Here is a 72,089-nt window from a genome sequence, read left to right as displayed (position 1 = left end):
AGAGAAGATTGAGAGGGGACATGATAACAGTTTTCAAGTATGTAAAAGGTTGTTACAAGGAGGAGGAAGAAAAAATTTTTTTTTAACCTCTGAGGATAGGACAAGAAGCAATGGGATTAAATTGCAGCAAGGGAGGTTTAGGTTGGAAATTAGGAAAAACTTCCTGGTCAGGGTGGTTAAAAACTGGAATAAATTGCTTATGGAGGGTATGGAGTTTCCATCACTGGAGATTTTTAAGAGCAGGTTAGACAAACACCTGTCAGGGATGGTCTAGACAGTACTTAGCCCTGCCATGAGTGCAGGGGACTGGACTAGTTGACCTCTCGAGGTCCCTTCCAGTCCTATGATTTTATGATTCTATGAAACATTCGTAGATTAGGGTTAAACAAAGCTTGGCTACAAGCCCTAAATTTGCTTTTGGCAAACATTTGCATGACCAAAGCTCTTCTCACATGAATGTTCATGAAAAATAACTCAGAAAGGAATGAGTAATTCTGTTCCTGATTTTGTTTAGAGGTCACCAAAATGTTTGTGCGTACAGTAGAGCTGGTAGAAAATTGAGACATTTTTGCAAGAAATTTGTTCCAATGTCCGACATTTGCAAATTTTCAGCCAGCTCTATTTGTGAATAATTTTTCTCACTATCCATTCAGTGTATATACTGGGTAAAATTTTCCAAAGCCCCTAAGTGAAAACCAATGGGCGTTAGGCTCCTAAGTCAGTTAGGTGTTTTTGAAACTTCTACCAATTAGCTTCTGGGTCAGCTATAAATTCCTTCAAACTCATGCTTTGCTTCTACCTAGACTTTCTCAATCCAAAATCCACTTACATTCCATCCTTGAGCCAATTTTTTCATTCCACTGTTTTGTCAGGGACCGCGGAGTCTAGCTTGTTCCTTAACAGTGCAGTTCCCTTCTTTCTTGTGCCTGCCAGTCCCACCATGCCACATTAAATTTTCTCCTCAACCGTGGCAGTTCATCTCACTTGTACTTGGACATGAGTATTCATCACACTCATCCTCGCATATCAGGACTGGCATCTAAGCACTGCTTCCTTTTAGGGTGAAGGCCTGGCTGCATTGAAGTCAAAGGGAGTTTTGCCATTGACTTCAGAGCAGGCAGGTTTTCACGTCTGATGTTCAAGGGCCTTCATGAATTTACTTCCTCTACTTCTCTGATATCCTCTCTGCCTATTCAATCACTTGCTCTCTGTGCTCCTTAAAAACTGCATTTCTTTGTGTTCCATATCCTTTCTTCTGTACAGGGAATGGTAACTCTTTCTCTTACACTGTTCTCACTATCTGGAACAGACTTCCAGGACCTATTGTTCTCCTTGTGTCACGTTGTAGCTTTTCTCAACAGCCATCCCATTTTCTGTACCCTCAGCTCCTAATCAGCTGTCTCATACTAAAAAATCAAATTCTACTTTTGGAGCTCAGTGGTAGCTTTTCAAAACTTTTAGCAGGGAAGCAAACAAATCCTTGTCCTATGGTGATGGGCATGGCATAAACACCTAGAAAGATGGATAAGAGGATTTGGCTTGTAGCATAAAAAAATTGTGTGCTATGCTTGAAACACAAAGTCCTTATAGAGGAGCCTGGGGGGATCCTTCTTGGGAAAGCTTTTAAATAATACATACTATTTTATTCGGTCTGGTGTATTGCAAGTCACGAAAAGCAATGATACTCAGATCTCCTGAAGTAATAGTGTACTAACTATTACAACTGAGCATGAGTCAAATCCCTCAGATGAGTGTGGAATCAGAACTGTTCTTCCCCCTCTCTACATCTCCACTCAATAATTATGCCAATTCATTTCAAAGGGTGGTGACACTATGGATAGATTCTGTATGACACATTATTCTTTCCCCTGTCTAGCTATCACGAACAATGAATGGTCAATTTCTTGATAGTGCATTGGAGGTGTGCCCACAAATCCCACTGACAAATCAAGTGTGGTTGGCAAAATCATTTTCTAGATATTTTGCTTTAATTATTGAAGAACCAAAATGAGTCAGATTTTAAACCGTAAAAGGAAAAGAAAATGACAAAACTGTTGAATGAAAGATTTTATTCACTGCTTTGGGAATGTGTGGAGTGTTTCGCCCTCTTATCAGTGGATTAGGAAACTCACTCAATAGTGATCCATCTCTAAATCTTCTGTAGTGACACCAGCTTGTACTAGTTTTATATCTGAGGAAGGAATGCCTAAAAAGTTGGTGAATTATGTTTCTCCTTTTCTATAATGTATTGGTGGTGGTTTTGTAGAATCAGCAAGTATCCTAACCACCATCCTGCCTTTCCACTAATTGATACCAAGCCATCTGGGGCCTGAAATTTGGTGGGTTCTTTTTGTTTTGGTTATAAAATATACACATTTGTCTAGGGTGACCAGACAGCAAGTGTGAAAAATCGGGATGGGGTGGGAGGTAATAGGAGCCTATATAAGAAAAAGATCCAAAAATCAGGACTGTCCGCAGGAAATCGGGACATCTGGTCATTCTACATTTGTCATTTCTTGGGCCTGATTCTCCACTCACATCTTGTGTGAACTGGAGACACTCAGGACCCTGATATATTAATAACCAAATGTTTCTAATTTCTTTTTGTAACTTCACTGCATCTGTTGCCTTTGTTGAAAAATAGGCAGTGAGGCTGAGATTTCACTTAGGAGCCTAAGTTTCATTGAAAGTCAATGGGAATTAGGCCTCAGTCACTTTTGAAAATGGGACATAGCTCTCTAAGGCTATGTCAACACTGCCCTGCAGTTCTGACTACTGGGTATGAATAGCAGTGCGCACTAAAGTGCTGCACTTTAACTCCGCTGTGTAGATGCTGCAGGCACAAACTAAAAGGTTCCCAGTTTGCATTAATGTAATCCTGTTTGAAGAGGACTACCTTCAGGAATCTTTTAGTTCATGCCCGCAATGTGCACACAGGGGAGTTTCACTGCAGATCCTTGGTGCGCATTGCTGTTCATACCCCCATGCAGTCAGGACTGCGGGGCAGCGTAGACAAGGCCTATGTTACTTAGCCTTGCAGCAATGAGTGGGACAGTGCCACCTTTAAAAATCTGGGCCTGAGTTTACTTATTGTATGAAATGTGAGTTTTGGAAACATTGCCTTCTAGAGACATTGGGCCAGATACTCATCCAACTTAAACCAGTTTGACATGCCTATAAATCCACTGACATCAGCAAAGTTACCCTGAGAGGACATGACTTGATTCCTGTTTGTTGATAGTGACAGAAGCAGCAAAATAACCAGTGTTGTTATAATAAATACTTAATACTACCCTGCAGTGGACAAACTAACAGATTTAAGTAGATTCTGTGTGGCATCATCCTCACTTTTTGTGTTTGTTCATTTACTAATTCACAAAATCCAATAGTTTGCATTGGGTCTCCCAGGCATAGTGTGCATTAGTGAGGTTCTGCTACATATCGTACAAATTGAGTAGATTAATCAAGGGCTGATTTCAGGTTGATTTAAAATAATCAAGGCATGACATTACTCTGTCAGTCTCACACATACATTGGTGGTAGCCAATGATGTCATATTCATGCCAAGCAGGAATGGAAAATGCCTTGTAACACTTTTGAAATAAAGAGGAGAAAACTCTGACCTGGGGGTGCATTCTGTCCTCTCACTTTCACAAGAGGGATTTTTCCTAGTGCCCATGCCAATGAAATCTTGCAAAAAAGTGAAACCAAGAACTCAGTTAAAACCAGAACATGTTAACCGATTTGTGGAAGCACCAACTTTGCCAATTCACGGGTCAGAAATTTTTCATCTTAATGAAACTGACAAAAGCGTTGCAAAAATATTTGCAATGCCTCCTCATCCACTCCGTGTTTCTCAACCAGCTCAGCCAGGGCCTAATCCAATTTCTGTGGAAATCAATGGGATTCTCTCCATTGGCTTTACCGGGAGCTGGATTATCAAGTCCCTATGAAGCAATATTACTTTTAATATAGAATTTCTGGATGGTATATTTATTAAAGTAAAAGTAGCCATCTCCTAATGTATACACAAAGCTGTACTCATTTCAAGTGAAAATCACTCTGGTGCAGATGGTCTGTACAGGGCCTAATGCACTCTAAGTTTCAGCTGAGACTCTAACTTGAGATCTTATGTGGGCCCTCCATACCTGGGTAAATTTCACCTCCATATCCCACTGAGCACATCCTATGAAACAACCTTTTGCATATGTCTTGTACCAAAAACAAAACGTAAAAATTCATTGAAATAATCATAAAACTATTTTTCCTCTACTAACTACAGCTGTGAGGCATGTTACTATGGAAACCATTTTCCTTATGTGCTTCTCTATAACTAATGGTCTCAAATGGACCTTCTGTCTACTTATTGCCTGTATAAACTGCAGATTCTGTACAATAATTTCTAACACAGATCAGCTGAATCTCCTGATATGTGTCAGAAAACATTATCAGGAGACAAACACCAGTTATTGCAGGTTCCCATAAATTTATAGATAATCAGGTCCTTAGTGGCAAGTTGGCAACTTAAGGGCAAGGACTGTATTGAGGAGTTTTTATTGGAGGTCATTGCCCTATGCTAAGCTGCAAAACAAAGTTAGCTATAATTTTCTGTGGCTTCATTACAGTATACAGATTAAGTTTCTTTGCTTTGAATCATTTACACTACATGCTTTATTTCACCTGCCATTCTGCATTAAATGAATTTGTTCTTTCTTTGAGATGAACTGAGTAAAAATAATCAAAAGCAGAGATTAAATAAGCAACATTTTTTAAAGATTACCTTTAATATAAATGATCATCTTAAAAAAAAAGGCATAAGTGAAGTCCATAGTCCTGGATAATACCCTAGCACAGTGGTTCTCAACCTTTCCAGACTATGTACTCCTTTCAGGAGTTTGATTTGTCTTGCATACTCCCAAATTTCACCTCACCTAAAAACTACTTGCTAATAAAATCAGACATAAAAATACAAAAGGAACCTAGCACACTATTACTGAAAAATTGCTGACTTTCTCATTTTGAGCATATAATTATAAAATAAATCAATTGGAATATAAATATTGTACTTACATTTCAGTGCATAGTGTATGGAGCAGTATAAATCAGTCATTGTCTGTATGAAATTTTAGTTTGTATTGACTTCACTGGTGCTTTTGATGTAGCCTGTTATAAAACAAGGCAACTATGTACATGAGTTGATGTACTCCTTTGAAGATCTCTGCATACCCCTAGGGGTACACATACCCCTGGTTGGGAACCACTGCCCCAGAGTAGGAATTTTAAGTAAAGGTGTACAGTTAGTGAACCATTTGCTACTTGTCTGTGACAATTACTTACCTACCTAGGTAACCACAAATTCTAAAGCTAATAGCCAATAAAATGAAAATGGCTTTCAAAATATTAATGTTCAAAGGGACACTTCTAAGTTAAAATCATATATACAAAACATTATGTTAGCTGTTAGCAGTATTGCTGCTGTTATGCACTTGTGCATTTCTGATTGCACCCAGTAGAGGGCAGTGCTACAGTTACCAGAATCATTATAATCCAATGGTGGGCAACCTGCGGCCCGTGAGGGCAAGCCACTGATGGGCCACCAGACTATTTGTTTACATTTGTTTACATTTGCAGGCCTCCTGCAGCTCCCATTGGCTGGGAATGGCGAACTGCGGCCACTGGGAGCCACGGGCAGCTGTGCAAATGTAAACAAATGGTCTGGTGGCCCGCCAGTGGCTTGCCCTGACGGGCCACGTGAGGCCCTTGGGCTGCAGGTTGCCCACCACTGTTATAATCTCTCAGAACAGTGGTTCTTACACTGTGGTAGGTGTACCCCTGGCAATTCATGGGCCACAGTCAGGTGGTATGTGGGATAGTTTAAAAGAGTCTAGCATAGGCTCAGAATAAGATTCCATTATAACTGCACAGAATGTTGGGACAACTACTTCTGAGTTTTAAGTGAAGTACTCAAAATCTTAAAGTTTAAGAAACACTGTCTGAGATTATAGATTTAAAAATCTACTTTACTTTTCACCAGCTATGTTGTTGGTTTATTTTGTGCACTTCATTCAGTTTGGATAAAGGAAACAGATTAGACTGTTTCACTTTTTCTAGTGATTTCCGTGTTCTGGTTCTCATATCCTGGTACAACGCTCCTCTGAACACAGATGGGAAATGTTTATGTTTACTTTACTTGAAAAACTGACCTCACTGGAGTATTTTCTGTTCCTGCTCACTTTGATAGAACCTTTTTATCCCCACAGAGTCTGTATAGTGAGACTAACTGACATGATAATGCACTTGGAAATTAAATGGGAAAGGGAAGAAGCCCTTTAGCGTCTCTCACTTTAATTTGGATAAGCACATCAGATTCTGGTAGTGAACAGCAGTACAAAGTGGGGAGAAAAACACACACTATTTTCCCATGCTCAAAGGTTCCTGTCATATTTCAAGGGCAGCTATAGCATTTCAGAATTAAAAAGGATATTCTACTTTTAGCATATTGGGAATATGGCTGTGCGATTCCCACTGATATCATTGGCAGTTATCACCTAAAAGGCAGGTCCCCAGCTTGTGTAAATTGTCAAAACTCCATGGAAGTCAACTGAACTATGATAATTTACACTAACTAAGGATCTGCCCCTAACACTTCCAGGTGACAATATGCACTTTAGGGCCAGATTGTGATTTTGGTTACAATGGTGTAAATCTGGAATAAATCCATTGATTTCAATGGAATTACTTTAGCTGTTCACTTATATAAGTGAGAGCAGACTGTGATCCTTGTTTGTTTATTATTTTCTCCCTATATAAAATTAACTGTATTGACATTGTCTAGTTTTACAGCACTCATACTGTTCAGTATTTTATTTATTTCTCTTAAATTATTGGAAATGCCTATCTGAATTTTTAGGCTATTTGCACTCTTTATAAGAACAGATTCAAAAATAGATAAAGATTAATATCCAAAACAGATCTATCCCCACCTAAAATAAAAATCCTCCTTTCTCATCTCACTTTATCCTATTCCGCCCACACAGCTATGGTGTGCAGCATGCACTGATCTGGTCTATGTGAGACCAAAGGAGGCAGGATGCTCCAGAGGAAGGGATCCAATCATTGAAAACATTTTGTGTTGTGTTTCATTGTAAAGGCTCAATTAGTCAGATAAACATGCCATTTTTTAACATTTAATGTTTGCTTGCTAGTTTGTGAGTCATGTATTTTGAACCACTCCCAGACATTTTCTGTCAGATAAAGAGGCTTTACCTCAACCACTTGAGACTATCTCAGCACAATCAGACTGCTTAGAACCAAACTGCAGATTATCCTCAGACTGAATTTTAACTCTCCAGTGCTCTTTTTTTTTTATATGAACTCCAATTTGAGAGATACAAACACAAAAGGATTCCTGGCAATTGTTAATCATGTAAGCATTTATTTCATTTTCAGGTCTTGTTGCTTTCACTTTCAGGATGTTTGTGGTGTTTAGATGCTGCTTGTATTATTAGAACAGGGAGCAGTGGCTGTTGGGAGTCTGAAAGGACAGGAAACAGGAAGGAGGGGGAGGAGTTGAGGAGGCAGAGTGAGAGTTACAGAGGGTGCAGTAGCAGCTTGGTAAAGAGGTTTACACTGTAAATAAAGTCCTGTTGAAACTTGTTAGTACCTTGCCTGCTTGATACAACAATGTTGTTGATTGTGTTTACCGCCAAACTGTTGCTAGTAACTTGTCCTCAAAATAATTATGAAGTACATTTGCCCTAACACAAAAACACTTGCTATCAGGCCTCTGTGTGTGTGTGTGTGTGTGTGCAAATTGTTTCCCTTTTGTTAGCATCCTAGTGCACAACCAAGCACTGTAATTAAGTCATGCACCTGCTTGAGTTTATTTCAATAGTCAAAACAAATCTCCCTATAGTTAAGCAAGAAGAAAATAGGTAAGGAAGGAAGATCGTGTTGAAGTGTAGTCATACTATTTTCATTGTGTCTGTTGAACTGATTGGGAGCCAGCAATACTTGTGGTCTTATCCTGTCTCTGCTATTGACCTGGGCCAAATTTTGAGAAACACCTTCCAAATCTTTGTGTCTAACACTTGTGTGTCTGAATGTATGTGTGCTTGTTTTTGGCCAGGAAAAGTCTGCTCACTTGTACAGAGGGCAATTATCTGGACCTGGCTGGGCGATTGGGCAAAGTCACTTATGGTTGCCAGAACTTGTCACGCTATTGCTTTAATTGCTGGTTAAGGTTTCAGATTTTTCCACTTAGACATGGAATTGCTTGGTTTGTGTTAGCAGTGTCTGTCAGTCTTTTTCAAACCTAAAATCTCCTTTTCACTAACTGCCTCAGGCGCCATTCCATGTGAACATGCACATGAGTAACTGAACTCCTGAGACACCAAAGTGAGTTCAATGCACCAGTTTTAAAATGTGCATATGCAGTGAAAACAAATGCTCATTTTACAACATAACAGTCAAAAACTGTAATCAAGCATATCTACTATTAACCAATCGAAATCCACCAATGGTCTCCTAACCCTCTCCCTTCTCAAAAGGCTCATTCCTCAGAAATAAGGAAAAGAACTAAGGGTAAAATCCCAGCTTCATTGAAGTCAATGGAGTTTTGCCCCTGATATCAGTGGAGTTAGGATTTCACCCCACCTCTTTATCTGTACTCCTTATTGGAAAGGCAAACCAGCAAGCAACTGTTTATGTATTATAAGAGTTAAACAACTGGTGTACAAAGACTACAGCCTATGATGCTGACCAATGTAGTCTCACTGTTTACTTGTACTCCCCCATCTGTCTATCTCCATCTGTTGTCCGTTGTCTTATGCTTAGATTGTAAGCTCCTTGAGGCAGGGACTGTGTTTTTGTTCTATGCTTGTACAGCACCTGGCACAATGGGGTCTTGGTCCATAACTGGCGCTCCTAGGCTCTACAGTAATACAAATAATAAAAGAAGAAGAAGAGCTGTCAGTAGATTAAATATTTAAATACACACAGTGAAACAAAGTCCTGATTTCAAAATCAATCCATTCTTTAGTAAATTAACTTATAAGGAATAATAGAGAATGAAACATTCTAGAGAGAGTGATTTACTATAAATGATTCTGGGACAAATTCTGTTCTCTATGAACTCTTGTCATTACTTTCAAAGGGCGAGAATTTGACCCAATATATGAAAGCAATGTTCATCTTATGCATCCATTTAGATATACTATTGTTACATTCACACATAACAGTATTGCCAACTCCAAGCATTCAAAAATCATAGTCAGGTCCCGAATAATCATGAGATTGGCTTAAAAGTTATAAGTTTTTTAAATAAATAAAATCAGGGACCTATCTATTTGCCTTCTGGTTTTAGAGCCTTTAACAGTCACATTTTCAAGCTTTCCTCTGTAACTATGAGGGCTAGAAACTTATTGTGATGCATTTAGTTTAATACTGGTGATATCATCTATGCAGACTAAAAGAACAGGATGTTATTTGAGATTTGTAAAGGTAAAATGTTGATAGATTGAGAAAATATTAATACTATTTTTACAATAGTTTCACCTGGAAAACAATAAATTTCACAGTTCTTGAAAATTATTTTGAAGAGTTGCTTGTTTATCCATTCTTAAAGTTGAAGATGACTTCCTATTAGCCGACCATTTTTTTTGTCCTCCCTCCCTAACCTGAAAACCATACTAATCCACCTGAAAGTTTACATTTTACATCTAACCTGAGGATATTAAACATGTTGAAGTTTTGGGAGAAATTGGATCTGGCACGAGTGGGTGAGTGTTGGAGTCCTATTACAGAGGAATAATTTATTATTTTTAAAAAAACAAAGAAATTCCTATAAACTTTGTTAAGTTCGAGTTAAGGTTTAGCAGATGTACTACCAAGTTTTTCTCCTCCCCCACAAAACACAAAAACAAAAACTCACCCCAATGAAACTTTACAGGGATGTTTCATCAAACAAAACAAAACAAAAACTCTAGAAATTTTAAGTTTACAAAACCTGTATTTCACATTGTATCCATTCTAGGAGACAAGGGCGGCTCCAGGCCCCAGCATGCCGAGCGTGTGCTTGAGGCAGCAAAATCCCTAGAGCCGCCCCTGCTAGGAGAGAGAAACTCCATCCTATCACAGAAATATTAAGGTCAGGGATTCAAATCCAAAGACTCTTGAGTCTAAGAAAACTTGCCTGATAATGCAGGAATTGACTACTAAACACTTGATGGTTCTTAGAAGGCCGGTATCCTTTTATATCTCTTTCTTTAAATAGGAGAAATTACTCTCTGGATCTTCGAACTTTACCAGTGATTACTGAGCCATGGATAAACGTACATGTCTGGAAAAACAAAACAAAGAAACTAGTAAAAGAGAGTGTTTAGTAAATCTTAGAAAATAAGGAACAGACAACATGGAGATCTTCCATGGTTGTTGCTAGGAAGTTATTTTTAAATTAATTAATTCTGTGTTCTTCAGGAAAAACAATTCTATGAGCAAATACCTAAACACTTAAATAAAAGAAAATTATCCAGAGCTTTCCGTTACATTTTCCTTATATATTTAATAAACAGAGAAATTCTTAAGAGGCATTGAAAAAATATAGTCAGCAGTAAGGCCCCAGTCATACAAAAACTTATGCATATGTTTAACTTTATGTTCTACAAATAGTCTCATGGAAGTCAATGGAATTTACTCACAATCTGCAAAGTTAAATGTGTGCAGAAGTCTTTGCAGGATTAGGGGCAATGGGTACTGTAGATATCCCTAAGATACAGAGCTAGATTTTTTTTACCTCTTCCTGGCCTTTGTCAAGGAATATTTATGAGGCTTCAAAAATATATTTTATCACTAAACATATCCATCTCAATTAATAATTACCTGTTTAGTGTAGGCGGACCTATAGATTGTGTATTAATTATATTGATTACTTAAGAATTCCCAGTTATCACTTTGAGGATTAACAGGTTCCCGTCCCAAGATCAGGCCCAGTATTATGAAAATTACTATATAACTAGGAACTTTGATGTGCACAGTTGCAACACTCACACTATATGAACTCTTCTATATTAACAAATAGTTAATTAATACATTTAGCAAAGTCACAAACACTCTAACTCAGTAAAGTAGATAAAGAGACTACAGACTATACATTTGAACATCCATATACTCACACCATCCCTTGCAGGACAACCTGAAATGTTATCTTTGTCTGCCTCATCACTGTCACCTTTCTCATCATCACCAGTGGCCATCCTTCTGACAACTCCCAAGGGCTGCAGCTCTCTCTCTTCCACTGCCCACAGGCTGGGATGCAACTTTTATAATATGTTAGGCTGACACCATTATGACTCATGCATATTCAATAGGGGTTTCTCCCCTCTTCCTTATTTCCATTTCCTCATCCTACTAACATTAGGTGTCCGTCTTCTACAGGTTAGTATTTTAATGATTTCAACTTCTTATCATATATGTCAATTTGTTGCCATGGAACTCTTGCGGTTAGATGTTCTTTTCAAAACTTTCCAAATGCTGGTGTAAACTCATATTTCTGTGGTTGGCTGATGTCATTATAATCTCAAATATTGTTTGCATTTACATAAATAATTTAGGTCCAGATTCTCTAATAGTGTTCACTAATTTTTGGTGCCTCACCTTTCAGAGTCCAACATGAAACATTGTGGGCCTGACTTTCAGAAGCACAGGGCACTTACACCTCCAGGTGAAGTCAATGGGAATGAAGAGGCAACTGAGCCTGTATCCCCCGCCCTGTGGTCTACTCCAGGAGTGCCCAGTCAGATGTCAGGCCTCTAGCCATGGGCTGTCTCTGGGCAAGGACCCATGTCCCACTCCCTTCTAACGAGGTTTTCAGGCTGCACAGCTCCCTGCCTTACACTGTGATACCCCAGCAAGCCAGTCTGCTAAAGGCCAGCACTTGCACTTTACTTTCTCTCAAAGACCTCTGACCAGTGTATGCCAGCAGTTACAAGCTACCACGCATCTCTTCTAAAGTAAGTTATTTTCAGAACACGAGCATATAACCCTCTAACTCCCTCACCCTGTTCTGGCACTCTGCCCCCAGATGCCTTTAGTTCCTGGAGGAGCTTTAACTCTCTCCATGGTGTAGAACACAATCATACATAAGTCACTGATAAAATGAATACAATGATCCCCAAAGATACTGCTCAGGGTTGCAATATCTGTCACACACAAAGCACCTCTTAAAATTTGGCTCAGGTATCTCAGAAACTGACTCAGAAACTGAGAAATCCAAAATCACTGGCTGCTTTTGAAAACCTGGGCTGCATTCTTCCCAGTCACCCCTGATAAAGATAGATCAGTTTTAATAGCAGCCCAGATTCTGCTCCTGCACATGAACCTGCCTGCTTTCCCAAGTCCCTTTTTCTTGGATGGGACTCTGCATAGGCACAAGGGTTTGTGCAGACATATCCCTGTGCAGGATTGAGGGCTTTGGGGAAACAGAATAGACCGTGCATTCCAGTGGAAAATATTTCTTATGTCCTTCTGAAAGCCCAAAATCTTCAATACCAGAGGTTCCTCTTGAATATAAAGAAAGAAAAGAAAAAAAACCCTGCTTCATCTCCCAACTATTTACATTCTCTCTTGTTCTGCTAAGACTGCTCATCTCATTTTATGAATCACCTGTTATCAATCATGGTAACATCTTCCTTTATTCAAAGTTGCACTCTTTGGACAGGGTAGCTAAGGAAAGTAGTTCCTTTTGGAATTACTTGTCATGCTGAGAAGGTAGCTTATCAGAACAGTTCAGATGGGTCAACTTACTAGACAATAAAATAATAATAATAATAACAATTCATTATTTTTATCTTTAGTTACTTGTGTATTTACTTATAACCTGGTAAGACCTTATTCACTTCCCAGAGATCATGTAAAGATACATGCCCTTTCTTGGCACATGAGAACAAGATTTGATGAGCAGTAAGACTGGAGATGTAGAAAAGAGAGACCTGTTAAATGTATTGTGGTAGTGTCTAGAGACCACCAATGAGATGGGACCACATTGTGATAGGCATGGTACAAACACCTGCTAAGAGATAGTCCCTGGAATTCTTACAGTCCAAACCGCCAAGACAGACAAAGGAACAAATAGAGAAAAGGTGTATTATTATTCCCACTATATAGATGGGCAACTGCGTCGCAGGGAGATTAAAAATGATTTGCCAAAGGTCACACAGGAAAGCTGTGGTAGAACCAGACATGGAATCCAGCTCTCATTCCTGGTCAGTGGTGACTTAATCTCTTTTTATGCACCAATACCTTTGGATTACTGTGGGGCTGGCTTTTCCATGTCTTGTTTCCTTATGGGAGGGTAGGTTCCTGGCTCAATAGCCTATGTTTGGTATTGAGCTGTAGACTGAAATGTGTTCAGCCATCGGAAACAACCAAACCGGGGAATCTGAAGCAGTCTTTTTTTTTCCCTTTGCAGCCTCCCCACCTTGAATTCCACAGCCAGCCACAGTCCCAGGGATAGCCTGGATAAAGGCACTGAGCGTCGCTAACACTAACGAGCATTCCCAGGAATGCAGCCAGGGGTTGTTAATATAGGGAGCACCGATATATAGGATGAAGAAAATGAGGCACATTACAGATGCATTTAATTTTTGCCTCCTTTAAAACGTATCCCCAGAGGTATCTAGGCAGTGTAACTATTTTAAAAAGCAACGGTGTCCAGAGGCAATGTACTTAGCAGTTCCCTCTCTCCTGGCCCTTTTAGCGCCCGTATTCTTGTTTTTTGGTAGTTGTCAAAGGGGTTTAGGCAGGTTTTTTTTTTTCCTCCTAAACCCTGACACTAGCTCTTTGCACGTTTGCACGAGACCTTTGGCCTCCGTCCCTGGGCTGTCTGCACCAGCAGCTGGCTAGCCTTTTACCAGCCACCTGCAAAGCAGCCGGGATAGGCGGGGCTGGAAAGCTCGCAACCCCTGTCCTATCCCTGTAATGGTTCGCTGGTGGCACTGTCCCACCAGTCACCGCCTGACACTCTCCTTACCCGAGCTCTGCGGCTAGGGTCTCTCCAGCAGACAAGCTAACCGCGGAGAGCTGATAATCTTCTAATTAAGAACATGGAGACAGTGGATGACGCGCGCGCTGTACAAATAAGCCAGCGCACGGAGGTCTCGAGACCCCGGTGAATCCGAAGGAAGCCCGAGAGAAACGAATTGACATCTGGGGCTCCAAGGGCTGTCGGCCAGCTTTGCCGCTTCCCCCAGCTGCTCGCGGAGGAACCGAAGAGAGGCTGCAGACAGCCAATTTTAAACAAAACCCAGAACACATTTAGAAGGGGCGAATAGTGTAGACGTGCCTAGAAGAATGTAAATGCGACTGGTTCTGTGTACACCGCACGATCTGTATGTGTGCGCACCGGCTGCGCACAGGTTAAGTGAGGAGGTGCCAGCAATTTGTAAACATTTATTACGACGCTAACTTTTGGAATCATTCCCCTTAGCTGATCTGCAACACCCAACAGCGCTGACATTAGTATGTCATAAGTGGCGGGGTTTCTTCCTACGTCTCCCCCGCACCCCCATGGTTCAGAATTAATGGCGTCAAGGGGGATTAACTGTAATGAGGGGCTGGGAGTTGGAAACGCAAGATGAGGCCTCAGTTTCCTTGTAGCTGATACAGAGACACCACAACTATTTCTGAAATCCGCCTTCTACACATGCCTAACCAACAACATGAGCATTGAGACTTAACCAATCACAGAACAACTGCAATGGTATTTACTACTGCAGCAGACGGGAAAAGCGGGAACAGGAGAAGGGAGAAAATAGGCCCCGATCCTTAATTTAAATCAGTTGTCAAAATGGCCAGTGATTTCAATGGGGGCAGGATTGGGTCCTTAAATAGCCCAGCCCCTCTCTCTCCCAAACAGAGGTCAATGAGTTGTTCTTGTCTTGTCTTGCACGGCACCTAAAAAAATCCTTCGATAGCATAGGAATCATTCCGGGCACACACACAAAAGAGGCAAACCCACACCCCTTCAACATAGATTTTGTTCTCCCATCATGTTCACTATGATGAGACACCGGATAACTCGTAAATGTTATTAGGTTCTTTCTTCTAACCTCCGTCCCCCTTCTCTACTCTCTCCATATTAGCTCCTATTTACAATAAGAAGCTCTGAGCACAGGTTGCCCTCTATAAGTTTCATTAAAAGTCATTGCTTGTTGAAACTTGCTGTACCAGTTCCAGAGTGTAAAGGTCTGGTCACCCCTCGTTCCGAAAGGATACATATTCGCATGGCCTTTAATCAGCAGTTACTCACTTACAACTTGTGGTTTCCATCAATAGTATTTTGGAGCCATCATTTTCGTCATCCCAAACTGTCATGTTGATGCTTTTTGGAATCGCATTGGCACATCGGAATGCCTGCCAAATGGCCCCATAAAACGAAGAACATATTAGATCAATTATTCATTTTAACGAGGCAACTTTGCCTAATGTTTGTGATTCATGGAGTGCATCATATCTAACCAAAGTGCCCTGCCTGTGGCGATCTGTTAATAACGAAATGTCATGTGCAAACAAAAATGGACCCTCCTTCAAACGATTGGTTTGGAAGTTTCGAATTGGTGTGACAAGAGAAAGAAACCTTTGAAATAACTGTAGGACACATGGCATAGATTCAGTTTTGCCTGTTTCCAAGTCTAATCTTCAAACACTTCTAAGCCTAATTCATGTACAGAAAGCCTCTCCTTTTGCAGATAATTAGCTCGGAAGAGTTCTTTGTTGCAGAAGTTTGGATCTGTATAATACATCCTAGTCAGTACGAAAATGTAGTGAAATTAAGCAGGGGTCATGTTACAAAACAAGTTTTAAGTTCTCAAATGCTGCTATCATTGGAAAAAATAAAATATGCCCTTTCCAAAAATACTTACACGTGACGGACACAAGCTCCCTTATATTTGCATAACATCACAAGAGGCCATTACTACTTATACTGTATTAATACCGGAGAGCATGTCCCACAAAATGATTGTGCTAGAGAATTATTTGAAACATTGAAGTGTGTGAAACATATATAGAGGGAGACCACAATGATGGGATGTTTCAGGCTAATAAAATAAAGGAGTGCACGACTAGCAAAATGATAAATCTGGTAAAATCTAAGAGAGACATTTAGTTAAGAAAATAAGTACTGTATAAAACACAATTCCTTGTATCACCTAGCCCAGGCCTTCTTTCTTTCTTTCTTTCTTTCTTTCTTTCTTTCTTTCTTTCTTTCTTTCTTTCTTTCTTTCTTTCTTTCTTATAAATGATAATAAAGGAACAAAATCAAAGCCTTATATTTCATCTAGCTAAACTTGCCCTTTCTCGATTAAGTTGCCACTTTCATTTGCTTTCTTAAAGTTAAGCACCTCTGCACGTTAAATCTAGCCGTCTAGTAGCCATTTTCAAGATTTTGATACTGACAGCACTTATCAGAGGATAGTGCCGATTTGATCACTATTGTTTTTACTCCCGATTCTGTGTTCCTTCTGCTCCTCCAAAAAACTCCTAAGGGAGTCAGTGGGTTGAAAAATTGAATGGAAAAATTAACATTTATTTTTATTTTAGTGTTCAAAAGATTGAAAGCCTGGAGCCAGATCCTCCCCAAGATTCCAAAGAATATACTTTGTCAGGTGGAAGTTATCAATTTATAGTACCATCCTCACGATTTATAGTGACCACGAAACTGTTGGAGTCATATTTGTTAAGGGGGGGGTTAAAACACATTCTCCTTAGAAGAGTTTCTGCAGTGATACCACTCATTCTCTCCTACATAGAACTACTGTTGTTTGGCTCCCCATCCTTCATAATCTCACCTGTAATAATCCCCATCATAACCACCTCTGCATAACACCGCCTCTGTATAACACCAGAAAACCTATTTCTCGAAGGTATTAGAATTTCTCCACTATGGCTCTATTCAGGCACTGTATGTATTCTTTCTTTGCCAATATATGTCCTCGTGACCCACCCTTCTTTCCCTTCCTGAAAATAAAAGAACTATTCTCTTCTGTTTTAAGTAGACTTCATGCAATAAAAAAGCATTTTATTGCCTCCAGTAACTGGTATTTAATTTGCAGGCCTTTACAGCTTGTAAGGAACAGACTTCTTTAGCCAGAGAGCTGGTATGTGTGTACTTTGTGGATTTTATTCCTCTGGCCCTTGCTTAGTTGACTGGTGTAAAATGATACAATTATGTTTTTGCAATCAGCAAGGCAGCAGCTAAAGACCCAGGCAAATGTTATAAGGTCCTGGGTCCAATTTGAAGCAAAAGGGAAGACAATATAATTTAGGGGAGCTGCCAGCCTCCGACTTTAAAACTTTTCTCTTGCTAAGTGTTTGCCATTTTACTGTCAAAACAACGAAGGCTGTTATTTAAACCATGGGACTCTTTAAGTTGATATTCTTCTCAGCTGGCTTGATAAATCCAAAGCGAGGCAACCTGCGGAAAGTGTGCTTCCCTCTTTCCCCACTTCCGCTAAAATGAACCTATTCTGCATGCAATGATATTGAAGCCCAGCGCACCAACCTGTGGAGTATATCTATTCACAGAATTGGCTTCCGCCTCTTTATCCTATGATTGAGATCTTCTGAAGACCTACTCACTCAGCTCCCTGCCTCTTAACAGAACGTGGCCACCAGGCCTAGGTTGATACCTAGAGGATGGCAGAATCTAAGCAACTTTGTCATATTTTTACACTACCTTGTTCCCTGTGTGGCTTTCTTTTGAAAGGGGATGGGGTAGTCGGAAGGCGAAGGGACTCTTCTAATGGCAGGTCACCTGGTGGCATTTTGTTTCCCGGTCTCCCCCAGCAAATTGCCTGTTTGCTCAGTTCCTACACTGGAACCCTTGGGCTGGCGAGGTGGCTTTTGGAGTAGGCTGTCGAGCAGTTCCATCAGGCTACCGGTCTGAGGTGCACACAGCTGAGGAGAGCAGGTCTTGTACTGGCCTAGGCAGGGCGGCCTAGGCAGGGCTTCCCAGAGGATTCGGGGCCCTGAGGCAAAGCAATTTCAGGGGCCCTTCCATTAAAAAAAAATTGCAATACTACAGAATACTATATTCTGGTGGGGGCCTCTGTGGGGCCTGGGGCTTGGGGCAAATTGCCCCACTTGCCTGCCCCCCTCTAGGCAGCCCTGGGCCAAGGAAGGGCACTTTTGCTCGCAAACCGCACGGGAGCTTTATTTTCTTTGCTGTAGCGAACAGAAAGAGGGTCTTTTTGCTTTGAGAAACAAGGTGGCAAAAATGTCGATTGTAGGTGAAGTTTGTGAGCGATCAAGACTGCACTTGTGGGAAGCTGGGCTGGATCCCGACCTTCCCTTGCACACCCCAAAGGCCGGTCGCTGGGCGTTTGGGGGAGCAGGTCATGCAGGATCCGGACCTTTCCCCATGAACTCTCCTATTTTAGCTGGGGATTAGACGCAGAGACATACGTTGGGGAGTGTATTGAACACAGGGGCTGGAGCCTGAAGGGAAGATGAAACGTTCCTACTTCTCTTGGAGGCGAGACCTTTGGTTTTAGGTAACAGAGAGCTGTCGCATCGCTACCACCTTCTGCCTCTTAAAGCCCTGCCCCTTTAACAGTTTGGGAATGATTGCCCATTTTAGCACCAGGAAAACAGCTGGGAAACATCCCCATCCCCCCACCCTGCTGTCTGCAATGATGGGAAGCATCCACCCTGTGCCTTCGTTTGACAGCATCTATACCAATCTCCCATTGACAGACTGCTCCGCCCCCTCCCCCAGCAGCTTCGGATGGCAAATTGTGCTTTAAGGGCAGCCCTGTGCACCAAGGTGGGCGGCTGGCTGGTGTCCAGCCGGTTCGAGCTGTTCTTTTAGCCCTGAGCTTCGCCTCAGGCCTGGAGGCTTTGCAGCGGGTGCAAATGGCCAGGAAGAGCAGACAGCCCTCCCCGGGCAGCCTCTCCAATACTAGAAGCCCCCCTACCTGCAGCTGGACCCTGGTATTCTAATCAGTGCGGCCGGCAGCCCTCCTTTGCCTCTGCTCGGTGCGATCTCCTTTGCTTCCTTCTTCTGGGTGCAACAGGGACCTACTTGGCGATGGCAGCATTTAGATTCAAAATAGGGCGGAAAAAATTCCCTCCAGCCACCTACCCACCCAGTTCCAGTGCTACTTTTTGTTTGCACCTCTCTAAAGCGGAGAGTTAAAGTGTAATTAATTAGCAAAGCTGAGTACACCTTTGTCCATCTCTCTCTCTGTGCACATATTTATAGCATATAGTCATTTGTATATACACACCCCTCTAGATAATAAAATCTACAGACATGTAATCTTATGTTGAATCTTCCAAATGTGATAGGTTAAAAAATACAGCTAAATCCATAGGTTTATGTTTGTAATAAATCCATAAATGAATTATTCCTTCCCCTGGGTATTAAATCATTATCTGATTCAACTCTTCTCTAATGTTGCAATAATTTCACTCCACCAAAGAAAGAAAGAAGAAGAGGAAGAAGAAGAAGGAAGATAGCTGTGTCCTTGACAGAAAAAATAACTAAATACCTTTTCTTGTATAGGAAAGAAGTTAATATACTCAATTATTTTTTGAAAAAGATCATAACATCTGGAAATTGATATCGAATGGTGTACAATCCCTGGGAGACGATAAACTTCCACTGTATAATATTTCCACTAGAAATCGTAATAATCCCATAAATCTTCCCTGTGAATTGGGAAAATGTAACAGTTCATTGAAGTACGCATTGGGAAATCATTGAAAAAAATGTAATCGGTCACTGAAATATTCGTGTTTTTTCTTTTTTTTGTGCTGTTGCTAACTCCACACATGTGTGTAAATATTCCTACTTTGTTTTAAAGACATACAATAGTATTCCCCTGAGCGCTGCATACCATACAAGAGATATATGCCCTTTTGACTTATTAATCATTATTTCGGAGTTCAACATTGCAGCATATTACTGAAGAAGTCAAACAAATCTCTCTCTGTGCGGTGTGTTGCTAAATCAGTACAAACTTTGCAGCCCAGAACTTTTTGGTATAGTTTTTATGCCAGTCTCTGTGCCAAATCCTGCTCGAGTTAGTCCCGCTGAAGTTTAGTCTCTTTAGCTAGGCAAGCAGGATTTGGTCTAGTCTGCTACACACATAGGTGACTATATTTTATTTTGCAGAATTCTCAGAAAGGATGGATTTGAACATACCTCGCTTCCTTTTAAGGACGCTATGAATAATGAATATATCCAGAAAATGAGCCCATAACAGAGGAGGGATTCTCTCTGTTATTTTTTGTGTTGGCTTAATTCTTCTTTCTTTTGCTACCATTTTAGAAATCGGAATAAAGACAAAATTAAGCCCTTAACGTTTATGTCACTCTCTATTAATGACTGTAGATACTGCTGTCTGCAGAGCTTCTTAATATATTCATCATGTAGGATAGTTCATACAGCAGGCTCATTCTGAAAAGTAACCTATTAGTTTAAACGGTAGCCTTTAATATATTCGTTATTTTGCTTTTCATTTAAAATGTTTTGCTCTCCTTTGAAAAATGATTTTTAAAAATAAAGCTCATCATAAATGTTTTAAGATTAGATTTGCGAGGAAACAGTTTAATTTTCACCATTTGTAGCCACAGTGGACTACAGGTTTTTTTTTAAAGTATTTTCACTGAAACTATCAACCAAAAATGTTCTAATATAAAATTTATTCATCCCAAAGCATTTCCCTCCTGGGGGACATTTTATGCCCCCCCAAATAAATCTTTGCAGAGAGGGGGAAAAAGTGCGTTGATGAGGGAAATGCAAGCCTGCCATGATAATGTCTTTTATTAATATTATAGATGTGTACTGTGTTGGATGGATCAATCATATCCATTCACAATCAGAATTAAGAGAGCCTATTTTAATGAAAATCTATTAGCCCCTCATTTGAGACACGGATGTTGCTGAAATCAATAAAAAGCATAAAAGAGACTACGACGCAGGTTTCTAAATTAAAAAAAAAAGAAATCCCATCTATGAAATGTGTTAAGACGTCTGTAAAATCCTGAAACCCTCGATCGATACTTATAAATATTTAATGTTGTTTTAAAAAACACAAATTGAAAACCATTAACATTGCATCCATTCTTATTATCAAAACAAACTGTCCTTGGAATTATGTGCTGTGAAAACGGAGCCAGATTGAAGAGAATCCTCTGAAATATGTTTACTCGCTTTCACGTGAACCAATAAAAATCTACAGGATTTTTACAAGGTTTGATGTATAATGCCCGTGATTACAGTCTCTGAATTAATCGAGAGAAAGAGAGACAGACGAGCACACAGAGAACTCAGTAGCTGCTGTGCAAAATCTTGAGCTTCGTGTCAGGGCTAATTAAAGTGTGGATTAAACTGATAAAATAGTTTCGGGCTAGTTACTTCATTTTGGCCAGAAATAATAGAATCACAGGACTGGAAGGGACCTAAAAACTGTTTCACTAAAAGTCATACAAAGGATACTGAAAATGTTAATTTCCCTTGTAAATAGTAAATTCAACAGCAGACACACTTTGCCTTAGAGATATCTAAACCTATGAACTATTCGTTCATAATTATTTTCCTGATTTACTTAAAGGAAACCGCTGGATGATCGCGAGGTCCTTCTGACAGCAGAAAGAGAATAATATATAGCTATACATATTATGACAAATAATTGCTCTTCTGTGATACCCCTTCAGAAGCTGTTGTCTAACACTGCTGCATTTTATGCACAAACTACTTTGTTTATATGTATTCATCTCCAGTATATTCCTAGTGTGTGTGTCATGTAACTAACAGCAATATACACACACATACACACATAAAATACAACTTATATATGTATACGCATATATTTATATTTTCACGTATGCATGCCTGTGTAATTAACATATGCTCTCTCTCTCCTGCTATTGTTCACAATAGACAAACTTTACTTTAATTGTTCAGGATCATTATAGTGATGATGACAGGCACTTTTCTAGTACAATGCCTTAAAAAAAAATAGTGGCCGCCTGCAATCACTGAGGAGCCTGTGTCAATAATCATGATATATTTGTTCTCCTAGTTCTCCCCTTCAAGGTTGTTCTTCTCAAAGGCTCTGCTACTCTGACCCAGCTGCCCTGATCCAAAGAAACCCCAACGACTGTCATTGTCCTGAGATAACGTTCTTCCTTAGTTGTTCGATGCCTCTGAATAGCGTAGGCGAGGGGCGGGGGAGGGCTGTTTTGAAGGAGGTGAAATCTCCTGGGTACAGGACAAAGTCTCAATTCTAAAAGAGTTGCGTTCTCTCGCCCTGGCCTCTTGAGGTGAGACTGAAAGGCCGGGCCAGTAGAGGGGAAAAAAATAAAATCAAAAAAAGTTATTAAGCGTGAATGTGTGCGAGTGAAAGGGAGAATAATTAAGCAATTATTTAACCACTTCTGAAGAGAGAAGGGGAGGGAGACGAAAGCGAGATACCCAGGAAGTGAGATCCCGTTTACACAGGAACCAGAGCATGGCTAGCAGTCCGATTTCACAGTTATCCCACTCTAGCTCAGAGGAGATAGATGACTCGCTCCTTTAACCCGGAGCACTGGAGTGGGGGATGTGGTTAAGGGGACTGCTCCGTGCAGGTGATTTAGGGCAATGCTCCCAAGAGACTGAAAAAACCCTGTTGAACAAAGATTTTTAAAAAAAATGTCCAGTTTATCACCTGACAATTCCCGGTTTCTGCTGGTCTCCCGGTCAAAGCTTAAATCAGGGGGTACAACGCATTGGTGCTTTAGATTTGCCCTCCTTTTGTGCTTTGTGGGACGGGGGCCCTGGGATCCCAGTCGCCCAGACACCAAGACATCCAGAAAGCACAACTTGTTAGACAAAAGCAGCAAAGAATCCTGTGGCACCTTATAGATTAACAGACGTTTTGGAGCATGAGCTTTCGTGGGTGAATACCCACTTCGTCAGATGCACGAGCTAACATTCATGACATGCATCTGACGAAGTGGGTATTCACACACGAAAGCTCATGCTCCAATACGTCTGTTAGTCTCTAAGGTGCCACAGGATTCTTTGCTGCTTTTACAGATCCAGACTAACACTTGTTAGACGAGAGTTTTCAGGTCCGTTTCAAAAAGCCTAATTTAAAGTTAAAACGGTGTTTAGATTCTTTTGTTTCCAAGCTGTTCTAGGGAGTTTAGTGCCTGATCAGGTAAAGTGGTTTGTGTAGCAATAAAACCTCCCTCTTTCTGAATTTGCAGCGATTTGAAAGTTTGTGATGGAGTCAAAGTTTCGCCTCTTTATTATTCTTAACTCTATTGGAAGTGATTATTTTTTTGGCGAAGGAATGTCACCCACTTTTTATCAGTAAGATTTGAATGTGACTAGCAGTTAACAATTTGAGAGAATATTATGCTCTCAAGATAACGTGCAGTGTGTCAGAACAGGTTCGTGTGTGCGTGCACCCACTGAATGTGTTTAGGTACCCCTGGCGAGCTTAGGGGTTTACACAGCAAAACATGTCTCGGATAGAAGATTAGCTCCTTCTCAACAGGCATGTTTGCCAATGTTTCTCAAAAGCTGCTGCGTCTGGCTGTCTGGGAGACTGGGATGTTGTGTGGGAGCAATGCACGGAATATTAGTCGCTTCCCCCATTAAAAGTCAAACGCGTCGACTTTCCTAACTGTGAGAAAGTCCCCAAGTTCAGAAAGACTAGCAAACTCCCAGGCTATATGATGCACGTTCCTTCCTGCCAATACTGGGTGAAATAGTTAAACTGACTTTAAGCAGCCCAATGAAATAGTGGCACATGTTTATCGTATGCAGATTTTTAATTACCTCATGTATCACATACTTTACAAGGTCAAAATCTGGGGGGCAAATAGACGAAACTTTGTGTTCTATGAGACGCTCATAAAATGTGTCAATGGAAACAATATGGACTGTCTCCCTCCGGTTTATTTCAGAAGGGCTCTGATAGAAAACTGCCGAGTGCTTGGTACTGAGGAGCTGGCTGTGGTAGGGCTGACTCCGTATCCAGGTCTGCATTTCTGCGAAGGTGCCCGAAGCAAACCCCGGGCCACTTGCCCAGTAAAGGACGGAGCAAGCTAAGGACCTGGTGGGTTTGAAGAACGCATGGGGTGGGGGTGGGCGGAGGTGGGGAAAGGATTACTATTTCGGGACGTTGTCCTTCCCTTCAGAGCCAGGGGAAGAAAACAGAACACGAGGGTCAAAATAGGGCTAGGTTACTGCAAACTATCCGAGATAATGTCACTAACCTAGAACTATGGGAGACCGGGGCTATGAAACACCGACGTTCAAACTGAAAGGAGGGCGTGGGAACAAATATTTACCCCAACTATTTACCCTTAATTTGAGAGACAATTTGTCTGTTAATGCGGACGAGTATCCATAATTAAGGAGTCGAGGGGTTTGGAAAGTTTCATTAATGTACAAAATTGCAGTTCAGGAAAGTTCATATGGCTCACGACCTAGGGAGTGAGTAAGACACGTGGAAACTGCGTTCTAAGACCATCCTTGCCAAATCCTCTCCTTTTCCATAAAGAAGAGTTTAACTTTGGAGTATCTAGTCGAATAGGTACCTGTGTGTGTTTTACTAGAAACCTAATCTAAAAAAAAGTGGGTCTATATATGTTAACAATATATATATTTAAATATATATAATATATAAAATATATATAAAATCAAGGTATTTTGACTATATCTTTTTATCCAGAAATAGGCAATTTCCATTTATTATTGACAGGGTTCCGCGGGATATATATTAGGAACTTGGATCTGATTGGCTTGGGCGAAGACAAGATCTGTTTGTTAAATTCTAAGGCTTCAGTTGGCTCCCTCGCTTGTTAAATGAACTCTATAGGTAGGAGGCTACTGAGACGCAACAATACAATAAATGTCAGGGATATCGGCAGTGCCAAGATCAAACGATCAATCCTCGTCCCCTTGATAATCATTTTAAAATCACACAGGGGGAATTGATTTTTTAAAGTGCTTTATTAATTGTTTCCTCGATGTTCTTTTCTCCTCCTGCGGAGATGTTAACTCCAGAGTGTGCGGGGGGGAACAGGGCGGAGGTGTGCACCCCTGGATTAATTAAACACATCTGCATTGTTTTAATGCTCTGTTAATTTTCAGAGCAATCACACACTTTCCTGGAATGGAAACAATGGTCTCTGACACACGCAAGGAGATCTCGTTTGGATAAAATTCAGAGCAGAGGGTGGGCATGATGATGTGATTTGATTAACTAATGCTCGCGATGAGGACCTGACACAAGAAAATGCAAGATGAACGCCAGTGGTAACTAGAAATTCCCCCAAATGCCAACTCCTTTGTGTTAAATCCAAAGGGCGGTGGGCGGGGGGGGATCAGCTTTATATTCCGATCGAATTGTGCAGAGAGGAGTTAGAAATGTCACTGCTATTATCTGGACATTACATTCAGGCGGTTATTCCAACTTACAGGTGGTAATTATGACACGGTGCACAACAAAAATAACAGCCCACCATGAATAAGATGGAAAAATTAGTGACAGCTCCATCTTAAATATGACAATAGTCGTTTAGCTTTAAAACTGTAGACAAATCTAATATTCTATTTGATGTGTACAAACAGGACCACTCCTGCTAACAAATCACCCTTCAATACCACTCACCAGGACAGGATTGCATTAGACAAAAATTAGACATTTCTAGATCCTAAATTTCCCAGAAAACATCTTCGGGCATCATAATAGCATTAGCCAGAAAACAGATACTGTAATGTTTACACGCATCTGGAGGAGCCTGTATCTATAGGCAAAAACTGATAAGGACCTGAGAGATTTACAACAACCAGCTTCACTGCAAAAAGTGTTTTTCTCCGCAATAGACAACACTTTAAAACAACATTTTTGTTCACTGAATAATTTGACAATTTTTAATTAAAACATAAACTCGTCCTCACGTAGAAGCATAAATATTATAGCAAATGCACATATCCAGCTTGTATTAATTACCTTTTTATTGAACACTCAGTGTATTTGCCCATTGATATCTATACATTTAATTGCAAGAACAGATTTATTTGATTAGCTAGGTCCGTTTTTACTCACAGTGTCGGTAAGCTTAGGATGTCCTTACAATCAATAAAGTCTTCCTTGACTTTCATTTCTGCAACCCATTTACAGAATGCAGATACCTGGTTTTGTGTTTTTTCTTTCCCCCCTTTTCTCTCTCTCTCTCTCTCTCTTTTTGCTTGTGCTCTTTGCCTCCCTAAATCAAGGTGCAAAGATGCCAAACAGTGATGAAATGAAAAGAAAGCCAATTGCTGGACTGAGGTGGGGGAGATAGCTGCTAGAAGTCCGCCTGCGACTATGGAGCAGTCAGTAATTGCTGGAGACAGGGAAAGCTGGGGGTTGGGCTGAGGTAGCCATGTATAAATAGTGTGATCTCAAATTGAAAGGCATAAATAACAGCAGGAGTGATCTAACTCTATACAGCCCATCTTCTACGTGCAAAAAAAAAAAAAAAAAAAAAAAAGCGGGCAGAGGACGGCCAGATCTCCTACTGAAAACAAGTGGATCTCTGTGGATAAGATCGCCGGGCAGCCATGGAAGAACTTACAGCTTTTGTATCCAAATCTTTTGACCAGAAAAGCAAAGAGAGCAGCAGCAGCAGTAGCAGCAGCAGCAAGAAGGAGACTATCACGTACAGGGAAGTTTTGGAGAGTGGGTTGGCTCGATCTAGGGAGCTTGGAAACTCTGACACTAACCTGCAGGACATTACTGAAAGCAGCAACCATTGCCCGGTGCATCTTTTCAAGGACCACGTAGAGAGTGACAAGGACAAACTGAAAGAGTTCAGCACGGGCAGGACTTCGGAAGGTAAGCACTGTGCAGGCGGCAGCTCCCTCCGCAAATCCGGCTCCACGCCGGGAGCCTTCCTCTCCCTCTTTCCACACTGCGGCCCTTCAGCTTTGCCGGTCGCCTTAAATGAGGGGTGAAACTCAATTAATTGAAACCGATGCGTCCCGATGAGAGCACAAGCTCATCCGTTTCATGCCTTTGTGTGTGCGCGCGTGTGCGTGTGTGTGTGTGTACAGAGAGAGATTTGGTTTAACCGTGAACGGTAAAGAAGTCACTTTAGTTTAGCCAGATCCCCTCATTTAAATCGGAAATCGGACAGATTCTAAGTGCCTTAACAATGCTCTGTACGGGGGTGAAGTTCCATGTGCAGGAAAATGAGGAAATCTTGTCAAGGGAGTTTTAATGTATCAGAAGACATGTTCTTCCTGTTTCCGGGCCATCAGGATGCTGCTTCTTCTGGGAGAAAGCTGGACCTTAAGGCGCTGCCTTTGGACAATTTTGTATTTCAGAACACAGATCAGTCAGTAGATTGTTTCCCAATATATGTGGGTAGTGAGAAGTCATAAAGCAGCATAGCTCTGCGTGTACTCTAAGGGGCAGATAATCATGGAGCCAGAGAAACATTCCAAGCCTTGTATACATATGCTGTCATCAGGTTCAGGACATTCAGTCCTGTCGGGCAATCTCACCTTTGTCAAATTAGTTTCATCTCTACATCCCTAGCCGCTATCGAATTTTAAAACATTAGTACTTTTTCTTTCATTCATTCACTCTTTCTCTCTCTCTCACACACACAAAACATGGGGGGAACAAAATGCTGAGAAAGTGTCTCCGGGCAAATTGGACAGGTCGACCTGTCCAGGGAGCTACTAGGCTACACCTGGCGATAATAAAAATCGTTGAATTGGTTTGCGAACAACCACCAACCTTTCAATTAAAAAAAACAACAAAAAACAAACAAAAAACCCAATTTAATGAAACGCTGACTGAACGACACTTGAATTCATAGTCAAAACCCCATATATAATAATTTTTAGAATAATTCTTTTTTAAGTTAAACATTCTTTAAGTATTATAATGTATACAGAAGTATATTTCACTTAGCACTTCGCTATTTTTATTTTTAATGATCAAGATTACAAAGCTGGACACCATTTATAGACATGATCCAAAGAGGAAGTCGAAACCAGGAAATTGTTCAAAACTCCTTTTTTTTGTTCTGTGCATATAAATGTTAAGACTGTGTTTATCTAATTTAATTAGTCCATGTATAGAGGGGTGGGGTGGAGGTGAGAGGGCGGAGTTGTGCAAGATGAGGTGTTTGTGACAACTTCTGTTCAGGTGAGGATTCAGTCTAATTTCAATATGCTATTCCAATCCCACCGATTTGACTATCCAATATTTTGTATGCACTGTGGGCACGCTTAACTCTCTGCAGAACATACATCTACCACAAGACGCAGATTATCTTTCTACAGGGCTCATCTTTATTTATTCATTTAGTCAGAAATATCTTATTTAAATACGGCTTCATGAAAACCATACACATTACAATGAGGAATGCGGGCCAAACGCCTGTTTTCGGCAAAGGGCACGCAAACTTGGAAGTGTTAAGCAATCGAACAGCAGTCTATGAGGAGGGGGCAGTGAATTGATTTGAACTGTTGTAGCCTTAAGAGAAGAAGTGAAAACAAACATTTGGATTCTGGTGCCCTTTTCCCCTTGGATTTCCACTGGCACAGACCCTGCTTCATTCAAATATTTTCATTTAGTCACCATCTATTTTCTTAGGGGGTGGGGGAGAGAAATACAATTCAACATCATCTCTGAATATTTATTACACTGGTTGTGAGGTGGATCAGAACAAAAGAAGCAACTGGCGGGGGGGGGGAGAGAAATAACTTGCTAGGACTCCTTAAATAGCGGGCGATGGAACAATCTGGGGAATCTTTTCAAGGCTATACAGTCAGGGTTGGTCGAGGACATGCTGCTGGCTGGCACAAGCGTGATTAAAATAGACACCCTCTGCTGATCTAATGGCTTTGGTCATTTTCCTTATGATGATTAAAAGAGGACTTGCGCTCTAGGTCTCTTTTCCACAACATGCCAGAAAGAAAACGCGGGGGGTTGTTTTTGGCCTCCTTATGTTTTCCCCTCTTCAGTGTAAATCTCCACATGCATCAGCTCAGGTTATAAACGCTCCCCCGCCCCTGGCACCTTCTTTTCTAGCGATTTCCCCAAAGGCGGGCAAGATAGGGGTGAGGAGCTAGAGAGGAAGCAAGTTATTCCTTGATGGGTGGGGGGGGGGAGTCTGTTCCCCTCCCCCCCCCGATGTAACAAGGCCAGATTCTTTCAGCGACACAGAAGGATGAGCGGCCCCTGCCAACAGCTTGGAGTTTGAAGTTTCCCCAGGTATCATTTTTGGCGAAGTGGCTCAGGCCCGTGTAACTAAACAATGGACAATTTATCTTACCACGCAAATGTTTTGCCTTCACCCCAACAGCGGTGGGCAATGCCCTGCATAACAGCATTTACTTCTAAAGCAAACAGCACCGCAGAGCTCTCCCTCCCCACGCCCCTATCCACTGGCTCTACATAGTGTTAGCAGAATGATTTCCCAGTATTCGTCTGCGACACTTCGTAAACTGCAGTTACCAGAGGATAATAGGTGCTGGTTAGTGACTTGTTTTTAAATGGACCTCACATGGCGAAATTAACCAGCTAACTAACCCCCCCCATCCCCCAGCCACTTCTTTTTCCCTCTCCTTTGCTGTTCCTGAAACAGTGGCTCAGACCCTCCTGCTATTTAAAACGAGCGATGGTGGGACCCAGTGATTAAATATTTTGCAGCATTCCCCTACAGTGCAGCTGTATTTTGGGGCCCGATGCTGCAGTCTTCACTCACGCATAACTTCCACTGTAGTCCACTGGAGTAACATCCCTGACATGGCTCTGTGATGGTGTTTTTTTTTTTCTGTTCCAATCGATTGCTTACGCTTTCCCTGCATTGTTGCTCTAGTTGAGTGACAGGGTGTAGCTAGTGCTAGAAGATGTACCTTGCCATGGGATGGGATACATAATAAATATTTCCCTATAAAGACACAAAAAAACTGCCCTCCCTTCACTGCCCCTCTCCCCCGAAGCAAAAATTCTGTGTGTGACAACATGGGAATGATTCTGTTTAATGGCACTTTCCTCTAGCATAGAATCAGGTTAGGGAAGAGGAGAGGAAAAAAGAAACTAGACTCCTGTGCAAAAGAAACTTTTGTGAGATACTAAAGCAAAGCTCTGTGTCCCCCGCTCACCCCCCACCCGGCAGGGATCTACGAGTGCAAAGAGAAGAGGGAAGACGTGAAGTCAGAAGATGAAGATGGACAGACCAAGCTCAAACAGAGGAGAAGCAGAACCAATTTCACACTAGAGCAGCTGAATGAGCTGGAAAGACTTTTTGATGAAACTCACTATCCAGATGCCTTCATGAGGGAGGAACTAAGCCAGAGGCTGGGACTCTCTGAAGCTAGAGTTCAGGTAAGAGAGAGACTCTTGCATTATGTTCCTGGAAATGTCCTCACTTCAGTTCCTGACTGCCAGTGGATTCTAGCACAGTGCCCTGTTTCATTCTAAGCAGGAGAGGTGAAAGCAGAAACAACACGTCTGATGGGAAACCGTTTGTATTTCCGGTGTACTTGTTCTGCTAAATATATTTCTTAAACTCCTCCATTGCTGCCTTTAATGGGCACGTTTTTAGTAATTATCTAATAACATAATGGATTGCTTTTGTAAACTCATCTGATCACTCAATATCCTTTCCTTTAATCCCCATCTTTTCCTTTCTCCCTGCTCTCCTTTTATGAGGACGTTATAAAAAAATCAGAAGACAATTGTCATGGATAAGGCTAGACAGTTTGGGTGCTTTGGGACTGGATTATCTAGAGCCGGGGGAAAGGTGCTCCCATCTGACTAGCATAGCAAGCATATGAATTCATTGCACCCATCTGGTATATTTCCCCCCCTGCCTTTTTTTTTAAAGTCTCATAATCCTTAGACATGGCCACAAAAATATGGCAATCAAAACCTCACAGAATTGCTCATTGTGTCTTCGAATCGATCTGAAAAAATATTTTAACTTTCTCCTTGATAGCCACGGCGGGAGAAAAAAAAAGAACTAAACAGGGAATCCATTCCAAAAGCAAATGTCATGTAAAAAAGAATTAATAAGATCAACTTGTGGATCTCTGAGCAAGAGCACAGGGCGAAGAAATTTAAAGAAAAACTCTTATCAGCTTATTATTCTCTTAGTGGCTAACAGAGGAAGTACATCCTCTTACCTTTTAATCACTTCAGTTTCTCTGAAGAAAAATTACTATTTGTATATAGGCATATATATGTAAATAAATATACACACTAGGCTTCGGAGAGCAGAGGAATTCTCTTTGTTTCTTCCCGTTAAATATTATAAACGTCTAGTCATTGGAAAGCATAGAGGGAGAATCTGTGCCTTCCAAATCCTTCCAGTACTTACCTAAGTGGCTATCCAGCTTGAGGCATTTCTCGAAATAAATAGTGTGACTAGTTATTTTTTTCTCAGCTGTGGGGCCTTTCTGTATAAAACAAGCTGGAGAAGGGACCTTGGCGTGTATGCCTTAAAAAGGGAGACTTCTAGGGGAATATTGTAGGGGTTGAAAGGGCTGGTGGCCTACATTCTCCTGGAAGATTGATCTAACCGCACCATATAAATTAATGAAGAGATTAAACTTTTGCTGAAGGGGACATCAAATCTTATGTCATCTTCCCAGATCGTCTTGCTTTGGCTCTGTAATATCTTTCCAGGGCCTTGATGTACTGTTTCTATAAAAATAAATTACTTGTAATTGAATTCTGCACTCTTTCTTTCAAGTAGTTTATTACTGAGTAGCAGCACCTTAACAGGATGTTCATAGTTACAGCAAAATCGGTGCTTCAAGAGCTTGCAGATCTTGAAATACCACACCAAAAATAAAATACATAAAAAATAAAAATGGTGATATTGATTCAGGTGGGAGTTATAAAGACAAAATTTCATTTCTTTATTTTTTAAAAAGAGGATGGCATGAAAAAGGCTGGTAATAGTAATGTAAAAAAAAGTGAAATAAGAAGGGAGAGAGTTTAGATAAGATAATTAATTAGAAAAAAAACAGAGGACTCAATATAGTTAAAAAGAGGGAGTAGAAAAAAGAAAGGAGGAAAGGAAGGATATTTTAATACTTCCAGAACTGTTCTCTAATCCCTGTCTGCACCGCCTGTCCCTTGTTGTTAAAGGATATAGTTTCAATTTAGTGTGGAAATTTGCTGTAAATAAATTGAAGCTCCTGTGGTAGCTAGTCCTTATTAACCTTTTATTTTTAGTGTTGTACTGGAAACTCATATCACCCAGCTGTCAGGGTTATAATTGAAAGTTATGAGACCATAGTGAGGAGCAGGCAGTAATTCAATTACAACAAATATCTTTGGGTTTATGGTGCAGGGCTAAATTAAATGTCATTATTCACTGTCTCTAATGGAAATCAAAAAGAAATCAGATTAGAGCATTTGTGAAAGAAATCACTGAGTGATCCTTAATGAAGAAATAACTGTCTAAAACAGTGTACTGTGCTTTACTTAGCATATTCATGACTAATTGGAATTGATCGTGAATCACACCAAGCCTGATTTATTATCGCTTAACGCAGTGGCTAATTCATCACTTTTATTCCTCTTAACCTTATTTTTCATAGCTACAGGGAAAGGGCACTTCGTTTTGCAGATTTAAATATAATTTTTGTTTGAAGGATATTCTGATTTGCAGGGGAAGTTGTTTACACGCTGCTTAAATTCCTCATGACGATTTAAATTCATGCAACGATCACAGCCGTACCAAATACAGCGTGGTCGCTGCATCACAGGTCCTCACCCGCAATTGCAGTAGCTTGGTACGAAGTTTTAAATGTCTATTATTGGGGTATATTTTTGGTTTGAAAAATACGATTTTTCAGTAGCCTGTAGTTCAAGAAAGCAGAGTGACAATAATACGAAGCCAAGCTGGCATGAGTTTGAAAGGCAGATATTTCGTTAGCACACGGAAAGGTCGTGCTCTTGAAAAATCCAGGTTACAGTTTTCAGTTATACCCATAGCTCAGGGTTTGCTCAGCTGAAGAGTACTCGCTGTTACTCGCGCGATCATCTAGCGACCCTGAGCAGAAAAAATTGCGCTCCAGAGTGGAGGCCAATTCCTACTTCAGAAAATCACTGAGGTACCCTGGGTAATTAATGCCTTTGGAAGCCTTTCTCTGCACTAATTACTCCGTTGTAAATGACCATTATTAAGGCAATTTTAGAAAGCTTGAAGGGAAAACTTGATGTAGGAAGTGCAGTTAGTATTAATTAACCATATAATCACTTGGCAAGTGTAAGAACATCAAAGGTTGAAGGTGTTTCTTAGCTACAAGATTTTATCAGCACCGCAAGTCAATATTTGTCCACATTTAGTAGGTTTCGTGTAAGAATAAAACTGGGCAAAAACATTTGAATCAGAGCGTCTGACAATCAACTCAACTCACTTTATTAACTAGCTATTTGAGAAGGGAGAGGAAACAATAAATTCAAACGTTTGAAATACTCTCGAATAGAAGTCAAAGAGAAACAACGACAACTGGATTTTTGCATTTGTTTAACAGTTATAGTTACTGGAATTAGATGAGGATTATTGAATTATAGAGATTTTCCTGGTGGTAGTATAAATAATTCCTTAAATCCAAATCTGGAAAGAGTCTGTTATTGCCTGCAAGTAAGAACATGAAAACGTCAGCAGGAACATTTTAAAAAAAAGTTAATGTAATGGAGAATAATTCAGTCCATTTGCCCAAGTCTGGATTTATTATTTTATGTGCGACCTTAAAATCTCTCAAACCCCATAAAACCGAAGTTTTGGATTGGAACAGATAATCCAATTGGTAACAGATTTTATGGGCTAGAAATCGAGCACTGAAGCTTGACAAAATGTAAAATGTTACTGGTTTGGCTTAAATATGACGAGAAAAAGACTGATAGATCCATCATGAAGGAAGATCTGTGAGGAACACAATTTTGCTATTTGCTTTAACAATCGCGATTGCTCACCCTCTATGGGTGGCACAAGGGAGTGAAAGCCTTGAATCCTGCAAGCCTGGGGAATACTGGGGCCGTGGGTTTAGAAAGAGGGCCAGAGTTCCAGTGTTTGTTTTCAGGACTGTAGAGGCTTTACGGTCACGTTTGATGTGCTGGCCTGGCTCGATCCACTGCCAATCAAAAAAGGAGGAGAACGAATGTTGGTTGTTTTTTTGGTGTCGGTCCCACGTTCTCTGAGCGTCTAACAGGACTGTAAGAGCCATAATCACTCACACAACGCGCAGTAGCCACTCAGTAGCCTTGTGTGTGTGTGTTTATTTTATACACATCATTAAAATTATACGAACTGCTTGGCCTCCGCTTGCTAGTCCAGCGTCTCAGCAGCTGTCTGTCTACCTTCCCCTTTTTGTTTTTATTTTTGCAGGTCTGGTTCCAGAACAGGAGAGCGAAGTGCCGAAAGCAGGAGAATCAGATGCATAAAGGTGGGTCTGAGAGCCCGAATTCAGGCAGTGCATGGGTGGCATGGTTACTGAGCGCTGGACAAGAAGGCCGGGGATGGCATGAAGGGAAAGTACCACCCACGGGGCTGACCGTGCCATGTCTCTTCTTGCAGGTGTGATCCTGGGAACTGCCAGCCATTTAGACGCCTGCCGAGTGGCCCCTTATGTGAATATGGGAGCCCTGAGGATGCCTTTCCAACAGGTAGTTCGTTTTGCTTCCCGTTAAACGCCTGCCCCAATGTCTGGAGCTCCTGCCTGCACTCCTCCTCTGCTGCCCTTTCACCGCCAAAGGAGGAAGTGGGACACCTTTACAAGTGCCATTTATAGCGAAGTTGGCACGTATTAAAAGCAAGCTGTAAAACTTCAGAAGGGGCCTCTTTCCAACCCCCCCCCCCTTTTTCGCCTCCCCTGCCCAGGCAGAGGCAGGCGGCTGTAGGTCTGCCCCTCCTTTCCCGGTGTGCTCTGGCCTTGTGGGAGCGTCATGCGCAAAGGAAGGAGTCAGCGGCCCAGCCAAACCCTCCACCCCCTGGAAGGCTCAAGTCTCCTGCGCTCGGTCGAAGGGGAGTTTGGCTGCAGGATCCGGCCCTTGCATTAGGAGAGGGAAGGGTTGGGCAGCCTTGCCCAGCATCCTCCCTCGCGGTCCTCTGATGCTGACAGAGCGCAGGACAACACAGGCAGGGAAGGTGGGGAGCCTCTTCCTTCGCTAGACGTGGGCTGTGTGTGTGCACCGGTGCATAGTGCAGCAGCCGGCTCGTTGGGCCCGCACGTGGCAAAGACGAGCCTCCCCGTTAGGAGTTGACCCTTCTCCAAGCCCAAACCCAGGGAAGGTGACTCGCCCGGAGCTGGCTTCCTCCCTGCAAAATGAACTCCACCGCGGAGAGTCCAGGAAACAAAAATGCTCCTGGGGCTGCTTGCGTCCATTTTCCTTAGTAAAACCTGGGCGCGGGGGATGATAACGCGCTGGCTTTTGCTCCCAGTGCAAGGGCTGGGCGCTCAGGTTGGCTCAAACTGTAAACCCTGTATATAATGGAAACCCCATTCAATACCCTAGTTCCAGCACCTCTATATGGGGGGAAAGTTTTCCCCTTCACTCTGTCTATATATATATTGGGCCTAAGTCTGCTTCCTGCTCCATGAGTGTAAATCAGGAGCAATCCCCTTGAAGTCAGTGGAGTTACACTGGCATACAACCCAGCTAACAACGGAGAAGAGCGGCAAGCCCGCCCAGATAACCACTTAACAGGGCAAGCTACAGTTTGTGGCATTTCCTTTTTGTGTCTTTATATAAGCGACGGAGGAATCGGTTTTCCAAAAGCAAACTAGGTAGAAGGGATAGATTAATGCTATTGATTTTTGAAAAACACATATCTTGGGGCAGAAAACCCACACCCGAGGCGGGGAGCTCTCTGTCAATCCAGTGTGTTTGTGTTGGTCTAGAAAGCTCCGAAGTAAACATTGGCGATTGGTCCCTGTTCCAAGGTTAAAGAGTTTTTAGAAAGCTATAAATAAACATCCCTAGGAAAAAAAATGCTATTTAGCACTTGTTGGCGCCCAAGCGATGGCCGACTCATTTTTGTAAATACTGGAAGGCCTAAATATGCCTCTATTCTCTTTGTATAAGTGCTGAGCGGAGTGTTTAATATCAACCAGTCAGTTCTCGTCCAGCTTTGCAGTACCTGTTTGACTCAAGCCAGTGCCTAGCTGTCTCCTTTATTCATGCTCCCCGCATTTGCTGCGTGCAAGGGGTTAAATCGGTGACTCCAATCACAAGCCCCTTCCCCACTTGCAGCTCTGGTCCTTTCCTTGAGAGCGCAGTAACCTGCACAACCCGTGCTGTGCACTGGGGAAAGGGCCCACGTGTTGGTTTGTTCAGAGGGCTGTGGACATTGTGTTCCTCTTGAACTGCGCCGATTCGAATTCCTCGGCCCGCCGAGCCCTGCTGCGCTTTCTTGCCACAAGATCGCATCTTGTGCTGCCAGACCACGCGAGCGGCTCTGTCGCCAATGCGCAGTCACCTTTGCGGGGACAACCGAAGTTGGAACCGCACTAAGACTAGGCCGGATCGGCGGGCAGGCAGTCGAGGAAACGGCAAATAAACGGCTACCACTGACACCTCTGCTCAGTACCGGTGGGTAGCGAGAGGTGAGCTGGCGCCAAGTGGATCGGCTTCATAAACCGAGTCCATTTCCTGCCCTCGGAGCATGTGGCTCGTTGACAGCGTAGAGGACGCACCCCGCCTGCCAGAGGCGGAGGCTGCTGCTGCCAGTGCCCCGGGAGGTTGCTAATCCCCTGCCAGGGTTGGGCGAGGAGGGAGAGGGCAGCTCGTGACCCGCGGTGGGCGCAAAGCCCGCACCCACCTTCTCACCCGGCTCCCCTCGCTCTGCTTTCCCAGGTCCAAGCGCAGCTGCAGCTGGAAGGCGTGGCCCACGCCCACCCCCACCTCCACCCGCACCTGGCCGCCCACGCTCCCTACCTGATGTTCCCCCCGCCGCCCTTCGGACTCCCCATCGCCTCTTTAGCCGAATCCGCCTCCGCCGCTGCGGTGGTGGCCGCTGCTGCCAAGAGCAACAGCAAAAACTCCAGCATCGCCGACCTGCGACTCAAGGCCAGGAAACATGCCGAGGCGCTGGGGCTCTGACACTGTCCACCGTGCTGTGTGCGTGTGTGTGTGTGGCCAGGACTCCTTCTCCGCTCCCTCTTGCCCTCCGCACCACCCCAGCGTGATTCTGCGGGCCCCAGGCCCGCGGGGGAACAGGGGGCGCCGGCTTTTGGAAGGCCTGCAAGTATTTTAAAGACGATCACAACAGCTCCCTCCAGTCCCTAGTTCCGCTGTTTGGCTTCCCTCTCTCCTCCCTTCGCGCTCAAAGCCTGCGCATCCAACCCGGTTCATCTGAAGACTGAGGGGGCCCAGTTGCCTGTCCTTTTTGATTTTCCAGGCATCTAGCGCCCCACAGTTAAACCTGCTCCCCCAGATGCAATGGTAGGGTGAGACCATCTCGGACCTGACTTAAGTCATCCGATTAAACACATACACACACGCACACACACAAAAGTAAAGACTTTCCGGAGGATAAAGTAGGCGGGGAACTAAATCTTTAAATTATGCTAATCTGTGAACAGTGGGACATTTGGATTTTGACCCTGGCAAAAGTGATCGCATCAGCGTGAGGTCATCGGCTGCAGTCAGTCCTGCGACCATGTCCATGTGTCTAACTCAACACGTTTTCAAGATCGTAACATCTATTAAAACAAAACAAACAAAAACATAAAAAAGATCCTTGGGGCTGGTCTCCATTAAAGATGACATTTCTTTGTTGCCAACAGTATTATTTTCACTGCCATGAATATCTTCCATCGCTGAGGAGCTGCTGCTGAAGAACTGGTTTGAATTTAAATGTGGAATTTCAGATTTGAGGCAAGGCAGGTTTTTTTTTTCCAGAAAAAAAAAGCAGCAATAACAACAACAAAAAAAAGTGTGTCTCAAATGGCTAAAAGTCTTTTGGAAGGAAGAAAAAAAACGAGACAGACTAGAATTTACTAACCATTAGTGGTGACTTGAATGATGGGAACAATATGAATGCACCTGTTTTACCCAGAATCACCAGAATTAGCTGAGATGCATTGTGCCATAGGAGCAGGTTGACTTCCTGATTTTTAGTCCCTAATGTCTGGATCTTTGAATTGAAATCTTGCTATTTTACAGGATATAGAAAGAATGACTCACACAACAAAGATGGACATGTGGTTTTAAGGCATAATACTGATGCAGCATTACTTTTAGTGAAATGCAATTAAGTGCAGTAAAGTGCAATACTGTAAATATTATAGATTAAAAAATAGCCGTACATTCTTATTCTGTTAATAACCAGTTCTGCAAGAACCATAACTTAAGTCCTTTATGCTCAGACTGGGTACATTGCAGTTTAGTGCCAAAATGACAGTCCGGGTCTTCTAGGAATGGATAAAAATATATGTATCACATATGGAAAAAGATAGATACTATGATTTCTAGTCAAGTTAATGTGCCATATTTCTGGGAAGTAAGATGAAAAGCCTGTATGACATTTTTGCAATCATTTTAAGTAAAACAAAACAAAAAAAGTAAATGTTTTGTGGGGGTGGACAAGTTCAGTGTTTGCCAATTTTTCTTTTTTCCAGTTACGGAGACACCAAATACAAACTTGTCTAAGCAGCATACCTAGTCTAAATGGGGGAAACTCCCTTGAAATTATATTACCAAAGTGTCTGGGTTTACTAACCCCCATGTTTTTATTTGTTATGTAATTCTCTCCTAATCAATTTATTATGTTGTGGGTTTGTTTGTGAGAACAAATACTGCTCTTGTCTACTTCTAACAAGATAGCTCAATTTTTTGCCTTTGTTATCAAGGCCTGCATTCATGAAAGCTTATCCTCTCAATAGTACTGCCAGTAAGCCTGTTTTTTCTTTCTCAAGTGTATTTATCATCTAGTAATCCATTACTAATTTTGGCTTTTGCTGATATTTATCAAATCCAAATATTTCCATAGGGCAAAAAGTAATGCATTAGATCTTTTCAGTTTTAGACATTTGCATTTCCCCCCCAATTTTGATACTTTATGACAAGCAGATTTTCTGAAACGTCAGAGTGCTGCCATTTTCCACCTATTATTATGTGAAAAGTGTTATATTTTGGACATGTTAGAGTTTATAAATTTTACCTGTCTTTGCTACCTCTTTGTGAAAGCCTAATATCTCTTTAAACCAAGGCCATAATGCTAATATAACATTAACCATTGCAAAGGGACATGGGGAATAAACCCAGACAATTAGCAAGGTTGGAACTGAGACCAAACTTTATCTAGAAGTATAAACTTTATACTATATCATTACTATAAATAACATTTATACATTCTAGATAAAGTTTGGTCTTAGTTCCAATCTTATTAACTATATCACATTTTACAACAAAAATAATAAATTCTTTTTCCCACAACAACTCCAGCATTTTCAACTCCATATTTTTAACATACACACAGAGAATTTCACCATAAGGAGGCACTAACCTCTTAACAGATGAGCAGTTATACTGGCTACCCACAATACTGTGGGGTAGTGTGTTGCACAATATTCATGGCTAAAGATTCAATCCTGCAGCCTTTATTTACTTGGTAAGAAACTCACCTTTGTGCAGAGGGTCAGCACAAGCTTATGCACTGCTCACATCTCATTTAACCCCTATTTTGAGTGGTCGTCAGCCATGCTCTGGGCTTCTACACAGGAGTGAATTTAAATAGTTCCAGTGACTTCAGTGGAACTTCTCAAGTGAGGCGATGCTGCAGAATTGGGCCCTGAGAGCCTTCAACCATCTTAGAAGTGAAGTTATCTGCTTAACTGCACTTCCTGAAGTGTATTACATTTATAAAATATATCTGGTTACATTTTGAGAACAGTTGTCTACTAACAAGTTGATCTTTGGTGTTATACTGAATACCAGCACAGTAAGAACTTTCATATGCCAGTCAGATTTCTCCAAATTTGTCCAGGTTGGTGTTACTCTTTTTTGCATTACTGAAAACTCTACCAGTTTCTTAAGACTGGTTAATCATATCAGTGGATGGCTCAGAGATATCTAAACTGCACTGGAGAACTAGAGGCAAGTGGCAGCAGCTACTAGTTTAGCAGGGTTTGAAGTAGGAACAATAAATCATCCTGGGAAAAGGGCAGGATGCCTCATTGTATCTATATGCTGCTCCTGCATTTCATTCAGCATAGCACACATACCAGATGCAATCCTGACAAAGGAATGAAGGTGCTGCTGCCAAAACTGCTTCTGCGTTTCTTATTTCAAGAGCAGAATAGTCGCAGTGACACTGGGTCCAAAAGGCTCACTGGGTCCAGCTTTGGATGGGACATGCAATTGGCCCTCTCTTCTTTCTTCCTGGCCTTGTGAGAAGTCCTGCTTCAGCTGGCACTTGTAAGGGCCAAATCCTCAGAGAGTGAAAATCAGTGCAGCTCTGTTTACTTCAGTGGGACTGCCCTGATCTGTACATAGTGAGGATCTGGACCTCAGTCTCTTTTCTATCTCAATCACTGTGCTCTATTCTTCTTTCATTTTATCGTGAACTTCTTCAGCAGGTAAAGTGGTTAAAGATAAGACAATTAAGGTTCTGAGATATTTAGTAAAGTTAAAAGATTATCTTTACTGAACTAATTTCACAGATAGCATGAGCATCATTTATTGGACATCAGTGGCCAGTTAGTCTTTGCATAATCTCGCATTCTGAGAAATGAGAGCTTTCCACAGATCATCAGAACAATGTGCATTGGATGGAATTCTCTTGGCGTGGGTCTTCATTTAGTGGGAACTGGCTTCCGGCAAAGGTCTTCCTCAAAAATTGGGCATGCTATTTTGAAAATAACTTGAACGACCTCAAAATAAATAATTTTGCCTAGAAACAAGTATATAAAAATTCAAAACAGGGCCCAATTTTTAATCATACACAGCCCTTTATAATCAAAAGATGAAACTCAGCTACAGATTTTTTTTTGAACTGTCAAAATACGTGTAAGTATTTGTATCAATTTGAATAAGCAGCTGACTCTATAACTCAGTTTTTATTGACTTGGGAAAGTCAAGAAATAAACCAACAAGATCTGATTTTTTCGGCTTAGTAGGACCATAGATGTAGTAATATTTTGGTTTATTAATCATAATCCTTCATGCTCATATAATGCCTTTTACATGAAGTAGGTAAGAATTATCATCTCCATTTTACAGAGGAAGAAATTAAGGCATAGAAATTAAGGACCAGATTCTACCTTCCATAATCATATTGAATACTATTTTTTGTACTGTGGTAGCGTCTACAAGCCACAATCAGGAATGAGACTCCATTGTGCTAACCACCATCCAATCATATAACAGAGAGAGTTCCTGCACCAGAAAGTTTAGCATCTAGTACCTTAGTCCAAAGGTAATATTCAGCATGATTATGGGTGACAAGCCTTAATTTGCTTTCCTAAGACCATGCAGCTACCACCCAATCGAAAGCCCCTTTCAGTCAATGGAGTTTTTCCTTTGACTTCAGTGGAGCCAGATTTCATCCCAGGTCTCTAGTTTGTGGTGGAAATATGATTAGAACTCAGAATTTCCTAGCGCCTAATCACATGCACAATTCCCTAGAATATCCTGACTGCCAGTCTCGCGTACTAACAATTTCTCACATAGACTAAACACCCCTGATGTCACTCTTTTGCATGCTTGTTCTGCCCGTTTTTGTTTTGACATTTGCCCATGAAATGATTAAAAAAAAAAAACCCTAGCAACATAATTTTGAGTTGACACACTGAGATCATTGATTCAAATACTTTAGTACACACAGTCTTGTGGAAATCTGAGACAACAATAAGGATAAACACAGATTTTTTGGAGGGTGGGAGAAATTACATATGCATTCTACTCTTTTAATTATGCGAGGTAAAAGGATTGTTTCATTTCTTTTTATAGATAATTATAACTTATGGAGATGTTATTACTATGGCAGTGGCAGGATCCTCCTTTCCCCTTTCTTTCTGAGGAAATTTTACCAAAAAGTAGAAAAAATAAATGACATATTTCTGAATAAACATACTTATTTTATAACATCTGCTATCCTTGAATCACTAACCATCTTCAGCTCTGTAAAGTGACACAGTTCACGTGGCTGGAGATCTTTCTTGTTGACAGTTAAAGCAGACAGTGATGTGCCCACTTCTCTTCTGTAAGTAGCTTGGTAAATCCTTTACGTTGCATTCTTCCCTTAGTGTGCATGTAATTCCCATTGTGGTCACAATCCAAGTGGCAGTGGTAATACAGTGATTTGGAAGAACCTCTGATTCAGTACCTTGAAAAACATATGATGGTTGCAGGAGGATGTGGTGACATCAACTAGGGCCTGATATTCTTTGGACACAACAACAGTGAAAAAGCCCTATATGCTGTACTAATACATATCCTTTCACTGGAACCACTGCTCAGTGGTAATGAGAGTTATATGTACCAAGAAGAAAATATTACCTTTCACTTTGTTGGTAAAATGGTTCCTCCTTTTGAGTTACTCCCTCCTTCAAAGTTGTAACCCAGGTCACATGAACACAATCCAGCTGCTTATATTATACCAGTTATTTCTTGGCAATTGGCTTCTCTAACAAGGTCAATGATAGGCCATGGACTTCTGTGTTTGAGGCATTCTTCAAAAGAGGTACAATGTCTAATGTCCCTTGAATATTGGGTGTCCGTTGGACAAGGTTTGCATTATCAGCCGGTGCCTAATTTATTAAAAGTCAGCCTAAGAATTTGCCGATTTTCAATAAAGATTAAAACTTGATGCAGTTCATACACATTTTATTGAAATTTGATATTTAATTAAAATCAGTTGAAGAATGTAGAAAATATCAAATTTTGAAGCTGAAGATATTTATTGAAAGGCAATACTTTCATGAATCTAGGCCTATGGTATGTATTAATTACATCAAAGACAGGTAAATATCTCTGTTTCTTTCTATTGATGTATGTGGATGTTTTATTTATTATTTTGTTTGAAAATTTCTAAATCTGTAATATTTTAATTATGTTGAGTGTAAATTTGATAATGCTTTGCGTTTATTTTTATATTTTTTAAATCTGTTGCTTTTGCAAAATTATGAGCAGCCAGTATGGTTTACAGTACCATTGCATTGTTTTGGTTATGTATACATAGTATGTCTGAATTTACAGACATTTCAGGGATTGCTAAAATGAAAAACTCTCCGAAACCAACTGGTCTTAAAGTTTGTACCCTTCTGTTATTGTGGAAGAAACCTTTTTTAGGTTTTGGTTATGTCAGCATGCTCCTACATGAATTCACCAGACATGTTGAGTTCCGGTTCCAGAGTGTATTATGTTGAATCACATGATATGAATGTACATCTTGTAAAAGTGAGATATGAATAAACTTATAAACATTTGTAATCATGTGTTAAAGAATACTCAAAATAACTGATGCCAAAGTGATTATTTAATAGTGGACCATTTACTTCATTAAACATACACAGAGCTTTTCATTTATTTACCATTTTTCATTCTTTAGGGTTTTTCAGAGAACGAATACAATATGCTATACCCTGCCATTAGACTGTGTTCACTGAAGTCAGTGGAAGTTTTTCATAGAAATTGATAGCAAGATATGGCTCAGCGATGATGAACAGATGCCACAATTTTACACTTTTACTTTTATTTCTATGATATTTTTTTTTTTTAGGGCTGCTAATTTTGCCTCTAGCATCATCCCTTTAAACAAATGACTATGCACGCATGACCATTTTGGGACTATGTGGATCTGATCCAAAACCCACTGAAGTCATACTCATTTGGCCAGGGGCAAGGAAATTTGTCACGTCCCTCACTGTCTGTCTACTGGATGAAATTTTCTCTCATAACTTAACCCCTGCAAGCAGTAAATCCAGCACCCTGAGGTGGAAAGGTATACCCAATTTACCTTCTTGCCACTGCTCATTGCATAACTTCATTATCAGCCTGGTCTACAACCAATTGAATTCAATGGGAGTCTTTCCATTAACTTCAGTGCACTTTTGACCAGGCCCTAAATTCAGAGATCATTCAAGAGTTAAACCATACTTCTAATCTCTCTGGAAACACAGTCCATGATATCCTTGTTGTATTTAAGCTTAATCAGCCTTACAAGAGTGATTGTTCCTTATACTGGGAACTCTCCAAATTCCTGCCAGTGTGCCTTTTTATTAGAGCCATATTTATTTTATTTCTTTTCTGTAGCAGTTTATGTAAATTGAAGTCAGAACAAGAATTTGGCTTTTGTAATCCTGCTCATCTGTTTGAGGCTCCTACATTTGCTCTTTGTTATATAGGTAGAATGCCGTCAGTACATATCTCAATTACTGTTTCACACCCAGCCAATACTACTCATTGATATGCTGCTTTTCCTAAAATATATTATGAAGTCAGTAACTATGGAAGAGATGGGATATCATGAAAAAAAAATCTTTTCTTTCTGTTCCTTGAAAGTACTCAAACAATGGCTGGTGATCAGGCATATGCACTATAGGATCTCTCACGCAAAATATAAAGTACATAACTTTGTGCTTAAAGAGCAGCTCCTGCAGAAGATAATTTCATAGCAATTATAAATAAGTGTTCTTAATTCTCTTTTTGTGTCTATTCATACTCAACTAAAATATTTAAAAGAGAACTAAAGAAAATAATGGTTATAGGAAATTTAGTAATGTCAAAAAATACAATTACAGTCTTTTTGGAGCTTTGGCCTGTAGGAAGTGATTTATTTTCAACTGCTTCATCCTTTTCCTCTCTATTTTTGTTGAGAAGAATAATTATGTTCCTTTAAATATTACTTGTCTGATTGTTTTCTGAAATCATTGGCAGTTTTGAGGGTTATTTCCTGCCTGACTTTGTATTTATTTTTCTTCTGGTTTAAGTGAGAATTTATTTTCAATTCCAAAAAGTTATAGTTTGACCTATTGCCATTAGCATTTTTTGATACTGTCTCTAGTTCTCTTTGTAGAATTTGAATTGGATAAGAATAAACACAGTAACAAAATAAATTCCTTAAAAGTTGTCAGTACAAATGTATTTCTTTCTTTCCTGAGAAGCTTTTCTCTCAGCCTTTTTTCCTGAGGTACAGAAATGTAGTAATGAACATATGAGGAGAGAAGAAACGGGATGAGGTAGCTGTTGGCCATAGTACATCTGAAACGTGGAAAATCTCACACATATATGGCCCAATTCTGCATTCCTTGCACATTGAAAACTCCCACTGAGGTCAATGGGAGATCTGTGTATTTAAGATATGGAGGATCAGCCTAGAAAAGAGAGATTATCTGAGCTCAAGTAACACATGCTATAGAGAGAGTACCAAAACAAAGAAAAATGTATGGAATCCTTTCCATTCTCCAAACCAAATAGCCAGACTTCATTACCATATCATTAAGGGGAATAATCCTGCTCTGACATAATATCTTTCATTCAACTGGCTCTCAAAATGCTTTACAAACTTTACTGACTGGCTGTAAAAAATATAGTCTCCAAAGGCCGACCCAATTCCCATTAAGTCAATAGAAAGTACTTATTGATTTCAGGGCTAGATGGATTGTGTCCTAAGGGTGAGAACTTATAGTGAGGTGGAGTGGCCTCCCTCCAGACTTGACAGCGAGAGATCACTACATTCCCCTTGGTGGGCGGAGCCATACCTGTCCTGCACCTCTCATTGGAAGTACCGGGGTGGGACAGGAAATAGAAAGGGAGGGCCCTGCAGCTCAGTTGAGTGGAGTTAGGAAGAAGACAGATCTCTCCAGCCCACTGTTGAATGCTGGAGCTGTGCAGCGCCCTTCCAGAGGAGACCGACCCTAGAGAGGGGTTGCCAGTACTGCTGAGGAGACAGGACTCTTGGACTATGGATCCCCCTGCCCTGACTTTGGTAGGAAGTAGCCCTGGAAAATCAGACTTTAGTCAGGTTTTGTTGCTGGAACATGGGTCAGCGTGTTTTGATAGGATCCCCACTGACCCCATGGTGGAACCATTCACCACTTTTAGGGCCCTGGGATGGGACCTTGGGGAGCAGGGTGGGCCAAGGTCCCCTATCCCCTGCCCCCCAACCTCACCCCTGGGGTAGTAGCCTATTCACTTCTAGGCCGGAAGGCATGTGCTTTACTCATATCTGTGGGCCCAGACTGTATGTTTGCTGGTTGCCCTAGCCAGGAGATGTAGGCAATAGCCTGCTCTCTGCCCTACCCAGAGGACCAGAGCTTCCCTTGTAGATTGTTAATTGCTGTCTTCCCCAGCCAAGAGGCTGTGGGCTAATGACTGCTTATGCTTTGCCCTGTCTACGGGGCCAGAGCCCTAGACTCTTGATTGGTGGCAGCTGTAGCTAGGAGACTCTAGGCTAAAGACTGCTTACTGCTCTGCCCCACCCAAGGGGATTAGAGCTCCAGGCGGCTAATGATTGTTTCCCTCTGCTAGAAGGCTATGAACTATAGACTGCTTACTGCTTGGCCTCACCAGCAGGACTCGAGCCCAAGTGCTGCTGCTTGACTCAGTGAGGCACAGTGGCCTCTCTCACGACTTGAGAGTGAGGGACCACTACAGAGCTGTATTAGAGAGGAAGGAGGAGGTACACATCTCCAGTGGGGTTAGCTGGAGGCACTATGGCCATGTAGGATAGGAATAGGCATAATACTTCCATGCACCCAGGGGGCAATGAGATATCCAGCAGCAGAATTTACTACACTCGTCTGCAAACAGACTGTGTTGTCTCCAGCATGGCTCCACAGACACAAATTAGTGATGGAGTTGATGCGGAGGCTAATTTCCTGGGCAGAGACTGACATTTTGAGCTCTGGCTGTTCTTCACAGTGTGTCTTCTGGGAGCATAGTCAACCAAATTACAGCTGTTTCCTATGCAGGTACATGGAAGGAAGATCTGTCTACCTATCTATTGGATTTCTATTGAGCCCACCACTGCAGTATCTAAGCATTTTCTAGGTAAATTAGACTTGCATAGCTAGGTTTCTAAGACATCTGATGCAATCTTCTGTTCTTTTTTGGTTTTAGAAAGCTCTGATTGGGGACTATATGTACCTTTGGAAATGAAATATAGAATTAAGGTTGCCCATGCATTATGACAGTCTTTAATTACATGATTACACAATATTTTTTCCACAGGACCTCTGCCTCATTCAGCGCATAGAATGGTCTGTGTTTAGGGACTCAGTCAAGGTTTTGTGCTGTTTTCTTTAGGACCCCTCCTCATTCACTGTAAAATGGAAGGTATGCTTGTGCAGAGAATAAAGCAGGTAGCAAATTAATGCAGAAAAATAAAGGCTGGTCTTGTGCTTAAGACAATTGAGAATGTCCGTCCCCCTTCCTGCTCCCAGAATGAGAAGGTTCTATCCTGAGGTCTGCCGCAGACTTCCTAAGTGCTTCTGGGCAAATTGTTGGCACCAAAATTTTTGCATGTGGTCACTAAACGTATTCTTCATTATCTGGGTGCCTGACTTGAGACACCTGGGGTCTCATGTTCATAAGTGCAGAGCACTCACCACTGAAACTGAAGTCAACCAAAGTTGTGGGTGTTCGATACATTTAGTAGTAAGACAGTGTGATTTGGAGGTCTGAACACTGAGATTCAGGCAGTCCTGAGGTCTAATCTTGGCTCCGTGATGGATTTACTGCTTTGCTTTAAGCAAGTCACTTTGTCTTCTTGTCTCAGTTTCCCAATCTATAAAATGGCTATAACAATACTCTCCTATTTCGCAGGGGGACTGTGATAATACATAAATTAATGTTTGTGATACACTCAGATACTACATTGCTGAGCGCCATATCAAAACCCATGAGATAACTAATAGCTCTGTCTTCAATGCAATGGTTGGATGATGTGCAGTAAATAAAGCATGAGGCTAAAAACAAATATTGAACAGCTGTCTTATTTCCTGAGCACTGTGCACTGAAAAAGGCAGTGGTCTTGTGGACAAAATGGTATGTGACTCATCATGTAATTAAAGATTGTATCATAATGCATAAGGAGAAGGGGCAGAATTAAGACTGCACAGTCAACTTCAATACTGGCATTTCTTAACTTTGAGTGTTTGCTTTTGCAGCCATAATGGAATTCTATGAACACAGGGTTGTGTTTTGTTTTGTTTTTTTTGATGAGTGTAATTTCCTAGTTTTGTGTGTGTGTTTTATTTATAAATAAAAGGAAAAACAAAAGTCTATTCCATACATCTGCAAAAACCTCCTCCCCATCACATATCACTATTGTTTGATCTGTCAACCTTCAGTACTGTAATATAGACTGTCACCAATTGACATACAAAGTTCATTGCATTAGTACAGTGGTTTTTAACCTGTGGTCCACAGACCCCTGGGAATCTGCAGACTATGTCTAAGGGGCAGGGCTGGCTCCAGGCCCCAGCACGCCAAGCTGGTGCTTGGGGTGGCATGCCATGGGGGGCGCTCTGCCGGTTGCCGGGAGGGTGGCAGGTGGCTCCGGTGGACCTCCCGCAGGCATGCCTGCGGAGGGTCCGCTGGTCCCGCGGCTCCGGTGGAGCATCCGCAGGCAAGCCTGCGGGAGGTCCACCGGAGCCGCAGGACCAGCAGGACCAGCGGACCCTCTGCAGGCATGCCTGTGGGAGGTCCATCTGAGCCACGGGACCAGCGAGTAGCAGAGCGCTCCCCGCGGCGTGCCGCCGTGCTTGGGGCGGTGAAATGGCTAGAGCCGGCCCTGCTAAGGGGTCCACAAAATGTTGTTACCATAAAACAATGGTTTTCAAACTGTGGTCCTCCGACCCTTGGGGGTGCGCAGACTATGTCTAAGATTTCCAAAGGGGTGTGCACCTCCATTTGAAATTGTAATGGAGCTGCAAATGCAAAAAGGCTGAAAAATTACTAGATATGAGGACATAGCCTATGTGAACCAGCCACTAAAAGAAGGTGATAGCAGGGGAGGATAATCTCTTGGCTAGCTCTCCAAACCAGAGTTTCTCTTATCTCCTTTAAATGTCTGGACTCTGCTTCTCTCCCTGCCAGATATGAGTAAATTCCACTGAAGTTACTTGTACCTACAGGCAGAGACGATCAAGCCCCAAGACTCTGGCACTTGATCCTAATCTAATTTTTTTAACTTTTCTTCATTGTCAATTATTCAATATCCTTTTGTTTTACTAACACCAGACTCCATCCAGATGGTGTCACCTCTCAATGTCTGCTCTTTCTGATGTCTTATTTTAAAAGGGTCATGCACACATTGCTATCACTCACCTAATTCCACAGGTAGGCATCACATTATAGTGCAGGCCTTATTTTTCTTATTTTTTAACATGGAGTTATGACCTATGGAGGCTACAGGTCTCAGCATGTGAGACTCCATCTTGAGCTGAATGGTCCTCCACTCATAAGAAGATGGAGCATTGCCTGCTAGTATTACAATGTGCTCTACATGAGGCTACACCTTAAATCCGCTCAGAAATGGAAGCTGATATATCTTGCTGGCAGCACATAGCACCGCCGCTCTGTGATATCTGCATTGTCTGCCTTTTTTTTTTCCAGTTGAAGTTTAAAGTGTTGGTTTCAACATGTAAAGCCTTTAATTACTTGGGATCTACTTACCTCAGAGACCACCCTGTGTAATACTGGTCAATGGGGGTGCTTGAGCTGGACCCTACCTGGTAGATGAGAGGTGAGCTGCTGGCAAGGGATCTCCTCAACTTTGGAACTTACTTCCTGCATTGGTCCAAAATAGCTCTAGTTTGTTGTCTCTGAAGGAATGATGCAAGACAGCTATTTACTAAGGCTTCTGAGGAATGATCTCGCCTCAAGTGTATTTCTATCATCTCTACTCTGGGATGCCATTTTCATCCTGCATATAATCATCAGTCACAGAGCAGCAGTTCACATTTTGCCCAAAATATAATCAGCAAATGGAAGAATCCTCTGAAGCTTAAGTTCCTGGCTAGATCCAGTAGGTTGAGATAAGTCCTGTCCAACAATGCTCTTTCTTCCAGTCTGGAGAGTGAGACTATCATACCTCAGTCATCTTGACTATAGCTGTACAGAGTTCCAGGAACTGTATGTTCCTCTGTAGCACTGCATGTACTCCCTTCTCAGCTATTTGCTCTGACTTCTGAAACACCACTTACTCACTTTTCCATTGGGCTAGCACACAAGAGGTTTTAGGTTTGCAAAACAAGCAAACTTTAAAGAATCTGTTTTTAAAAAAAAATTCTTGCTAACTTAAAATCATCATCATCACCATATTTTCCAAGATTGCTTACGGGAATACTCCAAATGGTCCTTTTTGCTATGAAAGTTTTATCTATACATGCAATGTTGTGTTAGCATTTGTCACTGGCAATGTCTGAGGATTATTATCCATCATGGTGTTTGCACTTTGAAATATCTGCATTTTGTGAAAATACAGTCATTTTGTTTTAACTAGCTAAACTGACTTGCTGTACCTATGTTGCTTGGAACTGAAAGAGGCAAACAGAGTTCAGCTGTTTGCATATGGATGTAAGAATCATGATGAAATCAACTTTATTTCAGAAACTCCATGTAACTATGGCAACACATACTCATTGTATTTCAAATGGGAAACATGAGCAGCCGCTAAGTTAGAAAAGAACAACTTACTGCAACTATTGATTTATGCATACCTCAAATTTTGCAAAGCAAATTAAAAAGTACAGTCATTCCAATCAATGGGATACATTTAATACTGGTACTCAAAGAACATTTTATTCCTATTAAAGAGTGTTATGGAAAAAGCCTGTTAAAATATAGTTAAAGAGAAATGTCTCAAAAATACATCTCCCAGAGGCCAGTTTAACAAAACCAAAGTTTGAAGTCTCTCAAGAGGAAATAGGGTGTTAACTTTTTCATGTCTAGTCTAGCAAAATACTAGAAATTTCCAACTAAATGTCCAGAGGGGAAATAGGATTGTGATGGGATGGTTCACTCACTGTAGGCTGGTGTCACCTCCTGATCACTCTGGGGAATAGCTTGTGATGTTAACACCCTTCTAATGGTTGTATGCTGTCCTGTGCCTTTCTTTCTGAATCTGCGGTCCTTCTCTTGTTTCATGAGCTGCTGCCTCTTTGTGACTTGGCTCTTCGGCCAGGTCATATATATGTTTCCCCTTCTGGGGTATCAAAGTCTTTCCTCGCCAGCAGTCCTAGATTGTCTTTCTATTCACTGCCTTGTAGTGCCACTCCTTCAGTGACTGGCAGGGGAACCTGGGCCTGCCCACCCTCTGCTCTGGGTTCTGGCTCAGGGATCCTCTAGCCAGCAGTCAAGGTCTGTTCCCTTGACCTTACTGCCTTTCCCTGAGCCCTGTCCTACCTTCCTAGCTTCCCCCCATCTCTGGATTTGCCAGCCCAAATGCACCTCCCTTTTCCCAGAGAGTGACTGCAGACTTTCCCAGCAGCCCCCTCTACTTTCAATTTCCTATCTTTGTAAATCCAGCCTGGCTCATTCTTCCTCAGCTGGGCTCCCTCACTCAGTCAGGGGATTACTTGGCCACCTGATTCCCCTCAGCTCTGGCTTTTGGATTAATTAGTCCTCTAGTCACTCTGCATTAACCCTTTCTGGGAAAATGTGGGGTAAACACCCCATCACATATCCTCCCTCTCAAGACTGCAACCATGGGGTGGGTAGGTACCTTTTCCCTGGCGCTGTCACAGCTAGGCCCACTGGTCATCCTGCTTGTGCTCCAGGTCTCCAACCATGAGGAGCAACTAGTCATTCTCATCCATGGCGTTCCTGAATTTCCCACTCATACTTCCAGACTACCTGCTGTATCGACGAGTAGCGATAGATTTTTCAGGGATCAATATATCGCGTCTCATCTAGACGCGATATATCGATCCCCGAACGTGCTCCTGTTGACACCAGAACTTCACCAGAGCGAACGACGGTAGCGGAGTCGACACGGGGAGCTGCGGACGTCGATCCTGCACCATGAGGACCTGAGGTAAATTGATCTAAGATACTTCGACTTCAGCTACACTATTCACGTAGCTGAAGTTGCTTATCTTAGATCGATACCCCCCCCAGTTAGACCAGCCCTAAAACTCTGCTATCTAGTGACTTCTAGCAACACTTGCAAAGCCACTGGTTGGGTTTCAGTTTCACCTGTTACCCTGGATCCTTGTGCTGTAGGCTCTCTCTGCACCACTTCTCCCAGGGTCTGAATCCCTATCTCACCCCAGTTAGTCTCTGTATGAGTCCCCATATCCTTCAGCTTGACTTCTGAGGGACATTTTCTTCTCTCTAATTTTTCATTTTTCTTCTCTGTGCCTCCCCTTTGGTCTTTTCCATCACATTAGTGCACCCCCTCTGGGCATCTGGCACTTCTTCTTGGTCCTTTCTGGACCCTTTGCCCTTCTTTTGGCTTGTCTCTTTTTTCTCCTCCCTCATCGGGACTCTGCCCTTCCCCGGACTATTGTTCTGTCTGTGAGGGCACTGCCTCCTCACATGTCCTGGTTCCCCACAAGTGAAACAAGTATCCCCGCTTCCTGGTTTCTTTACCGGTCAGAAATGTTGGGGCTTTTCTACCTTATTTCCCTTGGGGCTAGGCGTCGTATCTTCCCAATAGGGGCACTCTCTCTTAAAGCATCCCCTCCATCCACATGCATAACAACACCTTGCTTGGTCTTCTGGCCTCCTGACCCTGAGATCTCTTTTCTTGCCCCAGACTTTCTGGCCCTTACTCACCTTCTGGAGGATCTTGAACAAATATAGCCATTCTTCAACCAACTGTAGGCAATATCTCTGCGCCTCACAGTGTCTCCACTGGTTCTCTAGAATCTGTCTCGTCAGGGCCTGTATCTCCCTTTGTTGTTCATCAGCCCCCTTCACTGGGAGCAGCAAATCTGTGGTGGAGCTTGGGAGGATACAGCTCCATTCCGCAAAGAAGACCTTTGCACATGATGGCTCCATTTTCTCTTTATCCAAGTGTCTCTTCTACCTCCTTTCCCATCCTCCTTATATCAGGGGCAGCTGTCTTAAAGAGTCTCAATCTCTCAGACTCCCCCTTGTATCAGGGCAATCACCCACACAGTATTTTGAACTCTGCTTGTGTCAGTGGCAACCATAATTGCCAGCATTCTCCACCAAACTGTGATGGGGGGTCCACTTACCACTAGGCCAGCACCACCTCCTGGTCACTCTGGGGAATAGCTCCTGAGGTTCACACCCCTTCCCATGGTTGCGTGCTGTCCTCCGCCTTCCTTTCTGGGTCTGCAGCCCATTTCTTCCTCCACAAGATGCTGCTGCCTCTTTGTGACTTGGCCCTCCAGTCAGGTCACCAAATATGTGTTTCCTTTTCTGGGATATCAAAGTCTTTCCTCGCCAGCAGTCCTAGATGGTCTTTCTATTCACTGCCTTGTAATGCCGCTCCCTCAGTGACTGGCAAGGGAACCCGGGCCTGCCCACCCTCTGTTCTGGGTTCTGGCTCAGGGACCCTCTAGTCTACAGTCAAGGTCTGTTCCCTTGTAGATCTTATTGCCTTTGCCTGAGTCACATCCTATCTTCCTGGCTTCCCCTTCTCTGGGTTTGCCAGCCCAACTGCACCTCCCTTCTCCCAGAGAGTGACTGCAGAATTTTCTGGCAGCCCCCTCCGCTTCAAATTTCCTATCTTTAAAAGTCCAGCCCAGCTCATTCCTTCTCAGCTGGGCTCCCTCACTCACTCAGGGGATTATTTGGCCACCTGATTCCCCTCAGCTGTGACCCATTAGGTTAATTAGCCACTTGGTCACTCTGATTTAACCCTTTCTGGGCAAGTGTAGGCAAACACCACATCACAGGGATATAGCTATTTATTTAAATAGTACCTAAATGTTTAGTAAAAATTCATAAACTTTTGTGTTGGGGGTGCATAGTACTTACAGGCATGTTAACGGTGTGGCTTATTTTAGCTCTTTGTTTTTAATGATTTAAAATATTTCTGCTTTTTTATAGCCTTATGTTGTCCCTGACTCCTGCTACACTCATACTGTATATGTCTGAAGCTCTTTTTCTCCCCACCCTCCTGCAGTATCAATGCTTCCAAAATTGCAGTAAGAAACATGAGAAGGCACTTTATGGAGCAGTTACGGAGAACCCAGGCTGAGTGCTAATGATCTTGATAGTGACAAATGAATATAGAAGTGCTCAAGCAAGAAGGTGTTGAAAGAGACCAAATAGCATGAGTGTGAGAGAGTCTTTCAACAGTAAATGAAGCTACAAGCATAAAATGATGAAACCATCATTACTTTATTGGCTTTTAGGGTGAAAATCACACCCATCCAGAGGGTTAGTACAAGCCTATGTGCCACTAAAATCCTACATAAGTACTATTCTGAGGTCTTCTGTGAAATTTCATAAGCTTAGCTCTGGCCTACTCCTTAGGGATAAAATGAGCATGGATCTGTCTCAGGAGCGCACTTTAAGTACAGTAACAACTTTGCCCAACTGCTTTCTTTGGAAATCCACATTTCCTAACATTAAACACAAATTCAGGTACAGGAGGAGAGGGTAAAGGCCTGTGAAGATTCCACTGAGGTTCTGTATCAGAACGTTGAAACAACAGATATAATTACCTTGCCTCCCACCCTGAAAACTTAATTCTTTCTTATGCCTTGGATATGGGATAGAACTTTAGGATTTTAGCTTGTTTCGTGTTGCTGTCCATGCCATCTGTGAGGCCTCATCTAGATGTCAATAAATGTACTTTAATAAACTTCAGCAGGCTTTGGATCGGGTCATAAATGTTCAGGAAAGCTGATAGTTACTTTAGTAGTGAATCTTAGGGCTTGATCTTGTGAGGTGCTCAACCCCTTGTAGGATAGAGTCCTGAGTGTATTAATTCAAGGTGATTATTTTAGTAACCTGAAACACTATGGTGAGGTTGAGGGAAAAAACCCAGCTGTATACAAGAAGAGTGTCAAACTTCTTTTCAAGAATTTTTCTTGACCTTGAACAAAGGAATTACCTATATGGGAAGAATCTTGTTACAGAGAAGATATTCTTTATTTACAGTATAGCCCCTCCCCTGAGGCCTGGCTCAAGCTCCTCTGTGGTGCCTGCTAATTGGAGTGGCTTTCCCCCTTTCTTTGCTTGGGTTTGGTCCGGGCTCTTTTCTCTGACCCCTGGTGCCTCCCTCCAAAGAGACTCCTCACTGTGTCTGGCACACAAAAAGTGCTGTCTCTTGAGAGAATGAATACTACTATAGATTAGTAAGGAGAATAAGGCCCAGGACACAATGAAACAATAAAATACAGCAACAAAACAAAGAAGCGACACACACCAAAGATAACAATATAACAAAGGTGAACTTTATTGGGAGCAGGAAAAGAGGATGTGGGGAAGTAAAAGTTTAAAGTTAACTAATAAGTGCTAAACATTAACAAATCAACATATCCCCCAACCTCCCAATGCTCAGTGGCAGAGATAACGGTGCCTTTTAGGTGTGTGTGTGGCACCTTTTGAAGAGTATTATGTACTTGACAAAAGAAGCTCACCCTGCACTCACCCAGCAATGGAGGCTCCTGTCCTGGAGGGCTAGTCCTGGCTCCCTGCTATGGGCGTTGCCACATGGTACACAGGATCCAGTGGTGCTGCAAACCACTGTGCCATGTTGGAATGCCACTCACTCAGATGTGGCCCAAGCTTCCCTCCGCCCAGCCTCATCTCTGCATCAGGCTGGGATTGGGGCTGCAGTTCTGGGGTGGAGGGTGCTGCTGTGCGTGGTTGATGCCCCCTCAGCATGATGAGGAGGAGAAGAAGGTGATGGCAGTGGAGGAGTGCACCCATTGAATAGGGAGACTGCATCTGCCATTGAATCCACTTAATTACACTGTGTTTGAAACTTTAACTGCATGCATACAAATCTGTTCACTTCACTTGTAAATCTACATTTGTCCTTTCTGCAAGAGTTATAGTCTTGGGCTGTCACAGCAGAGAAAGCAAAACTGGATAGTGACAATGCAGCATCCAGAGAGTGGCAACCTGGTGCATGCTTTTTGCAGGCAAAGTTGTTTTTGTGGGGGAGAACAAAGAGGATGTGGTAGAAGATTTAGAGAGATGGGGTTGTGTACTTGAAAGAAAGGGCATGAAAATCAGCAGAAATAAAACAGAGTATATGATCTGTAGATTCAATGATACTCCAGGAAGACAAAGAAACTGTAACTCTAGGGAGCCAGCCATTATCAAAGAGACAGAAATTCTAGTACAATAATACAGGATAATGGTGACTTCAGCTATGAACTTATAAGCAGAATAGGCAAGACATGGACTAAATGGAGAGAAGACAGAGGAGTGATCTACAGTAGAAGAATGCCTATCAAATTGAAAAGTAAGATCCACAAGATGGTAAGTACGCCTACACTTTTGTATGGCTGTGAATACTGGGCACTGAGGAAGAGCCAGGTGCAAATCTTGAATACAAGGGAAATGAAAATGTTAAGATGAACGCTTGGAGTTACAAGGATGGACCATGTTCAGAATGAATGAATTTGGGAAAGTGTGAAGGTGGCACCAAATACAGAAAAGCTGAGGGAATCCAAGTTTAGCTGGTTCTGAAAAGAAGATCAGAACAATATATAAGAAATAGTATGTTAAACTCAAAAGTGGAGGGTAAGAGAAGGGTTGGAGGACTAGACGGATGTCAGACAAAAGGATTTTTTTAGCTGTGCAGTTTTCAAGAAAATTCTTCAAGACAGACTGGAGTGGAGAAGAGGGACTCAAAAAGTCAACCTTGTATAGATGAGACCAAGGCTAGAAGAAGAAGCTATGCAGCTATTATTGACTTGGGAAATGAAACCAAATGGTCAATTAATTTCTGTACTGGGGTACCAGGAGAGTCTTCTGAGGAGGGAGAATTTTTATTTATTTATTTATTTTTTAAAAAGCAAAGTCAATAGATATAATTGAAGAAGGTGGCACCACCAATGACCCACCCCTCTTCCCCACCTCTTGTTGCAAAACCTGTCTCCACCACTGCTAACCTTCACAACTCATCCCAACTCCTAACTCCCTCCATGGCCCTTTCCCAGGCAGATGATATGCTGTGGATGAATCTGGAATGAATGCTGCAGTGCTGTGAACATTGGCTGGTTTAAACAGGAAGCTAGTGTCTTCTCCTAGCTATTACCAGGGTTGCAGCTGCCTGGTCTGGACTCCTGTAGAGGTCTCAACTGGATCTTGGTAGCTAACACCAGGTCATATACCTGTCACTCTGGATGCTGGTCTCTGCAGGACTGGAGCTCTCTAATCCATGTACTAGATCCCACAGCAGTTCAAAGAATCCTTGTGTGAGGAATGGGATTAATCAGAGACTCCCTGAACCATTCTGCTTCTCTTTCAGCTCCTAAACTCAACAGTCCAAACCTGAAACTAAACTAGTGTCTTTGTCTCTGAGTCAGGCTGTCCCTTCCCACAGAGGGGCTGAGCATCCCTATTTCATCATTGGCACAGCAAACTGCTAGTCCAGGTCACCCTGTGCAGAATCCTCCCTATTGGCCTCCACAGGAGTTTCTAGTTCATCCTGTGCCCAATCCTGACTCCAACTGTGCTGGGTAATAGTGTCACAGGGCTCTGGTAACCATTGTTGTGGTAGTCCCTAGGGTGGGACGGAACCCCTGGAGGCTCAGTCTGGAGTTCCAGAAGTTGGTAGACTCCAAGTGGGGTTTACAATAGTTTAGATTTCATGGCTGCATTTCTCCCTGGTTTCATGCAATGGTTTATCTTCATTTCAGACCAGTTCTCCACTCTCTACTCTGGCTTCCTACAGCATTTAGAATCAAGTTCAAGGTCTTGTTCCTTATCTTCAAATCACCCCATAGCCTGAGCCCAAGATACCTAAAAGATGTTCGAAAGCTCTGACATGAAGATTTTAGAAGACAAATATGTCCTTCCAGCACAATGGAACTCTCTACAACAAAGTAAAGCTCTTCTGTTAGGCAGAGAGAATCTTCCCCAGGGGGAGGACTAAGACTGTAGAATGTACTCCCCAGGAACTAAGGACCCTCATAAACCTCAGCACCTTCACTCCAAGTGTACAGCATATTTCTTTGTCCTCACCTGTAATATAAACACACAGCAACAGGTATATTAATAAAAACAAACAAACAAAAAACCCACACAAAACCAAATCAAAACTCAACCAAAAACAAGACATTCCACTGCACATGCTTCTCCCTCTGGTAAAAGGATGAGATAACAAACAAAAGGTGACAGATGTGAGACTTGTCCTTTAATGCACTGCTGGAGGGTGCTCAGATTCGAAAGTAAAACTATACTATGGTATAAGAACCTATAGAGACTAAACTAGAATAGACATAACTTTTCTCCCTCCTAAAAATCACTAGAATATTCCCAAGTGAAAGATTTTAAATGGTTAGAAGTATAAACTTATCTTCTTTTGTAAAGTGCTTTGAGATCAATGAATTAAAGGAACTACCTTAGAGCTAAGTATTAATACTATTTACTCTTATTAAGAATTGTCTTTTGGAAATGTTCTTGTTGGTGATGACTTGTCCCTTTTTCAAGGATTTCTCAGAGCTGATCCTTTAAACAACTCACCACCACTGGAGTTGTTAACCTAAAGTGCTTTTCATTACTGTGATTCTCACTGAAGATATCCACCATTTCAGAGAGAGGCTGAAATTCAAGGTCTTTAGCTTTTTGCTAGGGTACATTTTGCAGACATAATGCAAAGTGAAAATTGGTTTATATTTGTCTTCATGGTATTTTCACTGAGATGCTGGAAGGTTACCTCCAGATATCGTTAAAATCCTTATTTCTAGAACAAATTATATTTATATTTTAAATTGTAACATTTAAAAAATAAACTTTACATACAAAATTGTCCATTCCAATACACACTCTAGCTCTCAACTCTAATAGTCTGTTCTCCCTACATGAGTGGAACTCCCATTGATGTGTGGATCTGAGAGGAGAATTTTGCCCTAAGGGCTCAATTTTGCTTTAAGACTGACATATGCATATCATCAAAAAATTGAATAATCTATGCATCTGAGGAGCTATCAGCAGCTTACATGCAACACTGTTGCTCTTTTGAGATTTCTGCTATCCTACAAATAAATGTATTAGGCTGGTAAATATGTGGGTCTAATCGATCTGTGCTAGTACATCCCCTCTCCCCAAATAGATTGAATAAAAGTGTGAGGTTATTCATAATACTCTAATTATTCATGTTATGTCATCCCAGACAGGCAAATTCAATGAGTGCTCTTTGTTCTGTATCACTTCATGGAGTAACTAGCATTCGTGAGCCTCTTCAGCTGCATAGTCAATTGGGAATTGTCTGACCGTGTGTGATTTTCCACATACTTTAGCAATCTCAGAGACCCAAATTCAAAATACAGCATTTGCAACATTCCTTAGAGGACTCTGGTTTAATGAATGAAGAAATAGATTACAATGGGCCATAAAAATTGTATAAACCAGTGGTCTGAATAAGCTGTCTCCTGCCATCTATTAATGAAAGTTGGGAAAAGAGCTCAGGAGCAGACAGTCTTTGCATAGTGTGACAAAGTTCCTCCTCTACCTTGGTGGGTCCTGTGCTTATTTGGCAGATTTACTCACCTCAGTGATCTTCCCCACAGTCTGGGTCAACTTCTCTTGTGTCTGATCAGGTGTTGGGAGGTTTGGGGGGAACCCGGGCCCACCCTCTACTCCAGGTTCCAGCCCAGGGCCCTGTGGTTTGCAGCTGCCTATAATGCCTACTGTAACAGCTGCATGACAGCTACAACTCCCTGGGCTACTCCCCATGGCCTCCTCCAAACACCTTCTTTATCCTCACCACAGGACCTTCCTCCTGGTGTCTGATAACACTTGTACTCCTTAGTCCTTCAGCAGCACACCCTCTCACTCTCAGCTCCTTGTGCCTCTTGCTTCCAGCTCCTCACATGCACTTTCTCTCCTCTGGCTCCCCCGTCCCTGACTGGAGTGAGCTCCTTTTTAAACTCAGGTGCCCTGATTAGCCTGCCTTGATTGGCTGCAGGTGTTCTAATCAGCCTGTCTGCCTTAATTGGTTCTAGCAGGTTCCTGATTACTCTAGTGCAGCCCCTGCTCTGGTCACTCAGGGAACAGAAAACTACTCACCCAGTGACCAGTATATTTGCCCTCTACCAGACTCCTGTACCTCACTGGCCTGGGTCTGTCACATATCCCTCCCCTGTGCTCAACACCAAGGGGTTGGGCAGCTTGGGAAGCCAGACAGTGCACACGTGACAAGCCATTGGCATTACCGTGACGGCTCCCTGCCCTGTGTTGCACACGGAACTGGAAAGGTTGGAGGGATAAGAACCACCTGGTCACCCTTGTGTTCTTCTCCTTGTTCCGCTGCATCCATTGAAGAGGGGCATGGTCGGTCACGAGGACAAATCTGCGCCCGAGCAAGTAGTAGCACAGTGCTTCCATGGCCCATTTTACGGCAAGGCACTCTCTCTCCACCACTGCATATTTTTGTTCCCTCAGAAGGAGTTTCCTACTGAGGTAGAGAATTGGGTGTTCCTTCTCCCCGACCATCTGTGATAGAACGGCCCCCAACCCTACTTCCGATGCATCTGTCTGCAGGATAAATTCCTTGGAGAAATCAAGGGCTGTAGGTACGGGGTTACTGCACAGGGCAGTCCGTAGGTCTGTGAATGCTTTCTCTGCTGCGTCAGACCATCTCACCAGATCAGATCCACGGGCTTTCACTAGGTCTGTCAGGGGGCTTGTCCTTGTGGCAAAGTGGGGAATAAATCGTCGGTAATACCCCACTATACCTAGGAATGCCCGGACTTGTTTCTTGCGACGTGGTCAGGGCCAATTTTGGATGGCCTCCAACTTGTTCACTTGGAGTTTTACCAGACCTTTTCCCACAAAGTAGCCAAGATATTTGGCCTCTGTAAACCCTACAGCGCACTTGGCAGGGTTTGCTGTAAGGTCAGCTTGTCTGAAGGTATCAAGGACTGCCTCCACCTTCTGTAGGTGGGTTTCCCAGTCTGGGGTATGAATGACCACATCGTCCAAGTAGGCAGCAGCATAACTGTTATGCGGGCATAATAGCTTGCCCATGAGGCGCTGGAAAGTAGCTGGGGCCCCATGTAGTACAAAAGGGAGGACAGTATATTGAAAAAGACCCTCTGGTGTAGAGAATGCAGTCTTTTACTTTTCGTCTTCTGCAAGGGGAATCTGCCAGTACCCCTTTGTCAAGTCTAGGGTAGTCATGTACTGGGCATTCCCCAGATGGTCCACTAGTTCATCTATGCCAGGTATGGGGTATGCGTTGAACTGAGATACTTTGTTTAGTCGCCAGAAGTCGTTGCAAAACCTTGTGGTGCCATCAGGTTTGGGCACCAGCACAATTGGGCTGGACCACTGACTGTGGGATTCTTTGATGATCCCTAACTCCAGCATTTTCTTTACTTCTGCTTTTATTTCCTCCCTTTTGGCCGCTGGCACCCGATAGGGCCTCATTGTTATTCTGGCCCCAGGGTTCGTGATGATGTGGTGATATGTCTCGGTTGTTCGACTTGGTTTTGTCGAGAACACATCTTGGTTCCGGAAGATCATCTCAGACACCTCATTCTTCTGGTCTGGTGTTAAATTGGGAGATACTCTCACCTGTTTGGAAGGCTTGTTTTCCTGGGTTAGGTCTTTTTGGACAGTTATGCACACCTCTTGTGCATGCCAGGGTTTCAGAAGGTTGATGTGATAAATCTGTTCTTGTTTTCGATGTCCTGGCTGCTGCATCTTGTAGGTTACTTCCCCCATGGGTTCAACCACCTCATAGGACCCCTGCCATTGGGCCAGAAGCTTGCTTTCTGCCGTGGGTACCAACACCATCACCCGATCCCCTGGTTGGAACTGTCGGACTTTTGCCTGGCGATTGTAATGGGTTCTCTGGGCCTCCTGTGCCTTTTCCAAATGTTTCCGTACAATAGGCGTGACCCGGGCTATCTGGTCTCACATCTGTATTACATGTTCTATTATATTTCTCCCCTCATTGGGTTCCTCTTCCCATATCTCTTTGGCAATACCTAGTATGCCACGGGGGTGATGCCCGTATAATAACTCGAATGGGGAAAACCCAGTTGAGGCCTGAGGTACCTCCTGGATAGCGAACATAAGGTAGGGCAGTAGGGTGTCCCAATCCTTCCCATCCCGACTTACCACCTTCCTTATCATAGCCTTGAGGGTTTGGTTAAAACTTTCTACCAACTCATCAGTCTGTGGATGGTAGACTGAAGTTCTCAGGGTATGTATATGGAGCAGCGTACAGAGGTCCTTCATTAGCTTTGACATAAATGGGGTTCCTTGGTCTGTTAATATCTCCTTTGGTAGCCCCACTTGGGCAAAGATCCCCACCAGCTCTTTGGCTATTGTTTTAGAGGCTGTGTTCCGCAGGGGGACGGCTTCTGGGTAGCAAGTACGATAGTCCAAAACAAGAAGTATATATTGGTGGCCCCAAGCCATCTTCTCCAGGGGTCCCACTAGGTCCATGGCTATTCGCTCAAAGGGGACCTCTATGATAGGAAGGGGTACTAAAGGTGCCCTCAGGTGAGGACGGGGACTGTGCAGCTGACACTCCGGGCAGGACGCACACTACCTTCGCACTTCTTCGTGTACTTCGGGCCAGAAGAACCATCGCAGGACTCATGCCAGGGTCTTCTCTACCCCCAAGTGCCCCTCAAAAAGATGACTATGAGGAAGACATAATACAGCGTTCTGGTGTTTTTGAGGTACTAGGATCTGCTGTACCTTCTGCCCGTGTACTGGTGCAACCTGGTATAAGAGATTCTTCTTTATTATGAAATAGGGTCCTGGTCCCTGGGTTTTCCCTTCCATGGGGACCTCATCTATTTCAGTCATCTCCTTTCTAATGTTGTCATACCTTGGGTCTTCAGCCTGGTCCCGTCCAAAATTTCCTCTTCCAGGGCTTATCTGCCCAAGATCTAGGGGCCCAGTCTCTGTTGCCTCTACTGGTTCAGAAGTGTTAGGGTGGGGGTCAGACTCGGGTGCTTCTCCCTCCTGGGTGGCCTCTTTTTCAGCTGCTTGGGTTGGCCTACCTATGAGAGCGACCCTTGGGCTTTGGGTCAGTATTCAGGTTCCCAAGGTCTTAGCTGCCCTCCTTTCCCTTCTTGACTTTCTACCCTGTCTGGGAATGGAAAATAAATCTGGAGATATTTCAGAGAAGACTGGGGGTTGACAGTCTACTGTGGATGCCTCACTAACTTCAGGGTTCCCCTCCTTCTACAATCCTCCTACTGGGAGTAAGTCTCCAAACCCTGGGAAGTCCCTCCCTACGAGCACCAGGTATGGGAGTTTAGGGACTACACCTGCTGCTATCTCAGTAGTGTTCCCCTGAATCTCGATTTTTACTGGGATAGTTGGGTAATAACCAACTGTCCCATGGACTCATGTTATCCCTGTACATTTAGCCTGCAGCAGCTGACTACACTTCATGAGCTTCCCCAAGACAAGCGTGATAACACTCCCCGAATCAACCAGTGCTGTGGTCTCTACCCCCTTGAGCTTTACTGGTCTGGTGTACATATGTGGGGTTAGTGAGACCCCCACAAGGTGGATTAGGGAGCATGGGTCTGCCCAGTTCCCCAGGTTACACTGCATAGGCTCCTCAGCACTGGGACACTGTGCAGCTATATGTCCCCACTCCCCGCAGGCATAACATCTGTATGGGGCCTGAGGCATTCCCCGGTCTCTTGATTTGGGCAGTCTAACATCACGATTCTCTTCTTCCTCAGTGCTCTGACTCTTTGTGGCTTCTGATGGGCCTTCAGCCCCTATCTTTTTCCACCTGTGATCTCCTGGTTGCCCAGTCTCTAGGTTTGGTGCTGCTAGTTTAACCTGGGGTGCCTCTTCCTTAACTGGATGGGTCAGCTCCCTCGCTGTCCTTCGCCTCTCTACCAGTGCGACAACCTCATCATAGGTGGAGGGTTCATTCTGGCTTACCCAAGCACGAAGGTCTGGCGGTAGTCCCCTCATGTATTGGTCGATGACCAGAACCTCTTGTATCTCTTCAGGCCTCCGGGATTCCGTTCGCAACCACTTTCTTTCGAGATGGATTAGGTCATACAATTGGGACTGCGGGGTTTTGTTTTCCTGGTACCTCCACTCGTGATACCGCTGGGCCCACACTGCAGTTGTTACCCCAGATCTGGCCAGGATCTCTGCTTTCAGCTGGGGGTAGTCTGCTGCAGCCTCTTCAGACAGATCATAGTAGGCTTCTGGGCCTCCCCACAGAGGAATAGGGCCACTGATCTTGAGGCCAGGCCTTCCGTAGGGCTGTCCTCTCAAAGGCCAGAAGGTATGCCTCTACATCATCCTCCCGCGTCATTTTCTGCAGCCAATGGCTGGCCTGTATGATCTGCCTCCGATCATGGCCGTGGTTCAGCTCTGTAAGGGTCTTTACCTGGTTTACCAGTTCCCGCAGCATAGCTGGGTTTTGAGAAGCCTGGTCCATCAGCAGGCAATTAGTATTTTGCTGCAGCCGCACTGCCTCCTGTTGGGCCTGGACACGGGTAGCCTCCTGCTGGGCTGCCGTAGCTTGTATCAATGCCCGCACTAAGTCATCTACTGTGGTGAAAAAAAAAAGTCTCTCTATTTTTTTTTTAAATCACCCTCCTTCTTCTGCCGCGCTGTGCACACCACATCCCACCCCTGACACCAGTTGTGACAAAGTTCCTCCTTTACCTTGGTGGGTCCTGCACTTATTTGGCAGATTTTCTCACCTCAGTGATCTTCCCCACAGTCTGGGTCAATGTCTCCTATGTCTGATCAGGAGTTGGGAGGTTTGGGGGGAACCCTGGCCTGCCCTCTACTCTAGGTTCCAGCCCAGGGCCCTGTGGTTTGCAGCTGTCTATAGTACCTCCTATAACAGCTGCATGACATCTACAACTCCCTGGGCTACTCCCCATGGCCTCCTCCAAACACCTTCTTTATCCTCACCACAGGACCTTCCTCCTGGTATCTGATAACGCTTGTACTTCTTAGTCCTCCAGCAGCACAACCTCTCACTCTCATCTCCTTGTGCCTCTTGCTTCCAGCTCTCACACGCACTTTCTCTCCTCTGGCTCCCCCGTCCCTGACTGGAGTGAGCTCCTTTTTAAACCCAGGTGCCCTGATTAGCCTGCCTTGATTGGCTGCAGGTGTTCTAATCAGCCTGTCTGCCTTAATTGGTTCTAGCAGGTTCCTGATTACTCTAGTGCAGCCCCTGCTCTGGTCACTCAGGGAACAGAAAACTACTCACCCAGTGACCAGTATATTTGCCCTCTACCAGACTCCTGTACCTCACTGGCCTGGGTCTGTCACAATAGACACACCTACTTTGCCTAGGTGATCAGCATTCAGACCTATTTTGCCAAAGTGATCAACTTAAGTCTTGGATACTTATTATGCCCTATTTGAAGGAGTCACCCTAAGTGAACCTCACTTGCTAAGTGTGGAGTAGTGATGCCAAACCCAAGTGAGGGATAGAGAGGGTGTGGACTTTCATAGAATCATAGCACTGGATGGGACCTCAAGAGGTCATTTAGTCCAGTTCCCTGCACTCAAGGAAGGACTAAGTATTATCTATACCATCCCTGACAGGTGTTTGTCCAACCTGCTCTTAAAAATACCTAATAATGGAGATTCCACAACATCCCTGGGCAATTTATTCCAGTGCTTAAATATTCTGACATTTAGGAAGTTTTTATTAACGTCCAACCTAAACTGCCCTTGCTGCAATTTAAGCCTATTGCTTCTTATAGATTCATATATTGTAGGGCTGGAACGGACCTTGAGAGGTCATCGAGTCCAGTCCCCTGCCCTCATGGCAGGACCAAATACTGTCTTGACCATCCCTGATAGACATTTATTTAACCTACTCTTAAATATCTTCAGAGATGGAGATTCCGCAACCTCCCTAGGCAGTTTATTCCAGTGTTTAACCATCCTGACAGTTAGAAACTTTTTCCTAATGTCCAACCTAAATCTCCCTTGCTGCAGTTTAAGCCCATTGCTTCTTGTTCTATCCTTAGAGAGAACAAGTTTTCTCCCTCCTCCTTATGACACTCTTTTAGCTACCTGAAAACTGCTATCACGTCCCTCTCGGTCTTCTCTTTTCCAAACTAAACAAACCCAATTCTTTCAGCCTTCCTTCATAGCTCATGTTCTCTAGACCTTTAATCATTCTTGTTGCTCTTCTCTGGACCCTCTCCAATTTCTCCACATCTTTCTTGAAATGCGGTGTCCAGAACTGGACACGATATTCCAGTTGAGGCCTAACCAGCGCAGAGTAGAGCAGAAGAATGACTTCTCGTGTCTTTCTCACAACACACCTGTTAATGCACCCCAGAATCAAGTTTGCTTTTTTAGCAACAGCATCACACTGTTGACTCATATTTAGCTTGTGGTCCACTATAACCCCTAGATCCTTTTCTGCCGTACTGCTTCCTAGACAGTCTCTTCCCATTCTGTATGTGTGAAATTGATTGTTCCTTCCTAAGTGGAGCACTTTGCATTTGTCTTTATTAAACTTCAACCTGTTTACCTCAGACCATTTCTCCAATTTGTTCAGATAATTTTGAATTATGACCCTGTCCTCCAAAGCAGTTGCAATCCCTCCCAGTTTGGTATCATCTGCAAACTTAATAAGTGTACTTTCTATGCCAATATCTAAGTCTGTGATGAAGATATTGAACAGAACCGGTCCCAAAACAGACCCCTGTGGAACCCCACTTGTTATACCTTTCCAGAAGGATTGGGAACCATTAATAACTACTTTCTGAGTACAGTTATCCAGCCAGTTATGCACCCACCTTATAGTAACCCCATATTAATTGTATTTTCCTAGTTTATTGATAAGAATATCTTGGGAGACTGTATCAAATGCTTTACTAAAGTCTAGGTATAACACATCCTTTGCTTCTCCCTCATCCACAAAACTCACTATCCTGTCAAAGAAAGCTATCAGATTCGTTTGACATGATTTGTTCTTTACAAATCCATGCTGGCTATTCCCTATCACCTTACCACCTTCCAAGTGTTTGCAGATGATTTCCTTAATTACTTGCTCCATTATCTTCCCTGGCACAGAAGTTAAACTAACTGGTCTGTAGTTTCCTGGGTTGTTTTTATTTCCCTTTTTATAGATGGACACTATATTTGCACTTTTCCAGTCTTCTGGAATCTCTCCTGTCTCCCATGATTTTCCAAAGATAATAGATACCTCCTCTATTAGCTAAAAGATACCTCCTCTATTAGTTCCTTGAGTATTCTAGGACGCATTTCATCAGGCCCTGGTGACTTGCAGGCATCTAACTTTTCTAAGAGATTTTTAACTTGTTCTTTTTTTATTTTATTTTATCTTCCAAACCTACCCCCTTTCCATTAGCATTCACTATGTTAGGCATTCCTTCAGACTTCTTGGTGAAGACTGAAACAAAGAAGTCATTGGACATCTCTGCCATTTCCAAGTTTCCTGTTACTGTTTCTCCCTCCTCACTGAGCAGTAGGCCTACCCTGTTCTTGGTCTTCCTCTTGCTTATAATGTATTGATAAAAAGTTTTCTTGTTTCCCTTTATTCCTGTAGCTAGTTTGAGCTCATGTTTGCCTTTGCCTTTCTAATCTTGCCCCTGCATTCCTGTGCTGTTTGCCTATATTCATCCTTTGTAATCTGTCCTAGTTTCCATTTTTTATATTACTCCTTTTTATTTTTCAGATCATGCAAGATCTTGTGGTTAAGCCAAGGTGGTCTTTTGCCACATTTTCTATCTTTCCTACCCAGCAGAATAGCTTGCTTTTGGGCCCTTAATAGTGTCCCTTTGAAATACTGCCAACTCTCCTCAGTTGTTTTTCCCCTCAGTCTTGATTCCCATGGGACCTTACCTATCAGCTCTCTGAGCTTACCAAAATCCACCTTCCTGAAATCCATTGTCTCTATTTGCTGTACTTCCTTCTACCCTTCCTTAGAATTGTGAACTCTGTGATTTCATGATCACTTTCACCCAAACTGCCTTCCACTTTCAAATTCTCAATGACTTTCTTCCAATTTGTTAAAAACAAATCTAGAACAGCTTCCCCCCAGTAGATTTTTCAACCTTCTGAAATAAAAAGTTGTCTGCAATGCCGTCCAAGAACTTATTGGATAGTCTGTGCCCTGCTGTGTTATTTTCCCAACATGTATCTGGATAGTTGAAGTTCTTCATCACCACCAAATCTTGGGCTTTGGATAATTTTGTTAGTTGTTTAAAAAAAGCCTCATCCACCTCTGCCACCTGGTTAGGTGGCCCGTAGTAGATTCCTAGCATGACATCACCCTTGTTTTTTACCCCTTTTAGCCTAACGCAGAGACTCTCAACACTTCCGTCTCCTATGCCCATCTCCACCTCAGTCCAAGTGTGTACATTATTAATAATTAAGGCAACACCTCCTCCCTTTTTCCCCTGTCTATCCTTCCTGAGCAAGCTGTACCCATCCATACCAACATTCCAATCATGTGTATTATCCCACCAGGTTTCGGTGATGCCAACAATGTCATAGTTGTATTTATTTATTAGCACTTCCAGTTCTTCCTTCTTATACCGATACTTCTCGCATTTGTATATAGGCATCTAAGATACTGATTTGATCTTTCCTCCCAGTTTTGCTCTGACCCTCCTTTCTCTCTGCCATTATAGCCCACGCTACCTCCTATTTATGACCCATCTCCCAGGTCTCCATATTCTCCACTTACCTGTGGGCTTTGCTCACCTGTCCCAGACGGACCTAGTTTAAAGCCCTCCTTCTTATCCTATTCTCAGAGATTAAGAAAAACAATTTTTCTCCTGCCTTCTTGTAACAACCTTTTATGTACTTGAAAACTATTATCATGTCCCCTCTGAGTCTTCTCTTCTCCAGACTAAACACATCCAGTTTTTTCAATCTTCCCTCACAGGTCATGTTTTCTAGACCTTTAATCATTTTTGCGGCTCTTATTCAAAGGGCCTTAGATGCTATTTGACCATCTCCCTCTAGTGTTTAATGACAGACTAAATGGAGAGTCCTGGTTTCTTCTCAGTGATTGCTAGAGCTGATAGAGCTGGTCTAAAGGGCTAAGTCTTAGACCTTGTAGGGGGACAGCGTTGTGATGGAAAACAACACAAAGGAGGCAGTAGCAGTGAGGTTCCCCACCACCCAGTGAAATCACTAAGAACTGGACTCAGCAATGGAACCTCAGAACATGGCATTGCAGTTAAAGGCAGCAGTGAGCAGAGGCAACAACAATATAAGCATCATTTGAACATCATCCCCCTCAGGGTGGGAAGTGAATGCACCCCTGGATTCTGGGACTTCCCTGAGCTCGGACAACAAACTGTGAGTGGGATGCAGTGGACAGAAAAGATAAGCAGCATGGTAAATGGACATTCACCCCTTGGACTTTCACATTGCAAGGTGGGAAGCTGAGGCAAAAGACACTGCTCAAAATACTGTGGGGCAGATGTATACTTATTGTTTGTATACTTTTGAACCATTTCCTCATATTAATACTGTGTTCCCTTTTCTCTTAATAAATGTTTCTTTTGTTATACACAGACTCAATTCTTGAGAGAGGGAAAGTGTTGCTTCTTAAAGAATCCAGGGATGGTGTTTAGTTTCCCCAGATTTCTAAGTGGGGTCTCAAGCCAGTTTGTTTTGTAATGTTAAGAGGACTCCTAAATATTGAACCTGGCCCTTGTTGCTGCTGACAGCAACTGGCAAAAGGGTTACATTTTTATTATTTTCATCAGTGTCAGAAGTTTGTGTTAATATTTTCATTCTATTTAGCTTTTAGAACATAAAAGTTCTAATCTGCAGAACATGAATCCATATCCCCCTCTCCCTTTCTGCAGCAAGAGCTCTGCTTCTTTTCCTGCTCTTCCCCTTTCCCCACCCTCTCCTACTCTCCTGACCAAAATAGCTCTTCACTTCAGTGAGTGCAAGGGCAGAAAGAAATCCTCATGCTTTCCACCCATCTCTTCTCTCCGCCAATGACCTCATGTTTCCCTTTTTGTACACATTGCTGGCAAAGTGCTGGTCATTCTAAGTCTCTGGCTTGCACATCTACTTCTCTTTTGCTGGTTTCTGGCCTAAGGAAGGGGAAACATGACACATGCTGGGAGCTCCTCATAGTAGGGAGTTGGGATTCAGTCCAGCCAAGAAATCTGACTTAGCCCACCTTCAAGTGGCAACAAACACTCCTTTTCTTTAGCACCATGTCCGGTAGCAGCTCTTCCTTATGGTAACAGTGGGAAATTTTAGGAAAAAATGCTGAGAAGCTGGAAATTGCTTTCTCTCTCCCAGGTCCATGTTTGAAGCAAATAATGCTTAGCTGCAAATATCAACTGTCTGTGCAGGTCATCCTCTCTCCTTTTGAACTGATCAATATGCTATATGCCATGACTCACTGATGGTAAAACCATGATTCAGGAGCTCCTAAATCATTCCCATATTACAAATCGGGCCTGTAGAGGGTGTGGAATTAGCTCTGTCTATATAATATACATATATATTGACACGAAGAACTAGAAAGCAGTCTTACCTGAAAATAAGCTCTTCCCTCCATATCTTTATAGTACCCCATTGCTCCACTCAAATATCCCTACCTTGAGACAGGAGGAGTAGCATGGACCACTTCTCCCCCAAGAGTTTTCTAAGCAGTAGCAGCAGCAGCAGCAGCAGCAGCAGCAGCAGCACCTTTCCCCTTCTGAGAGATCAGGGTGGCGGTGTGTGGAAGAGGGCAGTATGTAGTCCAACATCCAAGGAATATCCGCTTTTCAGGCTCATGGCACTCTTCTCCTGTCATACAAATGGAACACACATTTCTATGTGGAACAAAACAAATGCCAAAACCTCAGATTTTTTGTGTGTAATCGAATTCTTGCTTTTGGGTCAGTCCTAGTAACGTCCCATTAAGATGAATGTGGCAGATCACACCTCTCACACATTGTTAACATGCTTATGCTAGTGGTTTTCTATCCTCTTCATTTTGCAGATCACTTCACTGGAGACAGATCTTACTGTGGATCTGCTTCCCTCACACAATCCAATACCCCAGCTACTTAGTTAACAAAATATTTAATTCTTTGGACCACATGAAAGGCTTCATGGACCACAGTATGAGAACCATTGCTTCATGTGAACAATAACATTTTTCAGCCTATGGATCACAAACCACTGCTATTTGCTATGACTAATCCTTAGAGTATGTGCTATTGTTCATATAGTACATGGTCACGTGGTACCGTTTCTGCTTCCTGAGTAGATGACTTCCAAACCTACAGACACTTTTCATTAAGACTGCCAAACACTTGCACTGTGACTATGGATGCTAATTCATACGCACATGAGCATTGACAACACGTTGTGGTTTTGCAAATATTTGTGGAAAAAAACTACTAGTCTGATTGTTTGTAGAAAATGAATGAAAGCACTTGCAGAGATCATCAATATGAATTCACAGTTGTCATTTGAACCAATGTTCATGAAGATTTTCTTGTAGTATGCACCTAGCTCTACAGGGGAACTGAAGCAAGAGCTTTCTAGTAGTGTAATTCCTACAGTGGGGCGGAAGTGTACATAGTTCTTGTGCTAGCCCTCTGCACGGGAGAGAGTAATAGCATTATTCAGCACTTTTCAACTTCAAAGTGCTTTACAAACATTTCATAATTAATCATTGCAACATATTTCTGCAGTAGCTATTATCTTACTATAGAGATAGGGAAACTGAGGCACAGAGGTTAGGCGAGCTTTCCAAAGGAAGCCATGTGAAAGCCACGATTAGAGCACAGGTATTCCTTGTCCCAGTTCTGTGTTCAGGCCACTAACCTAAAACACTCTCACATTTCTCTATGGAATAAGACAATCTATGGGGTTTATGGGGCAAGCTATAGTTTTTATTGGGTCATTTATAAGGTTTTCAAAATCTGGGGCTAACAGAAGTAATTTTAACAGAACAGTTATAATGAACTTTGATGTAGCTGGAAACTTAACTACAAGGTCATTTCATACTCTACAAATGGATATTGCTGAAACATGCCA

At 42.5% G+C, this 72,089-nt stretch overlaps 1 protein-coding gene across 2 annotated transcripts; it reads left to right on the top strand.

The window, feature by feature from the left end:
* The first annotated feature begins 26,479 nt into the window (after window positions 1–26,479).
* SHOX (short stature homeobox) lies at window positions 26,480–39,308 on the top strand. 2 transcript variants are annotated; one of them, XM_050919638.1, is made up of 5 exons: window positions 26,480–26,882; window positions 30,184–30,392; window positions 34,411–34,468; window positions 34,600–34,688; window positions 36,879–39,308. In XM_050919638.1, exons 1-5 carry the CDS (start codon window positions 26,609–26,611, stop codon window positions 37,122–37,124), a joined length of 876 nt encoding a protein of 291 aa, XP_050775595.1. In that variant the 5' UTR covers window positions 26,480–26,608; the 3' UTR covers window positions 37,125–39,308. The 2 variants fall into 2 exon arrangements, with proteins under 2 accessions (XP_050775595.1, XP_050775587.1); XM_050919630.1 differs by having other exon boundaries at window positions 34,600–34,691.
* Window positions 39,309–72,089: the final 32,781 nt, after the last annotated feature.

The sequence above is a fragment of the Gopherus flavomarginatus genome, chromosome 1 (genome assembly GCF_025201925.1).
Source record: "Gopherus flavomarginatus isolate rGopFla2 chromosome 1, rGopFla2.mat.asm, whole genome shotgun sequence".
NCBI lineage: Eukaryota > Metazoa > Chordata > Testudines > Testudinidae > Gopherus > Gopherus flavomarginatus.
This window is presented reverse-complemented; position numbering and strand designations above follow the sequence as displayed.

Bases quoted from the DNA above. Each gene is read 5' to 3' on its own strand.
- SHOX (XM_050919630.1), top strand. From the start codon at position 26,609: ATGGAAGAACTTACAGCTTTTGTATCCAAATCTTTTGACCAGAAAAGC. The intron at 26,883-30,183 runs GTAAGCACTGTG...CCCACCCGGCAG, and splicing joins CACGGGCAGGACTTCGGAAG to GGATCTACGAGTGCAAAGAG. The intron at 30,393-34,410 runs GTAAGAGAGAGA...TTATTTTTGCAG, and splicing joins TCTCTGAAGCTAGAGTTCAG to GTCTGGTTCCAGAACAGGAG.